We start from the raw sequence: 68723 nt of genomic DNA, 5'->3' as shown, positions 1-68723 counted from the left end.
GTCCTGTCCGTAGCCCTGGGCAAGCCAAGACTGAGGTTCCCTGTGGGGAGGCAGGGGGCAGAGCTGCTCCAGGCGTGTGTGGTCCACACAGTGGGGCATCTGTGAAGTGTTCCCAGGACTCGGGCACACTTTCAACGTACGTGCAGCATATGAGAGCGTCCAGTTTCCAGAATTGCTCCTCCACGTGTGAAGGTGGTTTTACGTGTTGAAGGGAAAACTGGGTGTCACATATCGTGTCCTTTGACGTGTTTTCTTCGCGATCCGTTTTCCTGACCAGGGTGAAAACTGTGGCAGAAAATACAAAGAGGTCTTTCCAGGGTGTTTTAGACGCAAGCCCCGTGCAGAAGTCACACGAGAGGGGTGTGGGATTCCATCCCCTCTGGGTACTTTTCTAGGCTCTCATCACCGAGCGCTGAGTTTGGCAGGGGCCCCCAGAGAAGGAAAATGAGAAATGGGCAACTTTCTCTGCAATCCGTCCTCCTAAGGGGAATAGAGGGAGTGTGTCCTCTGTGTGTCCAATGCCCTATGTCATCTGGCGAGGGTATCCTTTGGAGCTGAGAAACGGAAGCTCAAATTAACCTAAGCGCCTAAGACGCTCAGTGTGTGTGTTTTGGGGGTGTGGGGTGTGTGTGGGGGGGTACTCTTTGGTCCAGAGCCGAGGTCTCTGCACGTCCAGTCCAGTTCCCCACGCCAGCCCTGATGGGCACGGAGTCTCTTTGTCCAAGACACACCAAGGAAGACAGAGCCAGAATAAAGTCAACAGCTTTTATTACAAGTCACAGATTTCATAGAAAAAGGAATGTAGCGTCAGGTCCGGTCGTATGAAAAACGGTAAAATGCAGGTTTGTCCTGGTTGCTCTGTGGACACCCGGGGCAGGCTCTCCGCGACATCAGGCACAGCAGCTGCACTTGTCCGAGGCCCCTTTGCAGACGCAGCCCTGGGCACACTTGGCGCAGCCCTGGGCACACTTGGCGCAGCCCACGGGGCAGCAGGAGCAGCAGCCTGGGGAGGCAAGGGCAGCGTGCGGTCGGACCACGCGTTGTCCGGAACCACCCTTCCCAGCAGCAGGCCTGGCCCCAGCCGCCCTCGGGCCCAGACCCTGAGTTTACGATGGTGTCCTCTGTCCTGAGGTAATTGCTCTCAGACACTAGGTTCAGGTTGCCCGGCCCATCTGTGCCCAGGACAGGGCACAGCGCCTTGGAGAGACAGTGAGCAGGGCCTCTGGGGACAGGAGAAAGCCAGCCCCCAGCACCACCAGTGATGTGAGCCAAGTCCTCAGGATCAAAGTGGAGGCAAAGCCCGCACAGAGCAGCTCCCGCTCGGGATAGGGAAGCTCTGGGCTGCTTCGACAGGGAGGGGCTGCACCAGGTCCGAGAAGCCACGCACGGCCACTGGTTCCTGTCCCTAAAGTGCTTCAGTCCCTGAGAGGATTCGGAAGCGGGACTCAGGAGGCAGGAGGACTAGTTCTAGTGACAGGTCTGAGGTTGTTTGTCGGTGGCCCGTCTGGGCCTCAGTCTCCCTGTTCTCTAGTGCGCGCCTGGGTCTCGGTCATGCCGAAGGTGATTCCAGCTCTGACTGTGAATCCCTTCCTGGTGAGGGGGGTGCCGGGAAGTCTGGTCACTGTCCTGCTCCTGCCTGCCTGCTGAGCTCTGGGCCCCCTCCTCGCACTCAGCCCAGACCCCGCATTCCCAGAGAAGGCCCCGCACACTCACTCTTCTTGCAGGAGGCGCATCTGCAGGCTTTGCAGGTGCAGGTGCAGGATCCGGTGCAGGTGCAGGATCCAGCGCAGCCGCAGGAGCCGCCTGCCGGGAAGGGAAAGGAGGCCAGCAGTGAGCAGGGACGGGGATGCAGGAGCCACAGCAGACGGTCAGCAATGCCTCCCTGAGCCCTCCTCCTCTGTCAGGACCCAGCCCTGGGAGCTCGTGTCCACTCGGGCGGATAGAGAAGCCCCAGCTCCTCTCTTCTGGTCCAAGGAGAGTAAGTCCCCTCCTGATGGGACTCCACAGGGAAGGTCCCGGGCTCCAGACGCAGCCCAGGCCGACTGGGGCCGGGGGCCGGGGGCCGGGGCCCATGGCCTGAACCCTAAAGAGGCAGCGTCCCCTCCTCCCATCAAATCGTGGCAGGTCCGAGACCGCCTCCAAACGCTGGGTCCCGGTCTAGCAATCCCCTGACCTGCCGGGTGACCTCAAGAAGGACAGCCTGGAGCCTCCGTGCCCTCAGTGTCAACGGAGAGGCAAAGGGAGACTGACGTGCCCTCAGGAGCCTGGCTACCAAGAAAGCCCTGGACCCGTGACAGGAGTCCTCCTGAGCTCAAACTCAAAGCCCTCCCTTCTCGTCCTGTGCCTGGGAAGGGGGCATCCTAAGGCTCAAAGGCAGGGCTCCCTTACCAGTGGGGCAGGAGCACTTGGGGTCCATCTGGAGGAGGAGTGAGGCCCGAGGTCCAAAGCAAGGGGCGAAGCCGCTTCACGGGTCCGGTGGGGGCCGTGTGGGAGCGAGGAGCCCGGGGGCTCAGTTATAGGCCGAGGAGGCGGCCCGGGCGCAGAGGCCCCGCCCCCGCCTTGCACCCGCCCCGCGGCTCCGCGCCCGCGCCGCCCGCGCCGCCCGTGCCGCCCGCAGCGCCCTGGGCCGGGCTGTGAGCAACAGGCGGGGCCGAGCGCACGATTCCACGTCGGTGCCGGCTGGAGCGGAGGAACCGGGTGCCGTGCGGTAAGCGGTGTCCCAGCCCCCTGGCCGCCCCTTCCCAATGTGCCCGACGGGAGCAGCCACCGTGTTGGCGGCTTGTGCAGGAATCCGGCTCCCGCGTCCTCCGGTCTTCCCCGCCCCAGGCCCCAGGCCCCAGGCCCCGCGCCGCCGGCCTCCGGCCTCCGGGTCGCCGTTTCCTGCAGCCTGAGAACAGCCCCCGCCTCCCGCTCGTGTCCCTGGCTTGGCTGGAGCCGGGGAGCGGTGTCAGAGAGCGCAGGCGGATGTGACCCTCACCACCGTTTCGCCGACCCCATGTGTCCCCGGGCGTTGCCAGCCCCGGTCCCCACCACGGTCCTTCGGAAGCGTTTTTCCGGTACCGCCTCCTGTAACCGCAGCGCGGTGAACATTGCCTTCAGCCGCGAGGCGTCACTTGTGTTTTCCTTTCCTGGAGGGATCCTGGCTCATTTGTCCGGGGGCTTCTTTGCCTGAACTTTCCAGGGGCGCTCCTCACTGTAGCCGGTCCACCCCCACGCCAGGGTGGAGGTTCCCTCATCATGGGATGCTTCCCCAGGGGCGGCATCATTGTAGGTGATAGGCAGACCTGGCGGTAAATAACAAAGCGAGACAAGTGGATAGAGTTCCCTTGGAGTAGTCCTGACAGTTACTCACCATGGAGTCCATGCCAAGCCTTGTTAGTCACTTTTGCTCTTTGAGTTGTCACACCAACCGGGAAGGGAGACAGCAGTCAGGAGCCCGCTTCCCAAAGTCCAAAGTCCCTACAGTACAGGGAGGCTACTGAGGCAGGCACACAGGGCTGGGGAGTGGTGCCCTGCTTCTGTGTTTTTGTCGCTTCGCAGCTGAAAGAGGGAGTCAGTGAGCAAGCTCCCCTTTGGCCCAGAGCTGTGTCCTCGGCCCGTCTCTACCATGTCCAGCTCAATCCTGGGGGCGACCGAGGTGACACAGTAGGAATGTATTTATGATTTTGTGGCTACCTTCTGACTCTCTCCTTCAGTAGCGTTCGAGAGGTTTCTTTTGGTATAACGTATTTCAGAAAATCACTGAAAAGAAAATGGTAAGGAAATCCTGATGCAGGTGACAGCAGAAGTGGCAGGACCCTTCTGTGTCTGTGAGGAGGACACCGACTGTGCTCCTCACGGCTTTCTATCTGTAGTGTCGACGGCTCTCTTTGCGTGAAGGCAGGATAACCCTCTCGGGGGTACTGGTCCCACGCTCACAGGGTCGATGGGGACGGCCCAGAGCACAGAGCGAAACACACCGTCCTTGCTTGCGTGTCTGGAAGGAGAACAGTGTCTCCTAGGCTGATGATAACAAATAAATCAATAGATAAATAAATGAATGGGTGATGTGATCGATTGCTCACTGAGTGCCCAGTATATTCTGACCTTCTTGGCATGTATTCAGTTCTTTAATCCCGAGAGCCAGACACTATTATTTTCCCTTTAGAGCAGAGCAGACGGAGCCACAGAGAGGTTATGTCCCATGGCTGTACGTGGCACAGATGGGACTGGCCCTCCTGCAGGCTGACTGCAGCCCCGCGCCCAACCGGACACCATGTCATCCCACGAAGGGTGAGAACACTGAACACCTGGCACAGAGGCAGCAGTGGGAGAGCCCTGAGCCGGCAGCCAGAACCCTCCGCACAGCTCTGTGACCTCTCTGGGCTTCGGCCTCCCACCTCTGCAGCCAGGAGCACAGCTGGACTGTCTCCGAAGACCCTGCAGCCCTGAAAAAGGAGAGGCCGGACTCAGCCTCCAGTGATGTCATAACCGGCACCGTGTGGCCGGGAGGTGAGACAGCTGCAGTGTAGGTTTAGTCCTCTGAGTATAGGCTGTGTGCCCTTGGGTAAGTTGCTTAACCTCTCTGGAACTGGCACCATCACTCCAGACCGTGCAGGTTCACCGAGTCTGTCCAAACGCTGTGGCGGTGACTCGTTCCACGGGGCTTGTTGGAGGACATCCCCACGCCCTCTGGCACTGGATAAGCAAGGTTCCTATCCATCTCTGCCCTCACCACGAGCTTGCTTGCAAACCAGGGAGCCTTTCTCCAGGAGCTTGTCGGGAGCTCAAGGATTCTCTGTGCACAGATGTCAGTGTGGAGAGAGCGATCGTACGGGACACCGTGGGGGAAGCCCGAGCTGGGAGCCAGGCCACTATCTCGCTTATTCCCCCTCATTGACATTAATCTTTTGTATCGAAAGGAGGAAATGAAATCTCAGAGAGTTTATCAGTGACTTGCCAGGTCAGGAAGTGGCACGGTGGCTGTGAACCTGAGTGCCTGACGCCGACGCCCACGCACGCAGCACGGGCCGGCTCCCGAAATGCCCTGTGCACTCGGGGCACCTGTGGCCCATCTTGGTCCTGACTTCTGAGCCACGTGTCTCCTCTTTCTCTCGGAGTGCCCATCAAATAGGAGTTCCCTCCCCAGACCGCCAGGGGGCCCAACACCTGAAATAGACTACCCGTTCCCTCAGCACACACTTGTTGCTAATAAACCCCACCAGGCGCCCCCCCCGCCACGCACTGCAGCACCACCATCACTCTGCAGAGGAACACGTGAAGTCCTTCTTCTGAAACCAGGTCTCAGGGAAACAGCCGGGAAATTCCCACCAAATCCAAATCACTTTCTTTCGGGGTGTCAGGGAGCCACGGGCTGGTTTTTGAGGGAAGGGAAGATGTCAGCCTGACCTAGGGAGGTACTTGCGAAGATTCAGAGCCAAGCCCCTGCAGGGAGCTGTCACGGGTGGCGAGTGTCCTGTCCGTAGCCCTGGGCAAGCCAAGACTGAGGTTCCCTGTGGGGAGGCAGGGGGCAGAGCTGCTCCAGGCGTGTGTGGTCCACACAGTGGGGCATCTGTGAAGTGTTCCCAGGACTCGGGCACACTTTCAACGTACGTGCAGCATATGAGAGCGTCCAGTTTCCAGAATTGCTCCTCCACGTGTGAAGGTGGTTTTACGTGTTGAAGGGAAAACTGGGTGTCACATATCGTGTCCTTTGACGTGTTTTCTTCGCGATCCGTTTTCCTGACCAGGGTGAAAACTGTGGCAGAAAATACAAAGAGGTCTTTCCAGGGTGTTTTAGACGCAAGCCCCGTGCAGAAGTCACACGAGAGGGGTGTGGGATTCCATCCCCTCTGGGTACTTTTCTAGGCTCTCATCACCGAGCGCTGAGTTTGGCAGGGGCCCCCAGAGAAGGAAAATGAGAAATGGGCAACTTTCTCTGCAATCCGTCCTCCTAAGGGGAATAGAGGGAGTGTGTCCTCTGTGTGTCCAATGCCCTATGTCATCTGGCGAGGGTATCCTTTGGAGCTGAGAAACGGAAGCTCAAATTAACCTAAGCGGCTAAGACGCTCAGTGTGTGTGTTTTGGGGGTGTGGGGTGTGTGTGGGGGGGTACTCTTTGGTCCAGAGCCGAGGTCTCTGCACGTCCAGTCCAGTTCCCCACGCCAGCCCTGATGGGCACGGAGTCTCTTTGTCCAAGACACACCAAGGAAGACAGAGCCAGAATAAAGTCAACAGCTTTTATTACAAGTCACAGATTTCATAGAAAAAGGAATGTAGCGTCAGGTCCGGTCGTATGAAAAACGGTAAAATGCAGGTTTGTCCTGGTTGCTCTGTGGACACCCGGGGCAGGCTCTCCGCGACATCAGGCACAGCAGCTGCACTTGTCCGAGGCCCCTTTGCAGACGCAGCCCTGGGCACACTTGGCGCAGCCCTGGGCACACTTGGCGCAGCCCACGGGGCAGCAGGAGCAGCAGCCTGGGGAGGCAAGGGCAGCGTGCGGTCGGACCACGCGTTGTCCGGAACCACCCTTCCCAGCAGCAGGCCTGGCCCCAGCCGCCCTCGGGCCCAGACCCTGAGTTTACGATGGTGTCCTCTGTCCTGAGGTAATTGCTCTCAGACACTAGGTTCAGGTTGCCCGGCCCATCTGTGCCCAGGACAGGGCACAGCGCCTTGGAGAGACAGTGAGCAGGGCCTCTGGGGACAGGAGAAAGCCAGCCCCCAGCACCACCAGTGATGTGAGCCAAGTCCTCAGGATCAAAGTGGAGGCAAAGCCCGCACAGAGCAGCTCCCGCTCGGGATAGGGAAGCTCTGGGCTGCTTCGACAGGGAGGGGCTGCACCAGGTCCGAGAAGCCACGCACGGCCACTGGTTCCTGTCCCTAAAGTGCTTCAGTCCCTGAGAGGATTCGGAAGCGGGACTCAGGAGGCAGGAGGACTAGTTCTAGTGACAGGTCTGAGGTGGTTTGTCGGTGGCCCGTCTGGGCCTCAGTCTCCCTGTTCTCTAGTGCGCGCCTGGGTCTCGGTCATGCCGAAGGTGATTCCAGCTCTGACTGTGAATCCCTTCCTGGTGAGGGGGGTGCCAGGAAGTCTGGTCACTGTCCTGCTCCTGCCTGCCTGCTGAGCTCTGGGCCCCCTCCTCGCACTCAGCCCAGACCCCGCATTCCCAGAGAAGGCCCCGCACACTCACTCTTCTTGCAGGAGGCGCATCTGCAGGCTTTGCAGGTGCAGGTGCAGGATCCAGCGCAGCCGCAGGAGCCGCCTGCCGGGAAGGGAAAGGAGGCCAGCAGTGAGCAGGGACGGGGATGCAGGAGCCACAGCAGACGGTCAGCAATGCCTCCCTGAGCCCTCCTCCTCTGTCAGGACCCAGCCCTGGGAGCTCGTGTCCACTCGGGCGGATAGAGAAGCCCCAGCTCCTCTCTTCTGGTCCAAGGAGAGTAAGTCCCCTCCTGATGGGACTCCACAGGGAAGGTCCCGGGCTCCAGACGCAGCCCAGGCCGACTGGGGCCGGGGGCCGGGGGCCGGGGCCCATGGCCTGAACCCTAAAGAGGCAGCGTCCCCTCCTCCCATCAAATCGTGGCAGGTCCGAGACCGCCTCCAAACGCTGGGTCCCGGTCTAGCAATCCCCTGACCTGCCGGGTGACCTCAAGAAGGACAGCCTGGAGCCTCCGTGCCCTCAGTGTCAACGGAGAGGCAAAGGGAGACTGACGTGCCCTCAGGAGCCTGGCTACCAAGAAAGCCCTGGACCCGTGACAGGAGTCCTCCTGAGCTCAAACTCAAAGCCCTCCCTTCTCGTCCTGTGCCTGGGAAGGGGGCATCCTAAGGCTCAAAGGCAGGGCTCCCTTACCAGTGGGGCAGGAGCACTTGGGGTCCATCTGGAGGAGGAGTGAGGCCCGAGGTCCAAAGCAAGGGGCGAAGCCGCTTCACGGGTCCGGTGGGGGCCGTGTGGGAGCGAGGAGCCCGGGGGCTCAGTTATAGGCCGAGGAGGCGGCCCGGGCGCAGAGGCCCCGCCCCCGCCTTGCACCCGCCCCGCGGCTCCGCGCCAGCGCCGCCCGCGCCGCCCGTGCCGCCCGCAGCGCCCTGGGCCGGGCTGTGAGCAACAGGCGGGGCCGAGCGCACGATTCCACGTCGGTGCCGGCTGGAGCGGAGGAACCGGGTGCCGTGCGGTAAGCGGTGTCCCAGCCCCCTGGCCGCCCCTTCCCAATGTGCCCGACGGGAGCAGCCACCGTGTTGGCGGCTTGTGCAGGAATCCGGCTCCCGCGTCCTCCGGTCTTCCCCGCCCCAGGCCCCAGGCCCCAGGCCCCGCGCCGCCGGCCTCCGGCCTCCGGGTCGCCGTTTCCTGCAGCCTGAGAACAGCCCCCGCCTCCCGCTCGTGTCCCTGGCTTGGCTGGAGCCGGGGAGCGGTGTCAGAGAGCGCAGGCGGATGTGACCCTCACCACCGTTTCGCCGACCCCATGTGTCCCCGGGCGTTGCCAGCCCCGGTCCCCACCACGGTCCTTCGGAAGCGTTTTTCCGGTACCGCCTCCTGTAACCGCAGCGCGGTGAACATTGCCTTCAGCCGCGAGGCGTCACTTGTGTTTTCCTTTCCTGGAGGGATCCTGGCTCATTTGTCCGGGGGCTTCTTTGCCTGAACTTTCCAGGGGCGCTCCTCACTGTAGCCGGTCCACCCCCACGCCAGGGTGGAGGTTCCCTCATCATGGGATGCTTCCCCAGGGGCGGCATCATTGTAGGTGATAGGCAGACCTGGCGGTAAATAACAAAGCGAGACAAGTGGATAGAGTTCCCTTTGAGTAGTCCTGACAGTTACTCACCATGGAGTCCATGCCAAGCCTTGTTAGTCACTTTTGCTCTTTGAGTTGTCACACCAACCGGGAAGGGAGACAGCAGTCAGGAGCCCGCTTCCCAAAGTCCAAAGTCCCTACAGTACAGGGAGGCTACTGAGGCAGGCACACAGGGCTGGGGAGTGGTGCCCTGCTTCTGTGTTTTTGTCGCTTCGCAGCTGAAAGAGGGAGTCAGTGAGCAAGCTCCCCTTTGGCCCAGAGCTGTGTCCTCGGCCCGTCTCTACCATGTCCAGCTCAATCCTGGGGGCGACCGAGGTGACACAGTAGGAATGTATTTATGATTTTGTGGCTACCTTCTGACTCTCTCCTTCAGTAGCGTTCGAGAGGTTTCTTTTGGTATAACGTATTTCAGAAAATCACTGAAAAGAAAATGGTAAGGAAATCCTGATGCAGGTGACAGCAGAAGTGGCAGGACCCTTCTGTGTCTGTGAGGAGGACACCGACTGTGCTCCTCACGGCTTTCTATCTGTAGTGTCGACGGCTCTCTTTGCGTGAAGGCAGGATAACCCTCTCGGGGGTACTGGTCCCACGCTCACAGGGTCGATGGGGACGGCCCAGAGCACAGAGCGAAACACACCGTCCTTGCTTGCGTGTCTGGAAGGAGAACAGTGTCTCCTAGGCTGATGATAACAAATAAATCAATAGATAAATAAATGAATGGGTGATGTGATCGATTGCTCACTGAGTGCCCAGTATATTCTGACCTTCTTGGCATGTATTCAGTTCTTTAATCCCGAGAGCCAGACACTATTATTTTCCCTTTAGAGCAGAGCAGACGGAGCCACAGAGAGGTTATGTCCCATGGCTGTACGTGGCACAGATGGGACTGGCCCTCCTGCAGGCTGACTGCAGCCCCGCGCCCAACCGGACACCATGTCATCCCACGAAGGGTGAGAACACTGAACACCTGGCACAGAGGCAGCAGTGGGAGAGCCCTGAGCCGGCAGCCAGAACCCTCCGCACAGCTCTGTGACCTCTCTGGGCTTCGGCCTCCCACCTCTGCAGCCAGGAGCACAGCTGGACTGTCTCCGAAGACCCTGCAGCCCTGAAAAAGGAGAGGCCGGACTCAGCCTCCAGTGATGTCATAACCGGCACCGTGTGGCCGGGAGGTGAGACAGCTGCAGTGTAGGTTTAGTCCTCTGAGTATAGGCTGTGTGCCCTTGGGTAAGTTGCTTAACCTCTCTGGAACTGGCACCATCACTCCAGACCGTGCAGGTTCACCGAGTCTGTCCAAACGCTGTGGCGGTGACTCGTTCCACGGGGCTTGTTGGAGGACATCCCCACGCCCTCTGGCACTGGATAAGCAAGGTTCCTATCCATCTCTGCCCTCACCACGAGCTTGCTTGCAAACCAGGGAGCCTTTCTCCAGGAGCTTGTCGGGAGCTCAAGGATTCTCTGTGCACAGATGTCAGTGTGGAGAGAGCGATCGTACGGGACACCGTGGGGGAAGCCCGAGCTGGGAGCCAGGCCACTATCTCGCTTATTCCCCCTCATTGACATTAATCTTTTGTATCGAAAGGAGGAAATGAAATCTCAGAGAGTTTATCAGTGACTTGCCAGGTCAGGAAGTGGCACGGTGGCTGTGAACCTGAGTGCCTGACGCCGACGCCCACGCACGCAGCACGGGCCGGCTCCCGAAATGCCCTGTGCACTCGGGGCACCTGTGGCCCATCTTGGTCCTGACTTCTGAGCCACGTGTCTCCTCTTTCTCTCGGAGTGCCCATCAAATAGGAGTTCCCTCCCCAGACCGCCAGGGGGCCCAACACCTGAAATAGACTACCCGTTCCCTCAGCACACACTTGTTGCTAATAAACCCCACCAGGCGCCCCCCCCGCCACGCACTGCAGCACCACCATCACTCTGCAGAGGAACACGTGAAGTCCTTCTTCTGAAACCAGGTCTCAGGGAAACAGCCGGGAAATTCCCACCAAATCCAAATCACTTTCTTTCGGGGTGTCAGGGAGCCACGGGCTGGTTTTTGAGGGAAGGGAAGATGTCAGCCTGACCTAGGGAGGTACTTGCGAAGATTCAGAGCCAAGCCCCTGCAGGGAGCTGTCACGGGTGGCGAGTGTCCTGTCCGTAGCCCTGGGCAAGCCAAGACTGAGGTTCCCTGTGGGGAGGCAGGGGGCAGAGCTGCTCCAGGCGTGTGTGGTCCACACAGTGGGGCATCTGTGAAGTGTTCCCAGGACTCGGGCACACTTTCAACGTACGTGCAGCATATGAGAGCGTCCAGTTTCCAGAATTGCTCCTCCACGTGTGAAGGTGGTTTTACGTGTTGAAGGGAAAACTGGGTGTCACATATCGTGTCCTTTGACGTGTTTTCTTCGCGATCCGTTTTCCTGACCAGGGTGAAAACTGTGGCAGAAAATACAAAGAGGTCTTTCCAGGGTGTTTTAGACGCAAGCCCCGTGCAGAAGTCACACGAGAGGGGTGTGGGATTCCATCCCCTCTGGGTACTTTTCTAGGCTCTCATCACCGAGCGCTGAGTTTGGCAGGGGCCCCCAGAGAAGGAAAATGAGAAATGGGCAACTTTCTCTGCAATCCGTCCTCCTAAGGGGAATAGAGGGAGTGTGTCCTCTGTGTGTCCAATGCCCTATGTCATCTGGCGAGGGTATCCTTTGGAGCTGAGAAACGGAAGCTCAAATTAACCTAAGCGGCTAAGACGCTCAGTGTGTGTGTTTTGGGGGTGTGGGGTGTGTGTGGGGGGGTACTCTTTGGTCCAGAGCCGAGGTCTCTGCACGTCCAGTCCAGTTCCCCACGCCAGCCCTGATGGGCACGGAGTCTCTTTGTCCAAGACACACCAAGGAAGACAGAGCCAGAATAAAGTCAACAGCTTTTATTACAAGTCACAGATTTCATAGAAAAAGGAATGTAGCGTCAGGTCCGGTCGTATGAAAAACGGTAAAATGCAGGTTTGTCCTGGTTGCTCTGTGGACACCCGGGGCAGGCTCTCCGCGACATCAGGCACAGCAGCTGCACTTGTCCGAGGCCCCTTTGCAGACGCAGCCCTGGGCACACTTGGCGCAGCCCTGGGCACACTTGGCGCAGCCCACGGGGCAGCAGGAGCAGCAGCCTGGGGAGGCAAGGGCAGCGTGCGGTCGGACCACGCGTTGTCCGGAACCACCCTTCCCAGCAGCAGGCCTGGCCCCAGCCGCCCTCGGGCCCAGACCCTGAGTTTACGATGGTGTCCTCTGTCCTGAGGTAATTGCTCTCAGACACTAGGTTCAGGTTGCCCGGCCCATCTGTGCCCAGGACAGGGCACAGCGCCTTGGAGAGACAGTGAGCAGGGCCTCTGGGGACAGGAGAAAGCCAGCCCCCAGCACCACCAGTGATGTGAGCCAAGTCCTCAGGATCAAAGTGGAGGCAAAGCCCGCACAGAGCAGCTCCCGCTCGGGATAGGGAAGCTCTGGGCTGCTTCGACAGGGAGGGGCTGCACCAGGTCCGAGAAGCCACGCACGGCCACTGGTTCCTGTCCCTAAAGTGCTTCAGTCCCTGAGAGGATTCGGAAGCGGGACTCAGGAGGCAGGAGGACTAGTTCTAGTGACAGGTCTGAGGTTGTTTGTCGGTGGCCCGTCTGGGCCTCAGTCTCCCTGTTCTCTAGTGCGCGCCTGGGTCTCGGTCATGCCGAAGGTGATTCCAGCTCTGACTGTGAATCCCTTCCTGGTGAGGGGGGTGCCGGGAAGTCTGGTCACTGTCCTGCTCCTGCCTGCCTGCTGAGCTCTGGGCCCCCTCCTCGCACTCAGCCCAGACCCCGCATTCCCAGAGAAGGCCCCGCACACTCACTCTTCTTGCAGGAGGCGCATCTGCAGGCTTTGCAGGTGCAGGTGCAGGATCCAGCGCAGCCGCAGGAGCCGCCTGCCGGGAAGGGAAAGGAGGCCAGCAGTGAGCAGGGACGGGGATGCAGGAGCCACAGCAGACGGTCAGCAATGCCTCCCTGAGCCCTCCTCCTCTGTCAGGACCCAGCCCTGGGAGCTCGTGTCCACTCGGGCAGATAGAGAAGCCCCAGCTCCTCTCTTCTGGTCCAAGGAGAGTAAGTCCCCTCCTGATGGGACTCCACAGGGAAGGTCCCGGGCTCCAGACGCAGCCCAGGCCGACTGGGGCCGGGGGCCGGGGGCCGGGGCCCATGGCCTGAACCCTAAAGAGGCAGCGTCCCCTCCTCCCATCAAATCGTGGCAGGTCCGAGACCGCCTCCAAACGCTGGGTCCCGGTCTAGCAATCCCCTGACCTGCCGGGTGACCTCAAGAAGGACAGCCTGGAGCCTCCGTGCCCTCAGTGTCAACGGAGAGGCAAAGGGAGACTGACGTGCCCTCAGGAGCCTGGCTACCAAGAAAGCCCTGGACCCGTGACAGGAGTCCTCCTGAGCTCAAACTCAAAGCCCTCCCTTCTCGTCCTGTGCCTGGGAAGGGGGCATCCTAAGGCTCAAAGGCAGGGCTCCCTTACCAGTGGGGCAGGAGCACTTGGGGTCCATCTGGAGGAGGAGTGAGGCCCGAGGTCCAAAGCAAGGGGCGAAGCCGCTTCACGGGTCCGGTGGGGGCCGTGTGGGAGCGAGGAGCCCGGGGGCTCAGTTATAGGCCGAGGAGGCGGCCCGGGCGCAGAGGCCCCGCCCCCGCCTTGCACCCGCCCCGCGGCTCCGCGCCCGCGCCGCCCGCGCCGCCCGTGCCGCCCGCAGCGCCCTGGGCCGGGCTGTGAGCAACAGGCGGGGCCGAGCGCACGATTCCACGTCGGTGCCGGCTGGAGCGGAGGAACCGGGTGCCGTGCGGTAAGCGGTGTCCCAGCCCCCTGGCCGCCCCTTCCCAATGTGCCCGACGGGAGCAGCCACCGTGTTGGCGGCTTGTGCAGGAATCCGGCTCCCGCGTCCTCCGGTCTTCCCCGCCCCAGGCCCCAGGCCCCAGGCCCCGCGCCGCCGGCCTCCGGCCTCCGGGTCGCCGTTTCCTGCAGCCTGAGAACAGCCCCCGCCTCCCGCTCGTGTCCCTGGCTTGGCTGGAGCCGGGGAGCGGTGTCAGAGAGCGCAGGCGGATGTGACCCTCACCACCGTTTCGCCGACCCCATGTGTCCCCGGGCGTTGCCAGCCCCGGTCCCCACCACGGTCCTTCGGAAGCGTTTTTCCGGTACCGCCTCCTGTAACCGCAGCGCGGTGAACATTGCCTTCAGCCGCGAGGCGTCACTTGTGTTTTCCTTTCCTGGAGGGATCCTGGCTCATTTGTCCGGGGGCTTCTTTGCCTGAACTTTCCAGGGGCGCTCCTCACTGTAGCCGGTCCACCCCCACGCCAGGGTGGAGGTTCCCTCATCATGGGATGCTTCCCCAGGGGCGGCATCATTGTAGGTGATAGGCAGACCTGGCGGTAAATAACAAAGCGAGACAAGTGGATAGAGTTCCCTTGGAGTAGTCCTGACAGTTACTCACCATGGAGTCCATGCCAAGCCTTGTTAGTCACTTTTGCTCTTTGAGTTGTCACACCAACCGGGAAGGGAGACAGCAGTCAGGAGCCCGCTTCCCAAAGTCCAAAGTCCCTACAGTACAGGGAGGCTACTGAGGCAGGCACACAGGGCTGGGGAGTGGTGCCCTGCTTCTGTGTTTTTGTCGCTTCGCAGCTGAAAGAGGGAGTCAGTGAGCAAGCTCCCCTTTGGCCCAGAGCTGTGTCCTCGGCCCGTCTCTACCATGTCCAGCTCAATCCTGGGGGCGACCAAGGTGACACAGTAGGAATGTATTTATGATTTTGTGGCTACCTTCTGACTCTCTCCTTCAGTAGCGTTCGAGAGGTTTCTTTTGGTATAACGTATTTCAGAAAATCACTGAAAAGAAAATGGTAAGGAAATCCTGATGCAGGTGACAGCAGAAGTGGCAGGACCCTTCTGTGTCTGTGAGGAGGACACCGACTGTGCTCCTCACGGCTTTCTATCTGTAGTGTCGACGGCTCTCTTTGCGTGAAGGCAGGATAACCCTCTCGGGGGTACTGGTCCCACGCTCACAGGGTCGATGGGGACGGCCCAGAGCACAGAGCGAAACACACCGTCCTTGCTTGCGTGTCTGGAAGGAGAACAGTGTCTCCTAGGCTGATGATAACAAATAAATCAATAGATAAATAAATGAATGGGTGATGTGATCGATTGCTCACTGAGTGCCCAGTATATTCTGACCTTCTTGGCATGTATTCAGTTCTTTAATCCCGAGAGCCAGACACTATTATTTTCCCTTTAGAGCAGAGCAGACGGAGCCACAGAGAGGTTATGTCCCATGGCTGTACGTGGCACAGATGGGACTGGCCCTCCTGCAGGCTGACTGCAGCCCCGCGCCCAACCGGACACCATGTCATCCCACGAAGGGTGAGAACACTGAACACCTGGCACAGAGGCAGCAGTGGGAGAGCCCTGAGCCGGCAGCCAGAACCCTCCGCACAGCTCTGTGACCTCTCTGGGCTTCGGCCTCCCACCTCTGCAGCCAGGAGCACAGCTGGACTGTCTCCGAAGACCCTGCAGCCCTGAAAAAGGAGAGGCCGGACTCAGCCTCCAGTGATGTCATAACCGGCACCGTGTGGCCGGGAGGTGAGACAGCTGCAGTGTAGGTTTAGTCCTCTGAGTATAGGCTGTGTGCCCTTGGGTAAGTTGCTTAACCTCTCTGGAACTGGCACCATCACTCCAGACCGTGCAGGTTCACCGAGTCTGTCCAAACGCTGTGGCGGTGACTCGTTCCACGGGGCTTGTTGGAGGACATCCCCACGCCCTCTGGCACTGGATAAGCAAGGTTCCTATCCATCTCTGCCCTCACCACGAGCTTGCTTGCAAACCAGGGAGCCTTTCTCCAGGAGCTTGTCGGGAGCTCAAGGATTCTCTGTGCACAGATGTCAGTGTGGAGAGAGCGATCGTACGGGACACCGTGGGGGAAGCCCGAGCTGGGAGCCAGGCCACTATCTCGCTTATTCCCCCTCATTGACATTAATCTTTTGTATCGAAAGGAGGAAATGAAATCTCAGAGAGTTTATCAGTGACTTGCCAGGTCAGGAAGTGGCACGGTGGCTGTGAACCTGAGTGCCTGACGCCGACGCCCACGCACGCAGCACGGGCCGGCTCCCGAAATGCCCTGTGCACTCGGGGCACCTGTGGCCCATCTTGGTCCTGACTTCTGAGCCACGTGTCTCCTCTTTCTCTCGGAGTGCCCATCAAATAGGAGTTCCCTCCCCAGACCGCCAGGGGGCCCAACACCTGAAATAGACTACCCGTTCCCTCAGCACACACTTGTTGCTAATAAACCCCACCAGGCGCCCCCCCCGCCACGCACTGCAGCACCACCATCACTCTGCAGAGGAACACGTGAAGTCCTTCTTCTGAAACCAGGTCTCAGGGAAACAGCCGGGAAATTCCCACCAAATCCAAATCACTTTCTTTCGGGGTGTCAGGGAGCCACGGGCTGGTTTTTGAGGGAAGGGAAGATGTCAGCCTGACCTAGGGAGGTACTTGCGAAGATTCAGAGCCAAGCCCCTGCAGGGAGCTGTCACGGGTGGCGAGTGTCCTGTCCGTAGCCCTGGGCAAGCCAAGACTGAGGTTCCCTGTGGGGAGGCAGGGGGCAGAGCTGCTCCAGGCGTGTGTGGTCCACACAGTGGGGCATCTGTGAAGTGTTCCCAGGACTCGGGCACACTTTCAACGTACGTGCAGCATATGAGAGCGTCCAGTTTCCAGAATTGCTCCTCCACGTGTGAAGGTGGTTTTACGTGTTGAAGGGAAAACTGGGTGTCACATATCGTGTCCTTTGACGTGTTTTCTTCGCGATCCGTTTTCCTGACCAGGGTGAAAACTGTGGCAGAAAATACAAAGAGGTCTTTCCAGGGTGTTTTAGACGCAAGCCCCGTGCAGAAGTCACACGAGAGGGGTGTGGGATTCCATCCCCTCTGGGTACTTTTCTAGGCTCTCATCACCGAGCGCTGAGTTTGGCAGGGGCCCCCAGAGAAGGAAAATGAGAAATGGGCAACTTTCTCTGCAATCCGTCCTCCTAAGGGGAATAGAGGGAGTGTGTCCTCTGTGTGTCCAATGCCCTATGTCATCTGGCGAGGGTATCCTTTGGAGCTGAGAAACGGAAGCTCAAATTAACCTAAGCGGCTAAGACGCTCAGTGTGTGTGTTTTGGGGGTGTGGGGTGTGTGTGGGGGGGTACTCTTTGGTCCAGAGCCGAGGTCTCTGCACGTCCAGTCCAGTTCCCCACGCCAGCCCTGATGGGCACGGAGTCTCTTTGTCCAAGACACACCAAGGAAGACAGAGCCAGAATAAAGTCAACAGCTTTTATTACAAGTCACAGATTTCATAGAAAAAGGAATGTAGCGTCAGGTCCGGTCGTATGAAAAACGGTAAAATGCAGGTTTGTCCTGGTTGCTCTGTGGACACCCGGGGCAGGCTCTCCGCGACATCAGGCACAGCAGCTGCACTTGTCCGAGGCCCCTTTGCAGACGCAGCCCTGGGCACACTTGGCGCAGCCCACGGGGCAGCAGGAGCAGCAGCCTGGGGAGGCAAGGGCAGCGTGCGGTCGGACCACGCGTTGTCCGGAACCACCCTTCCCAGCAGCAGGCCTGGCCCCAGCCGCCCTCGGGCCCAGACCCTGAGTTTACGATGGTGTCCTCTGTCCTGAGGTAATTGCTCTCAGACACTAGGTTCAGGTTGCCCGGCCCATCTGTGCCCAGGACAGGGCACAGCGCCTTGGAGAGACAGTGAGCAGGGCCTCCGGGGACAGGAGAAAGCCAGCCCCCAGCACCACCAGTGATGTGAGCCAAGTCCTCAGGATCAAAGTGGAGGCAAAGCCCGCACAGAGCAGCTCCCGCTCGGGATAGGGAAGCTCTGGGCTGCTTCGACAGGGAGGGGCTGCACCAGGTCCGAGAAGCCACGCACGGCCACTGGTTCCTGTCCCTAAAGTGCTTCAGTCCCTGAGAGGATTCGGAAGCGGGACTCAGGAGGCAGGAGGACTAGTTCTAGTGACAGGTCTGAGGTTGTTTGTCGGTGGCCCGTCTGGGCCTCAGTCTCCCTGGTCTCTAGTGCGCGCCTGGGTCTCGGTCATGCCGAAGGTGATTCCAGCTCTGACTGTGAATCCCTTCCTGGTGAGGGGGGTGCCGGGAAGTCTGGTCACTGTCCTGCTCCTGCCTGCCTGCTGAGCTCTGGGCCCCCTCCTCGCACTCAGCCCAGACCCCGCATTCCCAGAGAAGGCCCCGCACACTCACTCTTCTTGCAGGAGGCGCATCTGCAGGCTTTGCAGGTGCAGGTGCAGGATCCAGCGCAGCCGCAGGAGCCGCCTGCCGGGAAGGGAAAGGAGGCCAGCAGTGAGCAGGGACGGGGATGCAGGAGCCACAGCAGACGGTCAGCAATGCCTCCCTGAGCCCTCCTCCTCTGTCAGGACCCAGCCCTGGGAGCTCGTGTCCACTCGGGCGGATAGAGAAGCCCCAGCTCCTCTCTTCTGGTCCAAGGAGAGTAAGTCCCCTCCTGATGGGACTCCACAGGGAAGGTCCCGGGCTCCAGACGCAGCCCAGGCCGACTGGGGCCGGGGGCCGGGGGCCGGGGCCCATGGCCTGAACCCTAAAGAGGCAGCGTCCCCTCCTCCCATCAAATCGTGGCAGGTCCGAGACCGCCTCCAAACGCTGGGTCCCGGTCTAGCAATCCCCTGACCTGCCGGGTGACCTCAAGAAGGACAGCCTGGAGCCTCCGTGCCCTCAGTGTCAACGGAGAGGCAAAGGGAGACTGACGTGCCCTCAGGAGCCTGGCTACCAAGAAAGCCCTGGACCCGTGACAGGAGTCCTCCTGAGCTCAAACTCAAAGCCCTCCCTTCTCGTCCTGTGCCTGGGAAGGGGGCATCCTAAGGCTCAAAGGCAGGGCTCCCTTACCAGTGGGGCAGGAGCACTTGGGGTCCATCTGGAGGAGGAGTGAGGCCCGAGGTCCAAAGCAAGGGGCGAAGCCGCTTCACGGGTCCGGTGGGGGCCGTGTGGGAGCGAGGAGCCCGGGGGCTCAGTTATAGGCCGAGGAGGCGGCCCGGGCGCAGAGGCCCCGCCCCCGCCTTGCACCCGCCCCGCGGCTCCGCGCCCGCGCCGCCCGCGCCGCCCGCGCCGCCCGCGCCGCCCGCGCCGCCCGCGCCGCCCGCGCCGCCCGCGCCGCCCGTGCCGCCCGCAGCGCCCTGGGCCGGGCTGTGAGCAACAGGCGGGGCCGAGCGCACGATTCCACGTCGGTGCCGGCTGGAGCGGAGGAACCGGGTGCCGTGCGGTAAGCGGTGTCCCAGCCCCCTGGCCGCCCCTTCCCAATGTGCCCGACGGGAGCAGCCACCGTGTTGGCGGCTTGTGCAGGAATCCGGCTCCCGCGTCCTCCGGTCTTCCCCGCCCCAGGCCCCAGGCCCCAGGCCCCGCGCCGCCGGCCTCCGGCCTCCGGGTCGCCGTTTCCTGCAGCCTGAGAACAGCCCCCGCCTCCCGCTCGTGTCCCTGGCTTGGCTGGAGCCGGGGAGCGGTGTCAGAGAGCGCAGGCGGATGTGACCCTCACCACCGTTTCGCCGACCCCATGTGTCCCCGGGCGTTGCCAGCCCCGGTCCCCACCACGGTCCTTCGGAAGCGTTTTTCCGGTACCGCCTCCTGTAACCGCAGCGCGGTGAACATTGCCTTCAGCCGCGAGGCGTCACTTGTGTTTTCCTTTCCTGGAGGGATCCTGGCTCATTTGTCCGGGGGCTTCTTTGCCTGAACTTTCCAGGGGCGCTCCTCACTGTAGCCGGTCCACCCCCACGCCAGGGTGGAGGTTCCCTCATCATGGGATGCTTCCCCAGGGGCGGCATCATTGTAGGTGATAGGCAGACCTGGCGGTAAATAACAAAGCGAGACAAGTGGATAGAGTTCCCTTGGAGTAGTCCTGACAGTTACTCACCATGGAGTCCATGCCAAGCCTTGTTAGTCACTTTTGCTCTTTGAGTTGTCACACCAACCGGGAAGGGAGACAGCAGTCAGGAGCCCGCTTCCCAAAGTCCAAAGTCCCTACAGTACAGGGAGGCTACTGAGGCAGGCACACAGGGCTGGGGAGTGGTGCCCTGCTTCTGTGTTTTTGTCGCTTCGCAGCTGAAAGAGGGAGTCAGTGAGCAAGCTCCCCTTTGGCCCAGAGCTGTGTCCTCGGCCCGTCTCTACCATGTCCAGCTCAATCCTGGGGGCGACCGAGGTGACACAGTAGGAATGTATTTATGATTTTGTGGCTACCTTCTGACTCTCTCCTTCAGTAGCGTTCGAGAGGTTTCTTTTGGTATAACGTATTTCAGAAAATCACTGAAAAGAAAATGGTAAGGAAATCCTGATGCAGGTGACAGCAGAAGTGGCAGGACCCTTCTGTGTCTGTGAGGAGGACACCGACTGTGCTCCTCACGGCTTTCTATCTGTAGTGTCGACGGCTCTCTTTGCGTGAAGGCAGGATAACCCTCTCGGGGGTACTGGTCCCACGCTCACAGGGTCGATGGGGACGGCCCAGAGCACAGAGCGAAACACACCGTCCTTGCTTGCGTGTCTGGAAGGAGAACAGTGTCTCCTAGGCTGATGATAACAAATAAATCAATAGATAAATAAATGAATGGGTGATGTGATCGATTGCTCACTGAGTGCCCAGTATATTCTGACCTTCTTGGCATGTATTCAGTTCTTTAATCCCGAGAGCCAGACACTATTATTTTCCCTTTAGAGCAGAGCAGACGGAGCCACAGAGAGGTTATGTCCCATGGCTGTACGTGGCACAGATGGGACTGGCCCTCCTGCAGGCTGACTGCAGCCCCGCGCCCAACCGGACACCATGTCATCCCACGAAGGGTGAGAACACTGAACACCTGGCACAGAGGCAGCAGTGGGAGAGCCCTGAGCCGGCAGCCAGAACCCTCCGCACAGCTCTGTGACCTCTCTGGGCTTCGGCCTCCCACCTCTGCAGCCAGGAGCACAGCTGGACTGTCTCCGAAGACCCTGCAGCCCTGAAAAAGGAGAGGCCGGACTCAGCCTCCAGTGATGTCATAACCGGCACCGTGTGGCCGGGAGGTGAGACAGCTGCAGTGTAGGTTTAGTCCTCTGAGTATAGGCTGTGTGCCCTTGGGTAAGTTGCTTAACCTCTCTGGAACTGGCACCATCACTCCAGACCGTGCAGGTTCACCGAGTCTGTCCAAACGCTGTGGCGGTGACTCGTTCCACGGGGCTTGTTGGAGGACATCCCCACGCCCTCTGGCACTGGATAAGCAAGGTTCCTATCCATCTCTGCCCTCACCACGAGCTTGCTTGCAAACCAGGGAGCCTTTCTCCAGGAGCTTGTCGGGAGCTCAAGGATCCTCTGTGCACAGATGTCAGTGTGGAGAGAGCGATCGTACGGGACACCGTGGGGGAAGCCCGAGCTGGGAGCCAGGCCACTATCTCGCTTATTCCCCCTCATTGACATTAATCTTTTGTATCGAAAGGAGGAGATGAAATCTCAGAGAGTTTATCAGTGACTTGCCAGGTCAGGAAGTGGCACGGTGGCTGTGAACCTGAGTGCCTGACGCCGACGCCCACGCACGCAGCACGGGCCGGCTCCCGAAATGCCCTGTGCACTCGGGGCACCTGTGGCCCATCTTGGTCCTGACTTCTGAGCCACGTGTCTCCTCTTTCTCTCGGAGTGCCCATCAAATAGGAGTTCCCTCCCCAGACCGCCAGGGGGCCCAACACCTGAAATAGACTACCCGTTCCCTCAGCACACACTTGTTGCTAATAAACCCCACCAGGCCCCCCCCCCCCCCCCCGCCACGCACTGCAGCACCACCATCACTCTGCAGAGGAACACGTGAAGTCCTTCTTCTGAAACCAAGTCTCAGGGAAACAGCCGGGAAATTCCCACCAAATCCAAATCACTTTCTTTCGGGGTGTCAGGGAGCCACGGGCTGGTTTTTGAGGGAAGGGAAGATGTCAGCCTGACCTAGGGAGGTACTTGCGAAGATTCAGAGCCAAGCCCCTGCAGGGAGCTGTCACGGGTGGCGAGTGTCCTGTCCGTAGCCCTGGGCAAGCCAAGACTGAGGTTCCCTGTGGGGAGGCAGGGGGCAGAGCTGCTCCAGGCGTGTGTGGTCCACACAGTGGGGCATCTGTGAAGTGTTCCCAGGACTCGGGCACACTTTCAACGTACGTGCAGCATATGAGAGCGTCCAGTTTCCAGAATTGCTCCTCCACGTGTGAAGGTGGTTTTACGTGTTGAAGGGAAAACTGGGTGTCACATATCGTGTCCTTTGACGTGTTTTCTTCGCGATCCGTTTTCCTGACCAGGGTGAAAACTGTGGCAGAAAATACAAAGAGGTCTTTCCAGGGTGTTTTAGACGCAAGCCCCGTGCAGAAGTCACACGAGAGGGGTGTGGGATTCCATCCCCTCTGGGTACTTTTCTAGGCTCTCATCACCGAGCGCTGAGTTTGGCAGGGGCCCCCAGAGAAGGAAAATGAGAAATGGGCAACTTTCTCTGCAATCCGTCCTCCTAAGGGGAATAGAGGGAGTGTGTCCTCTGTGTGTCCAATGCCCTATGTCATCTGGCGAGGGTATCCTTTGGAGCTGAGAAACGGAAGCTCAAATTAACCTAAGCGGCTAAGACGCTCAGTGTGTGTGTTTTGGGGGTGTGGGGTGTGTGTGTGGGGGTACTCTTTGGTCCAGAGCCGAGGTCTCTGCACGTCCAGTCCAGTTCCCCACGCCAGCCCTGATGGGCACGGAGTCTCTTTGTCCAAGACACACCAAGGAAGACAGAGCCAGAATAAAGTCAACAGCTTTTATTACAAGTCACAGATTTCATAGAAAAAGGAATGTAGCGTCAGGTCCGGTCGTATGAAAAACGGTAAAATGCAGGTTTGTCCTGGTTGCTCTGTGGACACCCGGGGCAGGCTCTCCGCGACATCAGGCACAGCAGCTGCACTTGTCCGAGGCCCCTTTGCAGACGCAGCCCTGGGCACACTTGGCGCAGCCCTGGGCACACTTGGCGCAGCCCACGGGGCAGCAGGAGCAGCAGCCTGGGGAGGCAAGGGCAGCGTGCGGTCGGACCACGCGTTGTCCGGAACCACCCTTCCCAGCAGCAGGCCTGGCCCCAGCCGCCCTCGGGCCCAGACCCTGAGTTTACGATGGTGTCCTCTGTCCTGAGGTAATTGCTCTCAGACACTAGGTTCAGGTTGCCCGGCCCATCTGTGCCCAGGACAGGGCACAGCGCCTTGGAGAGACAGTGAGCAGGGCCTCCGGGGACAGGAGAAAGCCAGCCCCCAGCACCACCAGTGATGTGAGCCAAGTCCTCAGGATCAAAGTGGAGGCAAAGCCCGCACAGAGCAGCTCCCGCTCGGGATAGGGAAGCTCTGGGCTGCTTCGACAGGGAGGGGCTGCACCAGGTCCGAGAAGCCACGCACGGCCACTGGTTCCTGTCCCTAAAGTGCTTCAGTCCCTGAGAGGATTCGGAAGCGGGACTCAGGAGGCAGGAGGACTAGTTCTAGTGACAGGTCTGAGGTTGTTTGTCGGTGGCCCGTCTGGGCCTCAGTCTCCCTGGTCTCTAGTGCGCGCCTGGGTCTCGGTCATGCCGAAGGTGATTCCAGCTCTGACTGTGAATCCCTTCCTGGTGAGGGGGGTGCCGGGAAGTCTGGTCACTGTCCTGCTCCTGCCTGCCTGCTGAGCTCTGGGCCCCCTCCTCGCACTCAGCCCAGACCCCGCATTCCCAGAGAAGGCCCCGCACACTCACTCTTCTTGCAGGAGGCGCATCTGCAGGCTTTGCAGGTGCAGGTGCAGGATCCAGCGCAGCTGCAGGAGCCGCCTGCCGGGAAGGGAAAGGAGGCCAGCAGTGAGCAGGGACGGGGATGCAGGAGCCACAGCAGACGGTCAGCAATGCCTCCCTGAGCCCTCCTCCTCTGTCAGGACCCAGCCCTGGGAGCTCGTGTCCACTCGGGCGGATAGAGAAGCCCCAGCTCCTCTCTTCTGGTCCAAGGAGAGTAAGTCCCCTCCTGATGGGACTCCACAGGGAAGGTCCCGGGCTCCAGACGCAGCCCAGGCCGACTGGGGCCGGGGGCCGGGGGCCGGGGCCCATGGCCTGAACCCTAAAGAGGCAGCGTCCCCTCCTCCCATCAAATCGTGGCAGGTCCGAGACCGCCTCCAAACGCTGGGTCCCGGTCTAGCAATCCCCTGACCTGCCGGGTGACCTCAAGAAGGACAGCCTGGAGCCTCCGTGCCCTCAGTGTCAACGGAGAGGCAAAGGGAGACTGACGTGCCCTCAGGAGCCTGGCTACCAAGAAAGCCCTGGACCCGTGACAGGAGTCCTCCTGAGCTCAAACTCAAAGCCCTCCCTTCTCGTCCTGTGCCTGGGAAGGGGGCATCCTAAGGCTCAAAGGCAGGGCTCCCTTACCAGTGGGGCAGGAGCACTTGGGGTCCATCTGGAGGAGGAGTGAGGCCCGAGGTCCAAAGCAAGGGGCGAAGCCGCTTCACGGGTCCGGTGGGGGCCGTGTGGGAGCGAGGAGCCCGGGGGCTCAGTTATAGGCCGAGGAGGCGGCCCGGGCGCAGAGGCCCCGCCCCCGCCTTGCACCCGCCCCGCGGCTCCGCGCCCGCGCCGCCCGCGCCGCCCGCGCCGCCCGCGCCGCCCGCGCCGCCCGCGCCGCCCGCGCCGCCCGCGCCGCCCGCGCCGCCCGCGCCGCCCGCGCCGCCCGTGCCGCCCGCAGCGCCCTGGGCCGGGCTGTGAGCAACAGGCGGGGCCGAGCGCACGATTCCACGTCGGTGCCGGCTGGAGCGGAGGAACCGGGTGCCGTGCGGTAAGCGGTGTCCCAGCCCCCTGGCCGCCCCTTCCCAATGTGCCCGACGGGAGCAGCCACCGTGTTGGCGGCTTGTGCAGGAATCCGGCTCCCGCGTCCTCCGGTCTTCCCCGCCCCAGGCCCCAGGCCCCAGGCCCCGCGCCGCCGGCCTCCGGCCTCCGGGTCGCCGTTTCCTGCAGCCTGAGAACAGCCCCCGCCTCCCGCTCGTGTCCCTGGCTTGGCTGGAGCCGGGGAGCGGTGTCAGAGAGCGCAGGCGGATGTGACCCTCACCACCGTTTCGCCGACCCCATGTGTCCCCGGGCGTTGCCAGCCCCGGTCCCCACCACGGTCCTTCGGAAGCGTTTTTCCGGTACCGCCTCCTGTAACCGCAGCGCGGTGAACATTGCCTTCAGCCGCGAGGCGTCACTTGTGTTTTCCTTTCCTGGAGGGATCCTGGCTCATTTGTCCGGGGGCTTCTTTGCCTGAACTTTCCAGGGGCGCTCCTCACTGTAGCCGGTCCACCCCCACGCCAGGGTGGAGGTTCCCTCATCATGGGATGCTTCCCCAGGGGCGGCATCATTGTAGGTGATAGGCAGACCTGGCGGTAAATAACAAAGCGAGACAAGTGGATAGAGTTCCCTTGGAGTAGTCCTGACAGTTACTCACCATGGAGTCCATGCCAAGCCTTGTTAGTCACTTTTGCTCTTTGAGTTGTCACACCAACCGGGAAGGGAGACAGCAGTCAGGAGCCCGCTTCCCAAAGTCCAAAGTCCCTACAGTACAGGGAGGCTACTGAGGCAGGCACACAGGGCTGGGGAGTGGTGCCCTGCTTCTGTGTTTTTGTCGCTTCGCAGCTGAAAGAGGGAGTCAGTGAGCAAGCTCCCCTTTGGCCCAGAGCTGTGTCCTCGGCCCGTCTCTACCATGTCCAGCTCAATCCTGGGGGCGACCGAGGTGACACAGTAGGAATGTATTTATGATTTTGTGGCTACCTTCTGACTCTCTCCTTCAGTAGCGTTCGAGAGGTTTCTTTTGGTATAACGTATTTCAGAAAATCACTGAAAAGAAAATGGTAAGGAAATCCTGATGCAGGTGACAGCAGAAGTGGCAGGACCCTTCTGTGTCTGTGAGGAGGACACCGACTGTGCTCCTCACGGCTTTCTATCTGTAGTGTCGACGGCTCTTTGCGTGAAGGCAGGATAACCCTCTCGGGGGTACTGGTCCCACGCTCACAGGGTCGATGGGGACGGCCCAGAGCACAGAGCGAAACACACCGTCCTCGCTTGCGTGTCTGGAAGGAGAACAGTGTCTCCTAGGCTGATGATAACAAATAAATCAATAGATAAATAAATGAATGGGTGATGTGATCGATTGCTCACTGAGTGCCCAGTATATTCTGACCTTCTTGGCATGTATTCAGTTCTTTAATCCCGAGAGCCAGACACTATTATTTTCCCTTTAGAGCAGAGCAGACGGAGCCACAGAGAGGTTATGTCCCATGGCTGTACGTGGCACAGATGGGACTGGCCCTCCTGCAGGCTGACTGCAGCCCCGCGCCCAACCGGACACCATGTCATCCCACGAAGGGTGAGAACACTGAACACCTGGCACAGAGGCAGCAGTGGGAGAGCCCTGAGCCGGCAGCCAGAACCCTCCGCACAGCTCTGTGACCTCTCTGGGCTTCGGCCTCCCACCTCTGCAGCCAGGAGCACAGCTGGACTGTCTCCGAAGACCCTGCAGCCCTGAAAAAGGAGAGGCCGGACTCAGCCTCCAGTGATGTCATAACCGGCACCGTGTGGCCGGGAGGTGAGACAGCTGCAGTGTAGGTTTAGTCCTCTGAGTATAGGCTGTGTGCCCTTGGGTAAGTTGCTTAACCTCTCTGGAACTGGCACCATCACTCCAGACCATGCAGGTTCACCGAGTCTGTCCGAACGCTGTGGCGGTGACTCGTTCCACGGGGCTTGCTGGAGGACATCCCCACGCCCTCTGGCACTGGATAAGCAAGGTTCCTATCCATCTCTGCCCTCACCATGAGCTTGCTTGCAAACCAGGGAGCCTTTCTCCAGGAGCTTGTCGGGAGCTCAAGGATTCTCTGTGCACAGATGTCAGTGTGGAGAGAGCGATCGTACGGGACACCGTGGGGGAAGCCCGAGCTGGGAGCCAGGCCACTATCTCGCTTATTCCCCCTCATTGACATTAATCTTTTGTATCGAAAGGAGGAGATGAAATCTCAGAGAGTTTATCAGTGACTTGCCAGGTCAGGAAGTGGCACGGTGGCTGTGAACCTGAGTGCCTGACGCCGACGCCCACGCACGCAGCACGGGCCGGCTCCCGAAATGCCCTGTGCACTCGGGGCACCTGTGGCCCATCTTGGTCCTGACTTCTGAGCCACGTGTCTCCTCTTTCTCTCGGAGTGCCCATCAAATAGGAGTTCCCTCCCCAGACCGCCAGGGGGCCCAACACCTGAAATAGACTACCCGTTCCCTCAGCACACACTTGTTGCTAATAAACCCCACCAGGCCCCCCCCCCCCCCCCCCCCCGCCACGCACTGCAGCACCACCATCACTCTGCAGAGGAACACGTGAAGTCCTTCTTCTGAAACCAGGTCTCAGGGAAACAGCCGGGAAATTCCCACCAAATCCAAATCACTTTCTTTCGGGGTGTCAGGGAGCCACGGGCTGGTTTTTGAGGGAAGGGAAGATGTCAGCCTGACCTAGGGAGGTACTTGCGAAGATTCAGAGCCAAGCCCCTGCAGGGAGCTGTCACGGGTGGCGAGTGTCCTGTCCGTAGCCCTGGGCAAGCCAAGACTGAGGTTCCCTGTGGGGAGGCAGGGGGCAGAGCTGCTCCAGGCGTGTGTGGTCCACACAGTGGGGCATCTGTGAAGTGTTCCCAGGACTCGGGCACACTTTCAACGTACGTGCAGCATATGAGAGCGTCCAGTTTCCAGAATTGCTCCTCCACGTGTGAAGGTGGTTTTACGTGTTGAAGGGAAAACTGGGTGTCACATATCGTGTCCTTTGACGTGTTTTCTTCGCGATCCGTTTTCCTGACCAGGGTGAAAACTGTGGCAGAAAATACAAAGAGGTCTTTCCAGGGTGTTTTAGACGCAAGCCCCGTGCAGAAGTCACACGAGAGGGGTGTGGGATTCCATCCCCTCTGGGTACTTTTCTAGGCTCTCATCACCGAGCGCTGAGTTTGGCAGGGGCCCCCAGAGAAGGAAAATGAGAAATGGGCAACTTTCTCTGCAATCCGTCCTCCTAAGGGGAATAGAGGGAGTGTGTCCTCTGTGTGTCCAATGCCCTATGTCATCTGGCGAGGGTATCCTTTGGAGCTGAGAAACGGAAGCTCAAATTAACCTAAGCGGCTAAGACGCTCAGTGTGTGTGTTTTGGGGGTGTGGGGTGTGTGTGGGGGGGTACTCTTTGGTCCAGAGCCGAGGTCTCTGCACGTCCAGTCCAGTTCCCCACGCCAGCCCTGATGGGCACGGAGTCTCTTTGTCCAAGACACACCAAGGAAGACAGAGCCAGAATAAAGTCAACAGCTTTTATTACAAGTCACAGATTTCATAGAAAAAGGAATGTAGCGTCAGGTCCGGTCGTATGAAAAACGGTAAAATGCAGGTTTGTCCTGGTTGCTCTGTGGACACCCGGGGCAGGCTCTCCGCGACATCAGGCACAGCAGCTGCACTTGTCCGAGGCCCCTTTGCAGACGCAGCCCTGGGCACACTTGGCGCAGCCCACGGGGCAGCAGGAGCAGCAGCCTGGGGAGGCAAGGGCAGCGTGCGGTCGGACCACGCGTTGTCCGGAACCACCCTTCCCAGCAGCAGGCCTGGCCCCAGCCGCCCTCGGGCCCAGACCCTGAGTTTACGATGGTGTCCTCTGTCCTGAGGTAATTGCTCTCAGACACTAGGTTCAGGTTGCCCGGCCCATCTGTGCCCAGGACAGGGCACAGCGCCTTGGAGAGACAGTGAGCAGGGCCTCCGGGGACAGGAGAAAGCCAGCCCCCAGCACCACCAGTGATGTGAGCCAAGTCCTCAGGATCAAAGTGGAGGCAAAGCCCGCACAGAGCAGCTCCCGCTCGGGATAGGGAAGCTCTGGGCTGCTTCGACAGGGAGGGGCTGCACCAGGTCCGAGAAGCCACGCACGGCCACTGGTTCCTGTCCCTAAAGTGCTTCAGTCCCTGAGAGGATTCGGAAGCGGGACTCAGGAGGCAGGAGGACTAGTTCTAGTGACAGGTCTGAGGTTGTTTGTCGGTGGCCCGTCTGGGCCTCAGTCTCCCTGGTCTCTAGTGCGCGCCTGGGTCTCGGTCATGCCGAAGGTGATTCCAGCTCTGACTGTGAATCCCTTCCTGGTGAGGGGGGTGCCGGGAAGTCTGGTCACTGTCCTGCTCCTGCCTGCCTGCTGAGCTCTGGGCCCCCTCCTCGCACTCAGCCCAGACCCCGCATTCCCAGAGAAGGCCCCGCACACTCACTCTTCTTGCAGGAGGCGCATCTGCAGGCTTTGCAGGTGCAGGTGCAGGATCCAGCGCAGCCGCAGGAGCCGCCTGCCGGGAAGGGAAAGGAGGCCAGCAGTGAGCAGGGACGGGGATGCAGGAGCCACAGCAGACGGTCAGCAATGCCTCCCTGAGCCCTCCTCCTCTGTCAGGACCCAGCCCTGGGAGCTCGTGTCCACTCGGGCGGATAGAGAAGCCCCAGCTCCTCTCTTCTGGTCCAAGGAGAGTAAGTCCCCTCCTGATGGGACTCCACAGGGAAGGTCCCGGGCTCCAGACGCAGCCCAGGCCGACTGGGGCCGGGGGCCGGGGGCCGGGGCCCATGGCCTGAACCCTAAAGAGGCAGCGTCCCCTCCTCCCATCAAATCGTGGCAGGTCCGAGACCGCCTCCAAACGCTGGGTCCCGGTCTAGCAATCCCCTGACCTGCCGGGTGACCTCAAGAAGGACAGCCTGGAGCCTCCGTGCCCTCAGTGTCAACGGAGAGGCAAAGGGAGACTGACGTGCCCTCAGGAGCCTGGCTACCAAGAAAGCCCTGGACCCGTGACAGGAGTCCTCCTGAGCTCAAACTCAAAGCCCTCCCTTCTCGTCCTGTGCCTGGGAAGGGGGCATCCTAAGGCTCAAAGGCAGGGCTCCCTTACCAGTGGGGCAGGAGCACTTGGGGTCCATCTGGAGGAGGAGTGAGGCCCGAGGTCCAAAGCAAGGGGCGAAGCCGCTTCACGGGTCCGGTGGGGGCCGTGTGGGAGCGAGGAGCCCGGGGGCTCAGTTATAGGCCGAGGAGGCGGCCCGGGCGCAGAGGCCCCGCCCCCGCCTTGCACCCGCCCCGCGGCTCCGCGCCCGCGCCGCCCGCGCCGCCCGCGCCGCCCGCGCCGCCCGCGCCGCCCGCGCCGCCCGCGCCGCCCGCGCCGCCCGTGCCGCCCGCAGCGCCCTGGGCCGGGCTGTGAGCAACAGGCGGGGCCGAGCGCACGATTCCACGTCGGTGCCGGCTGGAGCGGAGGAACCGGGTGCCGTGCGGTAAGCGGTGTCCCAGCCCCCTGGCCGCCCCTTCCCAATGTGCCCGACGGGAGCAGCCACCGTGTTGGCGGCTTGTGCAGGAATCCGGCTCCCGCGTCCTCCGGTCTTCCCCGCCCCAGGCCCCAGGCCCCAGGCCCCGCGCCGCCGGCCTCCGGCCTCCGGGTCGCCGTTTCCTGCAGCCTGAGAACAGCCCCCGCCTCCCGCTCGTGTCCCTGGCTTGGCTGGAGCCGGGGAGCGGTGTCAGAGAGCGCAGGCGGATGTGACCCTCACCACCGTTTCGCCGACCCCATGTGTCCCCGGGCGTTGCCAGCCCCGGTCCCCACCACGGTCCTTCGGAAGCGTTTTTCCGGTACCGCCTCCTGTAACCGCAGCGCGGTGAACATTGCCTTCAGCCGCGAGGCGTCACTTGTGTTTTCCTTTCCTGGAGGGATCCTGGCTCATTTGTCCGGGGGCTTCTTTGCCTGAACTTTCCAGGGGCGCTCCTCACTGTAGCCGGTCCACCCCCACGCCAGGGTGGAGGTTCCCTCATCATGGGATGCTTCCCCAGGGGCGGCATCATTGTAGGTGATAGGCAGACCTGGCGGTAAATAACAAAGCGAGACAAGTGGATAGAGTTCCCTTGGAGTAGTCCTGACAGTTACTCACCATGGAGTCCATGCCAAGCCTTGTTAGTCACTTTTGCTCTTTGAGTTGTCACACCAACCGGGAAGGGAGACAGCAGTCAGGAGCCCGCTTCCCAAAGTCCAAAGTCCCTACAGTACAGGGAGGCTACTGAGGCAGGCACACAGGGCTGGGGAGTGGTGCCCTGCTTCTGTGTTTTTGTCGCTTCGCAGCTGAAAGAGGGAGTCAGTGAGCAAGCTCCCCTTTGGCCCAGAGCTGTGTCCTCGGCCCGTCTCTACCATGTCCAGCTCAATCCTGGGGGCGACCGAGGTGACACAGTAGGAATGTATTTATGATTTTGTGGCTACCTTCTGACTCTCTCCTTCAGTAGCGTTCGAGAGGTTTCTTTTGGTATAACGTATTTCAGAAAATCACTGAAAAGAAAATGGTAAGGAAATCCTGATGCAGGTGACAGCAGAAGTGGCAGGACCCTTCTGTGTCTGTGAGGAGGACACCGACTGTGCTCCTCACGGCTTTCTATCTGTAGTGTCGACGGCTCTCTTTGCGTGAAGGCAGGATAACCCTCTCGGGGGTACTGGTCCCACGCTCACAGGGTCGATGGGGACGGCCCAGAGCACAGAGCGAAACACACCGTCCTTGCTTGCGTGTCTGGAAGGAGAACAGTGTCTCCTAGGCTGATGATAACAAATAAATCAATAGATAAATAAATGAATGGGTGATGTGATCGATTGCTCACTGAGTGCCCAGTATATTCTGACCTTCTTGGCATGTATTCAGTTCTTTAATCCCGAGAGCCAGACACTATTATTTTCCCTTTAGAGCAGAGCAGACGGAGCCACAGAGAGGTTATGTCCCATGGCTGTACGTGGCACAGATGGGACTGGCCCTCCTGCAGGCTGACTGCAGCCCCGCGCCCAACCGGACACCATGTCATCCCACGAAGGGTGAGAACACTGAACACCTGGCACAGAGGCAGCAGTGGGAGAGCCCTGAGCCGGCAGCCAGAACCCTCCGCACAGCTCTGTGACCTCTCTGGGCTTCGGCCTCCCACCTCTGCAGCCAGGAGCACAGCTGGACTGTCTCCGAAGACCCTGCAGCCCTGAAAAAGGAGAGGCCGGACTCAGCCTCCAGTGATGTCATAACCGGCACCGTGTGGCCGGGAGGTGAGACAGCTGCAGTGTAGGTTTAGTCCTCTGAGTATAGGCTGTGTGCCCTTGGGTAAGTTGCTTAACCTCTCTGGAACTGGCACCATCACTCCAGACCGTGCAGGTTCACCGAGTCTGTCCAAACGCTGTGGCGGTGACTCGTTCCACGGGGCTTGTTGGAGGACATCCCCACGCCCTCTGGCACTGGATAAGCAAGGTTCCTATCCATCTCTGCCCTCACCACGAGCTTGCTTGCAAACCAGGGAGCCTTTCTCCAGGAGCTTGTCGGGAGCTCAAGGATCCTCTGTGCACAGATGTCAGTGTGGAGAGAGCGATCGTACGGGACACCGTGGGGGAAGCCCGAGCTGGGAGCCAGGCCACTATCTCGCTTATTCCCCCTCATTGACATTAATCTTTTGTATCGAAAGGAGGAGATGAAATCTCAGAGAGTTTATCAGTGACTTGCCAGGTCAGGAAGTGGCACGGTGGCTGTGAACCTGAGTGCCTGACGCCGACGCCCACGCACGCAGCACGGGCCGGCTCCCGAAATGCCCTGTGCACTCGGGGCACCTGTGGCCCATCTTGGTCCTGACTTCTGAGCCACGTGTCTCCTCTTTCTCTCGGAGTGCCCATCAAATAGGAGTTCCCTCCCCAGACCGCCAGGGGGCCCAACACCTGAAATAGACTACCCGTTCCCTCAGCACACACTTGTTGCTAATAAACCCCACCAGGCCCCCCCCCCCCCCCCCGCCACGCACTGCAGCACCACCATCACTCTGCAGAGGAACACGTGAAGTCCTTCTTCTGAAACCAAGTCTCAGGGAAACAGCCGGGAAATTCCCACCAAATCCAAATCACTTTCTTTCGGGGTGTCAGGGAGCCACGGGCTGGTTTTTGAGGGAAGGGAAGATGTCAGCCTGACCTAGGGAGGTACTTGCGAAGATTCAGAGCCAAGCCCCTGCAGGGAGCTGTCACGGGTGGCGAGTGTCCTGTCCGTAGCCCTGGGCAAGCCAAGACTGAGGTTCCCTGTGGGGAGGCAGGGGGCAGAGCTGCTCCAGGCGTGTGTGGTCCACACAGTGGGGCATCTGTGAAGTGTTCCCAGGACTCGGGCACACTTTCAACGTACGTGCAGCATATGAGAGCGTCCAGTTTCCAGAATTGCTCCTCCACGTGTGAAGGTGGTTTTACGTGTTGAAGGGAAAACTGGGTGTCACATATCGTGTCCTTTGACGTGTTTTCTTCGCGATCCGTTTTCCTGACCAGGGTGAAAACTGTGGCAGAAAATACAAAGAGGTCTTTCCAGGGTGTTTTAGACGCAAGCCCCGTGCAGAAGTCACACGAGAGGGGTGTGGGATTCCATCCCCTCTGGGTACTTTTCTAGGCTCTCATCACCGAGCGCTGAGTTTGGCAGGGGCCCCCAGAGAAGGAAAATGAGAAATGGGCAACTTTCTCTGCAATCCGTCCTCCTAAGGGGAATAGAGGGAGTGTGTCCTCTGTGTGTCCAATGCCCTATGTCATCTGGCGAGGGTATCCTTTGGAGCTGAGAAACGGAAGCTCAAATTAACCTAAGCGGCTAAGACGCTCAGTGTGTGTGTTTTGGGGGTGTGGGGTGTGTGTGTGGGGGTACTCTTTGGTCCAGAGCCGAGGTCTCTGCACGTCCAGTCCAGTTCCCCACGCCAGCCCTGATGGGCACGGAGTCTCTTTGTCCAAGACACACCAAGGAAGACAGAGCCAGAATAAAGTCAACAGCTTTTATTACAAGTCACAGATTTCATAGAAAAAGGAATGTAGCGTCAGGTCCGGTCGTATGAAAAACGGTAAAATGCAGGTTTGTCCTGGTTGCTCTGTGGACACCCGGGGCAGGCTCTCCGCGACATCAGGCACAGCAGCTGCACTTGTCCGAGGCCCCTTTGCAGACGCAGCCCTGGGCACACTTGGCGCAGCCCTGGGCACACTTGGCGCAGCCCACGGGGCAGCAGGAGCAGCAGCCTGGGGAGGCAAGGGCAGCGTGCGGTCGGACCACGCGTTGTCCGGAACCACCCTTCCCAGCAGCAGGCCTGGCCCCAGCCGCCCTCGGGCCCAGACCCTGAGTTTACGATGGTGTCCTCTGTCCTGAGGTAATTGCTCTCAGACACTAGGTTCAGGTTGCCCGGCCCATCTGTGCCCAGGACAGGGCACAGCGCCTTGGAGAGACAGTGAGCAGGGCCTCCGGGGACAGGAGAAAGCCAGCCCCCAGCACCACCAGTGATGTGAGCCAAGTCCTCAGGATCAAAGTGGAGGCAAAGCCCGCACAGAGCAGCTCCCGCTCGGGATAGGGAAGCTCTGGGCTGCTTCGACAGGGAGGGGCTGCACCAGGTCCGAGAAGCCACGCACGGCCACTGGTTCCTGTCCCTAAAGTGCTTCAGTCCCTGAGAGGATTCGGAAGCGGGACTCAGGAGGCAGGAGGACTAGTTCTAGTGACAGGTCTGAGGTTGTTTGTCGGTGGCCCGTCTGGGCCTCAGTCTCCCTGGTCTCTAGTGCGCGCCTGGGTCTCGGTCATGCCGAAGGTGATTCCAGCTCTGACTGTGAATCCCTTCCTGGTGAGGGGGGTGCCGGGAAGTCTGGTCACTGTCCTGCTCCTGCCTGCCTGCTGAGCTCTGGGCCCCCTCCTCGCACTCAGCCCAGACCCCGCATTCCCAGAGAAGGCCCCGCACACTCACTCTTCTTGCAGGAGGCGCATCTGCAGGCTTTGCAGGTGCAGGTGCAGGATCCAGCGCAGCTGCAGGAGCCGCCTGCCGGGAAGGGAAAGGAGGCCAGCAGTGAGCAGGGACGGGGATGCAGGAGCCACAGCAGACGGTCAGCAATGCCTCCCTGAGCCCTCCTCCTCTGTCAGGACCCAGCCCTGGGAGCTCGTGTCCACTCGGGCGGATAGAGAAGCCCCAGCTCCTCTCTTCTGGTCCAAGGAGAGTAAGTCCCCTCCTGATGGGACTCCACAGGGAAGGTCCCGGGCTCCAGACGCAGCCCAGGCCGACTGGGGCCGGGGGCCGGGGGCCGGGGCCCATGGCCTGAACCCTAAAGAGGCAGCGTCCCCTCCTCCCATCAAATCGTGGCAGGTCCGAGACCGCCTCCAAACGCTGGGTCCCGGTCTAGCAATCCCCTGACCTGCCGGGTGACCTCAAGAAGGACAGCCTGGAGCCTCCGTGCCCTCAGTGTCAACGGAGAGGCAAAGGGAGACTGACGTGCCCTCAGGAGCCTGGCTACCAAGAAAGCCCTGGACCCGTGACAGGAGTCCTCCTGAGCTCAAACTCAAAGCCCTCCCTTCTCGTCCTGTGCCTGGGAAGGGGGCATCCTAAGGCTCAAAGGCAGGGCTCCCTTACCAGTGGGGCAGGAGCACTTGGGGTCCATCTGGAGGAGGAGTGAGGCCCGAGGTCCAAAGCAAGGGGCGAAGCCGCTTCACGGGTCCGGTGGGGGCCGTGTGGGAGCGAGGAGCCCGGGGGCTCAGTTATAGGCCGAGGAGGCGGCCCGGGCGCAGAGGCCCCGCCCCCGCCTTGCACCCGCCCCGCGGCTCCGCGCCCGCGCCGCCCGCGCCGCCCGCGCCGCCCGCGCCGCCCGCGCCGCCCGCGCCGCCCGCGCCGCCCGCGCCGCCCGCGCCGCCCGCGCCGCCCGCGCCGCCCGTGCCGCCCGCAGCGCCCTGGGCCGGGCTGTGAGCAACAGGCGGGGCCGAGCGCACGATTCCACGTCGGTGCCGGCTGGAGCGGAGGAACCGGGTGCCGTGCGGTAAGCGGTGTCCCAGCCCCCTGGCCGCCCCTTCCCAATGTGCCCGACGGGAGCAGCCACCGTGTTGGCGGCTTGTGCAGGAATCCGGCTCCCGCGTCCTCCGGTCTTCCCCGCCCCAGGCCCCAGGCCCCAGGCCCCGCGCCGCCGGCCTCCGGCCTCCGGGTCGCCGTTTCCTGCAGCCTGAGAACAGCCCCCGCCTCCCGCTCGTGTCCCTGGCTTGGCTGGAGCCGGGGAGCGGTGTCAGAGAGCGCAGGCGGATGTGACCCTCACCACCGTTTCGCCGACCCCATGTGTCCCCGGGCGTTGCCAGCCCCGGTCCCCACCACGGTCCTTCGGAAGCGTTTTTCCGGTACCGCCTCCTGTAACCGCAGCGCGGTGAACATTGCCTTCAGCCGCGAGGCGTCACTTGTGTTTTCCTTTCCTGGAGGGATCCTGGCTCATTTGTCCGGGGGCTTCTTTGCCTGAACTTTCCAGGGGCGCTCCTCACTGTAGCCGGTCCACCCCCACGCCAGGGTGGAGGTTCCCTCATCATGGGATGCTTCCCCAGGGGCGGCATCATTGTAGGTGATAGGCAGACCTGGCGGTAAATAACAAAGCGAGACAAGTGGATAGAGTTCCCTTGGAGTAGTCCTGACAGTTACTCACCATGGAGTCCATGCCAAGCCTTGTTAGTCACTTTTGCTCTTTGAGTTGTCACACCAACCGGGAAGGGAGACAGCAGTCAGGAGCCCGCTTCCCAAAGTCCAAAGTCCCTACAGTACAGGGAGGCTACTGAGGCAGGCACACAGGGCTGGGGAGTGGTGCCCTGCTTCTGTGTTTTTGTCGCTTCGCAGCTGAAAGAGGGAGTCAGTGAGCAAGCTCCCCTTTGGCCCAGAGCTGTGTCCTCGGCCCGTCTCTACCATGTCCAGCTCAATCCTGGGGGCGACCGAGGTGACACAGTAGGAATGTATTTATGATTTTGTGGCTACCTTCTGACTCTCTCCTTCAGTAGCGTTCGAGAGGTTTCTTTTGGTATAACGTATTTCAGAAAATCACTGAAAAGAAAATGGTAAGGAAATCCTGATGCAGGTGACAGCAGAAGTGGCAGGACCCTTCTGTGTCTGTGAGGAGGACACCGACTGTGCTCCTCACGGCTTTCTATCTGTAGTGTCGACGGCTCTTTGCGTGAAGGCAGGATAACCCTCTCGGGGGTACTGGTCCCACGCTCACAGGGTCGATGGGGACGGCCCAGAGCACAGAGCGAAACACACCGTCCTCGCTTGCGTGTCTGGAAGGAGAACAGTGTCTCCTAGGCTGATGATAACAAATAAATCAATAGATAAATAAATGAATGGGTGATGTGATCGATTGCTCACTGAGTGCCCAGTATATTCTGACCTTCTTGGCATGTATTCAGTTCTTTAATCCCGAGAGCCAGACACTATTATTTTCCCTTTAGAGCAGAGCAGACGGAGCCACAGAGAGGTTATGTCCCATGGCTGTACGTGGCACAGATGGGACTGGCCCTCCTGCAGGCTGACTGCAGCCCCGCGCCCAACCGGACACCATGTCATCCCACGAAGGGTGAGAACACTGAACACCTGGCACAGAGGCAGCAGTGGGAGAGCCCTGAGCCGGCAGCCAGAACCCTCCGCACAGCTCTGTGACCTCTCTGGGCTTCGGCCTCCCACCTCTGCAGCCAGGAGCACAGCTGGACTGTCTCCGAAGACCCTGCAGCCCTGAAAAAGGAGAGGCCGGACTCAGCCTCCAGTGATGTCATAACCGGCACCGTGTGGCCGGGAGGTGAGACAGCTGCAGTGTAGGTTTAGTCCTCTGAGTATAGGCTGTGTGCCCTTGGGTAAGTTGCTTAACCTCTCTGGAACTGGCACCATCACTCCAGACCATGCAGGTTCACCGAGTCTGTCCGAACGCTGTGGCGGTGACTCGTTCCACGGGGCTTGCTGGAGGACATCCCCACGCCCTCTGGCACTGGATAAGCAAGGTTCCTATCCATCTCTGCCCTCACCATGAGCTTGCTTGCAAACCAGGGAGCCTTTCTCCAGGAGCTTGTCGGGAGCTCAAGGATTCTCTGTGCACAGATGTCAGTGTGGAGAGAGCGATCGTACGGGACACCGTGGGGGAAGCCCGAGCTGGGAGCCAGGCCACTATCTCGCTTATTCCCCCTCATTGACATTAATCTTTTGTATCGAAAGGAGGAGATGAAATCTCAGAGAGTTTATCAGTGACTTGCCAGGTCAGGAAGTGGCACGGTGGCTGTGAACCTGAGTGCCTGACGCCGACGCCCACGCACGCAGCACGGGCCGGCTCCCGAAATGCCCTGTGCACTCGGGGCACCTGTGGCCCATCTTGGTCCTGACTTCTGAGCCACGTGTCTCCTCTTTCTCTCGGAGTGCCCATCAAATAGGAGTTCCCTCCCCAGACCGCCAGGGGGCCCAACACCTGAAATAGACTACCCGTTCCCTCAGCACACACTTGTTGCTAATAAACCCCACCAGGCCCCCCCCCCCCCCCCCCCCGCCACGCACTGCAGCACCACCATCACTCTGCAGAGGAACACGTGAAGTCCTTCTTCTGAAACCAGGTCTCAGGGAAACAGCCGGGAAATTCCCACCAAATCCAAATCACTTTCTTTCGGGGTGTCAGGGAGCCACGGGCTGGTTTTTGAGGGAAGGGAAGATGTCAGCCTGACCTAGGGAGGTACTTGCGAAGATTCAGAGCCAAGCCCCTGCAGGGAGCTGTCACGGGTGGCGAGTGTCCTGTCCGTAGCCCTGGGCAAGCCAAGACTGAGGTTCCCTGTGGGGAGGCAGGGGGCAGAGCTGCTCCAGGCGTGTGTGGTCCACACAGTGGGGCATCTGTGAAGTGTTCCCAGGACTCGGGCACACTTTCAACGTACGTGCAGCATATGAGAGCGTCCAGTTTCCAGAATTGCTCCTCCACGTGTGAAGGTGGTTTTACGTGTTGAAGGGAAAACTGGGTGTCACATATCGTGTCCTTTGACGTGTTTTCTTCGCGATCCGTTTTCCTGACCAGGGTGAAAACTGTGGCAGAAAATACAAAGAGGTCTTTCCAGGGTGTTTTAGACGCAAGCCCCGTGCAGAAGTCACACGAGAGGGGTGTGGGATTCCATCCCCTCTGGGTACTTTTCTAGGCTCTCATCACCGAGCGCTGAGTTTGGCAGGGGCCCCCAGAGAAGGAAAATGAGAAATGGGCAACTTTCTCTGCAATCCGTCCTCCTAAGGGGAATAGAGGGAGTGTGTCCTCTGTGTGTCCAATGCCCTATGTCATCTGGCGAGGGTATCCTTTGGAGCTGAGAAACGGAAGCTCAAATTAACCTAAGCGGCTAAGACGCTCAGTGTGTGTGTTTTGGGGGTGTGGGGTGTGTGTGGGGGGGTACTCTTTGGTCCAGAGCCGAGGTCTCTGCACGTCCAGTCCAGTTCCCCACGCCAGCCCTGATGGGCACGGAGTCTCTTTGTCCAAGACACACCAAGGAAGACAGAGCCAGAATAAAGTCAACAGCTTTTATTACAAGTCACAGATTTCATAGAAAAAGGAATGTAGCGTCAGGTCCGGTCGTATGAAAAACGGTAAAATGCAGGTTTGTCCTGGTTGCTCTGTGGACACCCGGGGCAGGCTCTCCGCGACATCAGGCACAGCAGCTGCACTTGTCCGAGGCCCCTTTGCAGACGCAGCCCTGGGCACACTTGGCGCAGCCCACGGGGCAGCAGGAGCAGCAGCCTGGGGAGGCAAGGGCAGCGTGCGGTCGGACCACGCGTTGTCCGGAACCACCCTTCCCAGCAGCAGGCCTGGCCCCAGCCGCCCTCGGGCCCAGACCCTGAGTTTACGATGGTGTCCTCTGTCCTGAGGTAATTGCTCTCAGACACTAGGTTCAGGTTGCCCGGCCCATCTGTGCCCAGGACAGGGCACAGCGCCTTGGAGAGACAGTGAGCAGGGCCTCCGGGGACAGGAGAAAGCCAGCCCCCAGCACCACCAGTGATGTGAGCCAAGTCCTCAGGATCAAAGTGGAGGCAAAGCCCGCACAGAGCAGCTCCCGCTCGGGATAGGGAAGCTCTGGGCTGCTTCGACAGGGAGGGGCTGCACCAGGTCCGAGAAGCCACGCACGGCCACTGGTTCCTGTCCCTAAAGTGCTTCAGTCCCTGAGAGGATTCGGAAGCGGGACTCAGGAGGCAGGAGGACTAGTTCTAGTGACAGGTCTGAGGTTGTTTGTCGGTGGCCCGTCTGGGCCTCAGTCTCCCTGGTCTCTAGTGCGCGCCTGGGTCTCGGTCATGCCGAAGGTGATTCCAGCTCTGACTGTGAATCCCTTCCTGGTGAGGGGGGTGCCGGGAAGTCTGGTCACTGTCCTGCTCCTGCCTGCCTGCTGAGCTCTGGGCCCCCTCCTCGCACTCAGCCCAGACCCCGCATTCCCAGAGAAGGCCCCGCACACTCACTCTTCTTGCAGGAGGCGCATCTGCAGGCTTTGCAGGTGCAGGTGCAGGATCCAGCGCAGCCGCAGGAGCCGCCTGCCGGGAAGGGAAAGGAGGCCAGCAGTGAGCAGGGACGGGGATGCAGGAGCCACAGCAGACGGTCAGCAATGCCTCCCTGAGCCCTCCTCCTCTGTCAGGACCCAGCCCTGGGAGCTCGTGTCCACTCGGGCGGATAGAGAAGCCCCAGCTCCTCTCTTCTGGTCCAAGGAGAGTAAGTCCCCTCCTGATGGGACTCCACAGGGAAGGTCCCGGGCTCCAGACGCAGCCCAGGCCGACTGGGGCCGGGGGCCGGGGGCCGGGGCCCATGGCCTGAACCCTAAAGAGGCAGCGTCCCCTCCTCCCATCAAATCGTGGCAGGTCCGAGACCGCCTCCAAACGCTGGGTCCCGGTCTAGCAATCCCCTGACCTGCCGGGTGACCTCAAGAAGGACAGCCTGGAGCCTCCGTGCCCTCAGTGTCAACGGAGAGGCAAAGGGAGACTGACGTGCCCTCAGGAGCCTGGCTACCAAGAAAGCCCTGGACCCGTGACAGGAGTCCTCCTGAGCTCAAACTCAAAGCCCTCCCTTCTCGTCCTGTGCCTGGGAAGGGGGCATCCTAAGGCTCAAAGGCAGGGCTCCCTTACCAGTGGGGCAGGAGCACTTGGGGTCCATCTGGAGGAGGAGTGAGGCCCGAGGTCCAAAGCAAGGGGCGAAGCCGCTTCACGGGTCCGGTGGGGGCCGTGTGGGAGCGAGGAGCCCGGGGGCTCAGTTATAGGCCGAGGAGGCGGCCCGGGCGCAGAGGCCCCGCCCCCGCCTTGCACCCGCCCCGCGGCTCCGCGCCCGCGCCGCCCGCGCCGCCCGTGCCGCCCGCAGCGCCCTGGGCCGGGCTGTGAGCAACAGGCGGGGCCGAGCGCACGATTCCACGTCGGTGCCGGCTGGAGCGGAGGAACCGGGTGCCGTGCGGTAAGCGGTGTCCCAGCCCCCTGGCCGCCCCTTCCCAATGTGCCCGACGGGAGCAGCCACCGTGTTGGCGGCTTGTGCAGGAATCCGGCTCCCGCGTCCTCCGGTCTTCCCCGCCCCAGGCCCCAGGCCCCAGGCCCCGCGCCGCCGGCCTCCGGGTCGCCGTTTCCTGCAGCCTGAGAACAGCCCCCGCCTCCCGCTCGTGTCCCTGGCTTGGCTGGAGCCGGGGAGCGGTGTCAGAGAGCGCAGGCGGATGTGACCCTCACCACCGTTTCGCCGACCCCATGTGTCCCCGGGCGTTGCCAGCCCCGGTCCCCACCACGGTCCTTCGGAAGCGTTTTTCCGGTACCGCCTCCTGTAACCGCAGCGCGGTGAACATTGCCTTCAGCCGCGAGGCGTCACTTGTGTTTTCCTTTCCTGGAGGGATCCTGGCTCATTTGTCCGGGGGCTTCTTTGCCTGAACTTTCCAGGGGCGCTCCTCACTGTAGCCGGTCCACCCCCACGCCAGGGTGGAGGTTCCCTCATCATGGGATGCTTCCCCAGGGGCGGCATCATTGTAGGTGATAGGCAGACCTGGCGGTAAATAACAAAGCGAGACAAGTGGATAGAGTTCCCTTTGAGTAGTCCTGACAGTTACTCACCATGGAGTCCATGCCAAGCCTTGTTAGTCACTTTTGCTCTTTGAGTTGTCACACCAACCGGGAAGGGAGACAGCAGTCAGGAGCCCGCTTCCCAAAGTCCAAAGTCCCTACAGTACAGGGAGGCTACTGAGGCAGGCACACAGGGCTGGGGAGTGGTGCCCTGCTTCTGTGTTTTTGTCGCTTCGCAGCTGAAAGAGGGAGTCAGTGAGCAAGCTCCCCTTTGGCCCAGAGCTGTGTCCTCGGCCCGTCTCTACCATGTCCAGCTCAATCCTGGGGGCGACCAAGGTGACACAGTAGGAATGTATTTATGATTTTGTGGCTACCTTCTGACTCTCTCCTTCAGTAGCGTTCGAGAGGTTTCTTTTGGTATAACGTATTTCAGAAAATCACTGAAAAGAAACTGGTAAGGAAATCCTGATGCAGGTGACAGCAGAAGTGGCAGGACCCTTCTGTGTCTGTGAGGAGGACACCGACTGTGCTCCTCACGGCTTTCTATCTGTAGTGTCGACGGCTCTCTTTGCGTGAAGGCAGGATAACCCTCTCGGGGGTACTGGTCCCACGCTCACAGGGTCGATGGGGACGGCCCAGAGCACAGAGCGAAACACACCGTCCTTGCTTGCGTGTCTGGAAGGAGAACAGTGTCTCCTAGGCTGATGATAACAAATAAATCAATAGATAAATAAATGAATGGGTGATGTGATCGATTGCTCACTGAGTGCCCAGTATATTCTGACCTTCTTGGCATGTATTCAGTTCTTTAATCCCGAGAGCCAGACACTATTATTTTCCCTTTAGAGCAGAGCAGACGGAGCCACAGAGAGGTTATGTCCCATGGCTGTACGTGGCACAGATGGGACTGGCCCTCCTGCAGGCTGACTGCAGCCCCGCGCCCAACCGGACACCATGTCATCCCACGAAGGGTGAGAACACTGAACACCTGGCACAGAGGCAGCAGTGGGAGAGCCCTGAGCCGGCAGCCAGAACCCTCCGCACAGCTCTGTGACCTCTCTGGGCTTCGGCCTCCCACCTCTGCAGCCAGGAGCACAGCTGGACTGTCTCCGAAGACCCTGCAGCCCTGAAAAAGGAGAGGCCGGACTCAGCCTCCAGTGATGTCATAACCGGCACCGTGTGGCCGGGAGGTGAGACAGCTGCAGTGTAGGTTTAGTCCTCTGAGTATAGGCTGTGTGCCCTTGGGTAAGTTGCTTAACCTCTCTGGAACTGGCACCATCACTCCAGACCGTGCAGGTTCACCGAGTCTGTCCAAACGCTGTGGCGGTGACTCGTTCCACGGGGCTTGTTGGAGGACATCCCCACGCCCTCTGGCACTGGATAAGCAAGGTTCCTATCCATCTCTGCCCTCACCACGAGCTTGCTTGCAAACCAGGGAGCCTTTCTCCAGGAGCTTGTCGGGAGCTCAAGGATTCTCTGTGCACAGATGTCAGTGTGGAGAGAGCGATCGTACGGGACACCGTGGGGGAAGCCCGAGCTGGGAGCCAGGCCACTATCTCGCTTATTCCCCCTCATTGACATTAATCTTTTGTATCGAAAGGAGGAAATGAAATCTCAGAGAGTTTATCAGTGACTTGCCAGGTCAGGAAGTGGCACGGTGGCTGTGAACCTGAGTGCCTGACGCCGACGCCCACGCACGCAGCACGGGCCGGCTCCCGAAATGCCCTGTGCACTCGGGGCACCTGTGGCCCATCTTGGTCCTGACTTCTGAGCCACGTGTCTCCTCTTTCTCTCGGAGTGCCCATCAAATAGGAGTTCCCTCCCCAGACCGCCAGGGGGCCCAACACCTGAAATAGACTACCCGTTCCCTCAGCACACACTTGTTGCTAATAAACCCCACCAGGCGCCCCCCCCCCCCCCCCCCCGCCACGCACTGCAGCACCACCATCACTCTGCAGAGGAACACGTGAAGTCCTTCTTCTGAAACCAGGTCTCAGGGAAACAGCCGGGAAATTCCCACCAAATCCAAATCACTTTCTTTCGGGGTGTCAGGGAGCCACGGGCTGGTTTTTGAGGGAAGGGAAGATGTCAGCCTGACCTAGGGAGGTACTTGCGAAGATTCAGAGCCAAGCCCCTGCAGGGAGCTGTCACGGGTGGCGAGTGTCCTGTCCGTAGCCCTGGGCAAGCCAAGACTGAGGTTCCCTGTGGGGAGGCAGGGGGCAGAGCTGCTCCAGGCGTGTGTGGTCCACACAGTGGGGCATCTGTGAAGTGTTCCCAGGACTCGGGCACACTTTCAACGTACGTGCAGCATATGAGAGCGTCCAGTTTCCAGAATTGCTCCTCCACGTGTGAAGGTGGTTTTACGTGTTGAAGGGAAAACTGGGTGTCACATATCGTGTCCTTTGACGTGTTTTCTTCGCGATCCGTTTTCCTGACCAGGGTGAAAACTGTGGCAGAAAATACAAAGAGGTCTTTCCAGGGTGTTTTAGACGCAAGCCCCGTGCAGAAGTCACACGAGAGGGGTGTGGGATTCCATCCCCTCTGGGTACTTTTCTAGGCTCTCATCACCGAGCGCTGAGTTTGGCAGGGGCCCCCAGAGAAGGAAAATGAGAAATGGGCAACTTTCTCTGCAATCCGTCCTCCTAAGGGGAATAGAGGGAGTGTGTCCTCTGTGTGTCCAATGCCCTATGTCATCTGGCGAGGGTATCCTTTGGAGCTGAGAAACGGAAGCTCAAATTAACCTAAGCGGCTAAGACGCTCAGTGTGTGTGTTTTGGGGGTGTGGGGTGTGTGTGGGGGGGTACTCTTTGGTCCAGAGCCGAGGTCTCTGCACGTCCAGTCCAGTTCCCCACGCCAGCCCTGATGGGCACGGAGTCTCTTTGTCCAAGACACACCAAGGAAGACAGAGCCAGAATAAAGTCAACAGCTTTTATTACAAGTCACAGATTTCATAGAAAAAGGAATGTAGCGTCAGGTCCGGTCGTATGAAAAACGGTAAAATGCAGGTTTGTCCTGGTTGCTCTGTGGACACCCGGGGCAGGCTCTCCGCGACATCAGGCACAGCAGCTGCACTTGTCCGAGGCCCCTTTGCAGACGCAGCCCTGGGCACACTTGGCGCAGCCCTGGGCACACTTGGCGCAGCCCACGGGGCAGCAGGAGCAGCAGCCTGGGGAGGCAAGGGCAGCGTGCGGTCGGACCACGCGTTGTCCGGAACCACCCTTCCCAGCAGCAGGCCTGGCCCCAGCCGCCCTCGGGCCCAGACCCTGAGTTTACGATGGTGTCCTCTGTCCTGAGGTAATTGCTCTCAGACACTAGGTTCAGGTTGCCCGGCCCATCTGTGCCCAGGACAGGGCACAGCGCCTTGGAGAGACAGTGAGCAGGGCCTCTGGGGACAGGAGAAAGCCAGCCCCCAGCACCACCAGTGATGTGAGCCAAGTCCTCAGGATCAAAGTGGAGGCAAAGCCCGCACAGAGCAGCTCCCGCTCGGGATAGGGAAGCTCTGGGCTGCTTCGACAGGGAGGGGCTGCACCAGGTCCGAGAAGCCACGCACGGCCACTGGTTCCTGTCCCTAAAGTGCTTCAGTCCCTGAGAGGATTCGGAAGCGGGACTCAGGAGGCAGGAGGACTAGTTCTAGTGACAGGTCTGAGGTGGTTTGTCGGTGGCCCGTCTGGGCCTCAGTCTCCCTGTTCTCTAGTGCGCGCCTGGGTCTCGGTCATGCCGAAGGTGATTCCAGCTCTGACTGTGAATCCCTTCCTGGTGAGGGGGGTGCCGGGAAGTCTGGTCACTGTCCTGCTCCTGCCTGCCTGCTGAGCTCTGGGCCCCCTCCTCGCACTCAGCCCAGACCCCGCATTCCCAGAGAAGGCCCCGCACACTCACTCTTCTTGCAGGAGGCGCATCTGCAGGCTTTGCAGGTGCAGGTGCAGGATCCAGCGCAGCCGCAGGAGCCGCCTGCCGGGAAGGGAAAGGAGGCCAGCAGTGAGCAGGGACGGGGATGCAGGAGCCACAGCAGACGGTCAGCAATGCCTCCCTGAGCCCTCCTCCTCTGTCAGGACCCAGCCCTGGGAGCTCGTGTCCACTCGGGCGGATAGAGAAGCCCCAGCTCCTCTCTTCTGGTCCAAGGAGAGTAAGTCCCCTCCTGATGGGACTCCACAGGGAAGGTCCCGGGCTCCAGACGCAGCCCAGGCCGACTGGGGCCGGGGGCCGGGGGCCGGGGCCCATGGCCTGAACCCTAAAGAGGCAGCGTCCCCTCCTCCCATCAAATCGTGGCAGGTCCGAGACCGCCTCCAAACGCTGGGTCCCGGTCTAGCAATCCCCTGACCTGCCGGGTGACCTCAAGAAGGACAGCCTGGAGCCTCCGTGCCCTCAGTGTCAACGGAGAGGCAAAGGGAGACTGACGTGCCCTCAGGAGCCTGGCTACCAAGAAAGCCCTGGACCCGTGACAGGAGTCCTCCTGAGCTCAAACTCAAAGCCCTCCCTTCTCGTCCTGTGCCTGGGAAGGGGGCATCCTAAGGCTCAAAGGCAGGGCTCCCTTACCAGTGGGGCAGGAGCACTTGGGGTCCATCTGGAGGAGGAGTGAGGCCCGAGGTCCAAAGCAAGGGGCGAAGCCGCTTCACGGGTCCGGTGGGGGCCGTGTGGGAGCGAGGAGCCCGGGGGCTCAGTTATAGGCCGAGGAGGCGGCCCGGGCGCAGAGGCCCCGCCCCCGCCTTGCACCCGCCCCGCGGCTCCGCGCCCGCGCCGCCCGCGCCGCCCGTGCCGCCCGCAGCGCCCTGGGCCGGGCTGTGAGCAACAGGCGGGGCCGAGCGCACGATTCCACGTCGGTGCCGGCTGGAGCGGAGGAACCGGGTGCCGTGCGGTAAGCGGTGTCCCAGCCCCCTGGCCGCCCCTTCCCAATGTGCCCGACGGGAGCAGCCACCGTGTTGGCGGCTTGTGCAGGAATCCGGCTCCCGCGTCCTCCGGTCTTCCCCGCCCCAGGCCCCAGGCCCCAGGCCCCGCGCCGCCGGCCTCCGGCCTCCGGGTCGCCGTTTCCTGCAGCCTGAGAACAGCCCCCGCCTCCCGCTCGTGTCCCTGGCTTGGCTGGAGCCGGGGAGCGGTGTCAGAGAGCGCAGGCGGATGTGACCCTCACCACCGTTTCGCCGACCCCATGTGTCCCCGGGCGTTGCCAGCCCCGGTCCCCACCACGGTCCTTCGGAAGCGTTTTTCCGGTACCGCCTCCTGTAACCGCAGCGCGGTGAACATTGCCTTCAGCCGCGAGGCGTCACTTGTGTTTTCCTTTCCTGGAGGGATCCTGGCTCATTTGTCCGGGGGCTTCTTTGCCTGAACTTTCCAGGGGCGCTCCTCACTGTAGCCGGTCCACCCCCACGCCAGGGTGGAGGTTCCCTCATCATGGGATGCTTCCCCAGGGGCGGCATCATTGTAGGTGATAGGCAGACCTGGCGGTAAATAACAAAGCGAGACAAGTGGATAGAGTTCCCTTTGAGTAGTCCTGACAGTTACTCACCATGGAGTCCATGCCAAGCCTTGTTAGTCACTTTTGCTCTTTGAGTTGTCACACCAACCGGGAAGGGAGACAGCAGTCAGGAGCCCGCTTCCCAAAGTCCAAAGTCCCTACAGTACAGGGAGGCTACTGAGGCAGGCACACAGGGCTGGGGAGTGGTGCCCTGCTTCTGTGTTTTTGTCGCTTCGCAGCTGAAAGAGGGAGTCCCCTTTGGCCCAGAGCTGTGTCCTCGGCCCGTCTCTACCATGTCCAGCTCAATCCTGGGGGCGACCAAGGTGACACAGTAGGAATGTATTTATGATTTTGTGGCTACCTTCTGACTCTCTCCTTCAGTAGCGTTCGAGAGGTTTCTTTTGGTATAACGTATTTCAGAAAATCACTGAAAAGAAAATGGTAAGGAAATCCTGATGCAGGTGACAGCAGAAGTGGCAGGACCCTTCTGTGTCTGTGAGGAGGACACCGACTGTGCTCCTCACGGCTTTCTATCTGTAGTGTCGACGGCTCTCTTTGCGTGAAGGCAGGATAACCCTCTCGGGGGTACTGGTCCCACGCTCACAGGGTCGATGGGGACGGCCCAGAGCACAGAGCGAAACACACCGTCCTTGCTTGCGTGTCTGGAAGGAGAACAGTGTCTCCTAGGCTGATGATAACAAATAAATCAATAGATAAATAAATGAATGGGTGATGTGATCGATTGCTCACTGAGTGCCCAGTATATTCTGACCTTCTTGGCATGTATTCAGTTCTTTAATCCCGAGAGCCAGACACTATTATTTTCCCTTTAGAGCAGAGCAGACGGAGCCACAGAGAGGTTATGTCCCATGGCTGTACGTGGCACAGATGGGACTGGCCCTCCTGCAGGCTGACTGCAGCCCCGCGCCCAACCGGACACCATGTCATCCCACGAAGGGTGAGAACACTGAACACCTGGCACAGAGGCAGCAGTGGGAGAGCCCTGAGCCGGCAGCCAGAACCCTCCGCACAGCTCTGTGACCTCTCTGGGCTTCGGCCTCCCACCTCTGCAGCCAGGAGCACAGCTGGACTGTCTCCGAAGACCCTGCAGCCCTGAAAAAGGAGAGGCCGGACTCAGCCTCCAGTGATGTCATAACCGGCACCGTGTGGCCGGGAGGTGAGACAGCTGCAGTGTAGGTTTAGTCCTCTGAGTATAGGCTGTGTGCCCTTGGGTAAGTTGCTTAACCTCTCTGGAACTGGCACCATCACTCCAGACCGTGCAGGTTCACCGAGTCTGTCCAAACGCTGTGGCGGTGACTCGTTCCACGGGGCTTGTTGGAGGACATCCCCACGCCCTCTGGCACTGGATAAGCAAGGTTCCTATCCATCTCTGCCCTCACCACGAGCTTGCTTGCAAACCAGGGAGCCTTTCTCCAGGAGCTTGTCGGGAGCTCAAGGATTCTCTGTGCACAGATGTCAGTGTGGAGAGAGCGATCGTACGGGACACCGTGGGGGAAGCCCGAGCTGGGAGCCAGGCCACTATCTCGCTTATTCCCCCTCATTGACATTAATCTTTTGTATCGAAAGGAGGAAATGAAATCTCAGAGAGTTTATCAGTGACTTGCCAGGTCAGGAAGTGGCACGGTGGCTGTGAACCTGAGTGCCTGACGCCGACGCCCACGCACGCAGCACGGGCCGGCTCCCGAAATGCCCTGTGCACTCGGGGCACCTGTGGCCCATCTTGGTCCTGACTTCTGAGCCACGTGTCTCCTCTTTCTCTCGGAGTGCCCATCAAATAGGAGTTCCCTCCCCAGACCGCCAGGGGGCCCAACACCTGAAATAGACTACCCGTTCCCTCAGCACACACTTGTTGCTAATAAACCCCACCAGGCGCCCCCCCCGCCACGCACTGCAGCACCACCATCACTCTGCAGAGGAACACGTGAAGTCCTTCTTCTGAAACCAGGTCTCAGGGAAACAGCCGGGAAATTCCCACCAAATCCAAATCACTTTCTTTCGGGGTGTCAGGGAGCCACGGGCTGGTTTTTGAGGGAAGGGAAGATGTCAGCCTGACCTAGGGAGGTACTTGCGAAGATTCAGAGCCAAGCCCCTGCAGGGAGCTGTCACGGGTGGCGAGTGTCCTGTCCGTAGCCCTGGGCAAGCCAAGACTGAGGTTCCCTGTGGGGAGGCAGGGGGCAGAGCTGCTCCAGGCGTGTGTGGTCCACACAGTGGGGCATCTGTGAAGTGTTCCCAGGACTCGGGCACACTTTCAACGTACGTGCAGCATATGAGAGCGTCCAGTTTCCAGAATTGCTCCTCCACGTGTGAAGGTGGTTTTACGTGTTGAAGGGAAAACTGGGTGTCACATATCGTGTCCTTTGACGTGTTTTCTTCGCGATCCGTTTTCCTGACCAGGGTGAAAACTGTGGCAGAAAATACAAAGAGGTCTTTCCAGGGTGTTTTAGACGCAAGCCCCGTGCAGAAGTCACACGAGAGGGGTGTGGGATTCCATCCCCTCTGGGTACTTTTCTAGGCTCTCATCACCGAGCGCTGAGTTTGGCAGGGGCCCCCAGAGAAGGAAAATGAGAAATGGGCAACTTTCTCTGCAATCCGTCCTCCTAAGGGGAATAGAGGGAGTGTGTCCTCTGTGTGTCCAATGCCCTATGTCATCTGGCGAGGGTATCCTTTGGAGCTGAGAAACGGAAGCTCAAATTAACCTAAGCGGCTAAGACGCTCAGTGTGTGTGTTTTGGGGGTGTGGGGTGTGTGTGGGGGGGTACTCTTTGGTCCAGAGCCGAGGTCTCTGCACGTCCAGTCCAGTTCCCCACGCCAGCCCTGATGGGCACGGAGTCTCTTTGTCCAAGACACACCAAGGAAGACAGAGCCAGAATAAAGTCAACAGCTTTTATTACAAGTCACAGATTTCATAGAAAAAGGAATGTAGCGTCAGGTCCGGTCGTATGAAAAACGGTAAAATGCAGGTTTGTCCTGGTTGCTCTGTGGACACCCGGGGCAGGCTCTCCGCGACATCAGGCACAGCAGCTGCACTTGTCCGAGGCCCCTTTGCAGACGCAGCCCTGGGCACACTTGGCGCAGCCCTGGGCACACTTGGCGCAGCCCACGGGGCAGCAGGAGCAGCAGCCTGGGGAGGCAAGGGCAGCGTGCGGTCGGACCACGCGTTGTCCGGAACCACCCTTCCCAGCAGCAGGCCTGGCCCCAGCCGCCCTCGGGCCCAGACCCTGAGTTTACGATGGTGTCCTCTGTCCTGAGGTAATTGCTCTCAGACACTAGGTTCAGGTTGCCCGGCCCATCTGTGCCCAGGACAGGGCACAGCGCCTTGGAGAGACAGTGAGCAGGGCCTCTGGGGACAGGAGAAAGCCAGCCCCCAGCACCACCAGTGATGTGAGCCAAGTCCTCAGGATCAAAGTGGAGGCAAAGCCCGCACAGAGCAGCTCCCGCTCGGGATAGGGAAGCTCTGGGCTGCTTCGACAGGGAGGGGCTGCACCAGGTCCGAGAAGCCACGCACGGCCACTGGTTCCTGTCCCTAAAGTGCTTCAGTCCCTGAGAGGATTCGGAAGCGGGACTCAGGAGGCAGGAGGACTAGTTCTAGTGACAGGTCTGAGGTGGTTTGTCGGTGGCCCGTCTGGGCCTCAGTCTCCCTGTTCTCTAGTGCGCGCCTGGGTCTCGGTCATGCCGAAGGTGATTCCAGCTCTGACTGTGAATCCCTTCCTGGTGAGGGGGGTGCCGGGAAGTCTGGTCACTGTCCTGCTCCTGCCTGCCTGCTGAGCTCTGGGCCCCCTCCTCGCACTCAGCCCAGACCCCGCATTCCCAGAGAAGGCCCCGCACACTCACTCTTCTTGCAGGAGGCGCATCTGCAGGCTTTGCAGGTGCAGGTGCAGGATCCAGCGCAGCCGCAGGAGCCGCCTGCCGGGAAGGGAAAGGAGGCCAGCAGTGAGCAGGGACGGGGATGCAGGAGCCACAGCAGACGGTCAGCAATGCCTCCCTGAGCCCTCCTCCTCTGTCAGGACCCAGCCCTGGGAGCTCGTGTCCACTCGGGCGGATAGAGAAGCCCCAGCTCCTCTCTTCTGGTCCAAGGAGAGTAAGTCCCCTCCTGATGGGACTCCACAGGGAAGGTCCCGGGCTCCAGACGCAGCCCAGGCCGACTGGGGCCGGGGGCCGGGGGCCGGGGCCCATGGCCTGAACCCTAAAGAGGCAGCGTCCCCTCCTCCCATCAAATCGTGGCAGGTCCGAGACCGCCTCCAAACGCTGGGTCCCGGTCTAGCAATCCCCTGACCTGCCGGGTGACCTCAAGAAGGACAGCCTGGAGCCTCCGTGCCCTCAGTGTCAACGGAGAGGCAAAGGGAGACTGACGTGCCCTCAGGAGCCTGGCTACCAAGAAAGCCCTGGACCCGTGACAGGAGTCCTCCTGAGCTCAAACTCAAAGCCCTCCCTTCTCGTCCTGTGCCTGGGAAGGGGGCATCCTAAGGCTCAAAGGCAGGGCTCCCTTACCAGTGGGGCAGGAGCACTTGGGGTCCATCTGGAGGAGGAGTGAGGCCCGAGGTCCAAAGCAAGGGGCGAAGCCGCTTCACGGGTCCGGTGGGGGCCGTGTGGGAGCGAGGAGCCCGGGGGCTCAGTTATAGGCCGAGGAGGCGGCCCGGGCGCAGAGGCCCCGCCCCCGCCTTGCACCCGCCCCGCGGCTCCGCGCCCGCGCCGCCCGCGCCGCCCGTGCCGCCCGCAGCGCCCTGGGCCGGGCTGTGAGCAACAGGCGGGGCCGAGCGCACGATTCCACGTCGGTGCCGGCTGGAGCGGAGGAACCGGGTGCCGTGCGGTAAGCGGTGTCCCAGCCCCCTGGCCGCCCCTTCCCAATGTGCCCGACGGGAGCAGCCACCGTGTTGGCGGCTTGTGCAGGAATCCGGCTCCCGCGTCCTCCGGTCTTCCCCGCCCCAGGCCCCAGGCCCCAGGCCCCGCGCCGCCGGCCTCCGGCCTCCGGGTCGCCGTTTCCTGCAGCCTGAGAACAGCCCCCGCCTCCCGCTCGTGTCCCTGGCTTGGCTGGAGCCGGGGAGCGGTGTCAGAGAGCGCAGGCGGATGTGACCCTCACCACCGTTTCGCCGACCCCATGTGTCCCCGGGCGTTGCCAGCCCCGGTCCCCACCACGGTCCTTCGGAAGCGTTTTTCCGGTACCGCCTCCTGTAACCGCAGCGCGGTGAACATTGCCTTCAGCCGCGAGGCGTCACTTGTGTTTTCCTTTCCTGGAGGGATCCTGGCTCATTTGTCCGGGGGCTTCTTTGCCTGAACTTTCCAGGGGCGCTCCTCACTGTAGCCGGTCCACCCCCACGCCAGGGTGGAGGTTCCCTCATCATGGGATGCTTCCCCAGGGGCGGCATCATTGTAGGTGATAGGCAGACCTGGCGGTAAATAACAAAGCGAGACAAGTGGATAGAGTTCCCTTGGAGTAGTCCTGACAGTTACTCACCATGGAGTCCATGCCAAGCCTTGTTAGTCACTTTTGCTCTTTGAGTTGTCACACCAACCGGGAAGGGAGACAGCAGTCAGGAGCCCGCTTCCCAAAGTCCAAAGTCCCTACAGTACAGGGAGGCTACTGAGGCAGGCACACAGGGCTGGGGAGTGGTGCCCTGCTTCTGTGTTTTTGTCGCTTCGCAGCTGAAAGAGGGAGTCAGTGAGCAAGCTCCCCTTTGGCCCAGAGCTGTGTCCTCGGCCCGTCTCTACCATGTCCAGCTCAATCCTGGGGGCGACCGAGGTGACACAGTAGGAATGTATTTATGATTTTGTGGCTACCTTCTGACTCTCTCCTTCAGTAGCGTTCGAGAGGTTTCTTTTGGTATAACGTATTTCAGAAAATCACTGAAAAGAAAATGGTAAGGAAATCCTGATGCAGGTGACAGCAGAAGTGGCAGGACCCTTCTGTGTCTGTGAGGAGGACACCGACTGTGCTCCTCACGGCTTTCTATCTGTAGTGTCGACGGCTCTCTTTGCGTGAAGGCAGGATAACCCTCTCGGGGGTACTGGTCCCACGCTCACAGGGTCGATGGGGACGGCCCAGAGCACAGAGCGAAACACACCGTCCTTGCTTGCGTGTCTGGAAGGAGAACAGTGTCTCCTAGGCTGATGATAACAAATAAATCAATAGATAAATAAATGAATGGGTGATGTGATCGATTGCTCACTGAGTGCCCAGTATATTCTGACCTTCTTGGCATGTATTCAGTTCTTTAATCCCGAGAGCCAGACACTATTATTTTCCCTTTAGAGCAGAGCAGACGGAGCCACAGAGAGGTTATGTCCCATGGCTGTACGTGGCACAGATGGGACTGGCCCTCCTGCAGGCTGACTGCAGCCCCGCGCCCAACCGGACACCATGTCATCCCACGAAGGGTGAGAACACTGAACACCTGGCACAGAGGCAGCAGTGGGAGAGCCCTGAGCCGGCAGCCAGAACCCTCCGCACAGCTCTGTGACCTCTCTGGGCTTCGGCCTCCCACCTCTGCAGCCAGGAGCACAGCTGGACTGTCTCCGAAGACCCTGCAGCCCTGAAAAAGGAGAGGCCGGACTCAGCCTCCAGTGATGTCATAACCGGCACCGTGTGGCCGGGAGGTGAGACAGCTGCAGTGTAGGTTTAGTCCTCTGAGTATAGGCTGTGTGCCCTTGGGTAAGTTGCTTAACCTCTCTGGAACTGGCACCATCACTCCAGACCGTGCAGGTTCACCGAGTCTGTCCAAACGCTGTGGCGGTGACTCGTTCCACGGGGCTTGTTGGAGGACATCCCCACGCCCTCTGGCACTGGATAAGCAAGGTTCCTATCCATCTCTGCCCTCACCACGAGCTTGCTTGCAAACCAGGGAGCCTTTCTCCAGGAGCTTGTCGGGAGCTCAAGGATTCTCTGTGCACAGATGTCAGTGTGGAGAGAGCGATCGTACGGGACACCGTGGGGGAAGCCCGAGCTGGGAGCCAGGCCACTATCTCGCTTATTCCCCCTCATTGACATTAATCTTTTGTATCGAAAGGAGGAAATGAAATCTCAGAGAGTTTATCAGTGACTTGCCAGGTCAGGAAGTGGCACGGTGGCTGTGAACCTGAGTGCCTGACGCCGACGCCCACGCACGCAGCACGGGCCGGCTCCCGAAATGCCCTGTGCACTCGGGGCACCTGTGGCCCATCTTGGTCCTGACTTCTGAGCCACGTGTCTCCTCTTTCTCTCGGAGTGCCCATCAAATAGGAGTTCCCTCCCCAGACCGCCAGGGGGCCCAACACCTGAAATAGACTACCCGTTCCCTCAGCACACACTTGTTGCTAATAAACCCCACCAGGCGCCCCCCCCGCCACGCACTGCAGCACCACCATCACTCTGCAGAGGAACACGTGAAGTCCTTCTTCTGAAACCAGGTCTCAGGGAAACAGCCGGGAAATTCCCACCAAATCCAAATCACTTTCTTTCGGGGTGTCAGGGAGCCACGGGCTGGTTTTTGAGGGAAGGGAAGATGTCAGCCTGACCTAGGGAGGTACTTGCGAAGATTCAGAGCCAAGCCCCTGCAGGGAGCTGTCACGGGTGGCGAGTGTCCTGTCCGTAGCCCTGGGCAAGCCAAGACTGAGGTTCCCTGTGGGGAGGCAGGGGGCAGAGCTGCTCCAGGCGTGTGTGGTCCACACAGTGGGGCATCTGTGAAGTGTTCCCAGGACTCGGGCACACTTTCAACGTACGTGCAGCATATGAGAGCGTCCAGTTTCCAGAATTGCTCCTCCACGTGTGAAGGTGGTTTTACGTGTTGAAGGGAAAACTGGGTGTCACATATCGTGTCCTTTGACGTGTTTTCTTCGCGATCCGTTTTCCTGACCAGGGTGAAAACTGTGGCAGAAAATACAAAGAGGTCTTTCCAGGGTGTTTTAGACGCAAGCCCCGTGCAGAAGTCACACGAGAGGGGTGTGGGATTCCATCCCCTCTGGGTACTTTTCTAGGCTCTCATCACCGAGCGCTGAGTTTGGCAGGGGCCCCCAGAGAAGGAAAATGAGAAATGGGCAACTTTCTCTGCAATCCGTCCTCCTAAGGGGAATAGAGGGAGTGTGTCCTCTGTGTGTCCAATGCCCTATGTCATCTGGCGAGGGTATCCTTTGGAGCTGAGAAACGGAAGCTCAAATTAACCTAAGCGGCTAAGACGCTCAGTGTGTGTGTTTTGGGGGTGTGGGGTGTGTGTGGGGGGGTACTCTTTGGTCCAGAGCCGAGGTCTCTGCACGTCCAGTCCAGTTCCCCACGCCAGCCCTGATGGGCACGGAGTCTCTTTGTCCAAGACACACCAAGGAAGACAGAGCCAGAATAAAGTCAACAGCTTTTATTACAAGTCACAGATTTCATAGAAAAAGGAATGTAGCGTCAGGTCCGGTCGTATGAAAAACGGTAAAATGCAGGTTTGTCCTGGTTGCTCTGTGGACACCCGGGGCAGGCTCTCCGCGACATCAGGCACAGCAGCTGCACTTGTCCGAGGCCCCTTTGCAGACGCAGCCCTGGGCACACTTGGCGCAGCCCTGGGCACACTTGGCGCAGCCCACGGGGCAGCAGGAGCAGCAGCCTGGGGAGGCAAGGGCAGCGTGCGGTCGGACCACGCGTTGTCCGGAACCACCCTTCCCAGCAGCAGGCCTGGCCCCAGCCGCCCTCGGGCCCAGACCCTGAGTTTACGATGGTGTCCTCTGTCCTGAGGTAATTGCTCTCAGACACTAGGTTCAGGTTGCCCGGCCCATCTGTGCCCAGGACAGGGCACAGCGCCTTGGAGAGACAGTGAGCAGGGCCTCTGGGGACAGGAGAAAGCCAGCCCCCAGCACCACCAGTGATGTGAGCCAAGTCCTCAGGATCAAAGTGGAGGCAAAGCCCGCACAGAGCAGCTCCCGCTCGGGATAGGGAAGCTCTGGGCTGCTTCGACAGGGAGGGGCTGCACCAGGTCCGAGAAGCCACGCACGGCCACTGGTTCCTGTCCCTAAAGTGCTTCAGTCCCTGAGAGGATTCGGAAGCGGGACTCAGGAGGCAGGAGGACTAGTTCTAGTGACAGGTCTGAGGTTGTTTGTCGGTGGCCCGTCTGGGCCTCAGTCTCCCTGTTCTCTAGTGCGCGCCTGGGTCTCGGTCATGCCGAAGGTGATTCCAGCTCTGACTGTGAATCCCTTCCTGGTGAGGGGGGTGCCGGGAAGTCTGGTCACTGTCCTGCTCCTGCCTGCCTGCTGAGCTCTGGGCCCCCTCCTCGCACTCAGCCCAGACCCCGCATTCCCAGAGAAGGCCCCGCACACTCACTCTTCTTGCAGGAGGCGCATCTGCAGGCTTTGCAGGTGCAGGTGCAGGATCCAGCGCAGCCGCAGGAGCCGCCTGCCGGGAAGGGAAAGGAGGCCAGCAGTGAGCAGGGACGGGGATGCAGGAGCCACAGCAGACGGTCAGCAATGCCTCCCTGAGCCCTCCTCCTCTGTCAGGACCCAGCCCTGGGAGCTCGTGTCCACTCGGGCGGATAGAGAAGCCCCAGCTCCTCTCTTCTGGTCCAAGGAGAGTAAGTCCCCTCCTGATGGGACTCCACAGGGAAGGTCCCGGGCTCCAGACGCAGCCCAGGCCGACTGGGGCCGGGGGCCGGGGGCCGGGGCCCATGGCCTGAACCCTAAAGAGGCAGCGTCCCCTCCTCCCATCAAATCGTGGCAGGTCCGAGACCGCCTCCAAACGCTGGGTCCCGGTCTAGCAATCCCCTGACCTGCCGGGTGACCTCAAGAAGGACAGCCTGGAGCCTCCGTGCCCTCAGTGTCAACGGAGAGGCAAAGGGAGACTGACGTGCCCTCAGGAGCCTGGCTACCAAGAAAGCCCTGGACCCGTGACAGGAGTCCTCCTGAGCTCAAACTCAAAGCCCTCCCTTCTCGTCCTGTGCCTGGGAAGGGGGCATCCTAAGGCTCAAAGGCAGGGCTCCCTTACCAGTGGGGCAGGAGCACTTGGGGTCCATCTGGAGGAGGAGTGAGGCCCGAGGTCCAAAGCAAGGGGCGAAGCCGCTTCACGGGTCCGGTGGGGGCCGTGTGGGAGCGAGGAGCCCGGGGGCTCAGTTATAGGCCGAGGAGGCGGCCCGGGCGCAGAGGCCCCGCCCCCGCCTTGCACCCGCCCCGCGGCTCCGCGCCCGCGCCGCCCGCGCCGCCCGTGCCGCCCGCAGCGCCCTGGGCCGGGCTGTGAGCAACAGGCGGGGCCGAGCGCACGATTCCACGTCGGTGCCGGCTGGAGCGGAGGAACCGGGTGCCGTGCGGTAAGCGGTGTCCCAGCCCCCTGGCCGCCCCTTCCCAATGTGCCCGACGGGAGCAGCCACCGTGTTGGCGGCTTGTGCAGGAATCCGGCTCCCGCGTCCTCCGGTCTTCCCCGCCCCAGGCCCCAGGCCCCAGGCCCCGCGCCGCCGGCCTCCGGCCTCCGGGTCGCCGTTTCCTGCAGCCTGAGAACAGCCCCCGCCTCCCGCTCGTGTCCCTGGCTTGGCTGGAGCCGGGGAGCGGTGTCAGAGAGCGCAGGCGGATGTGACCCTCACCACCGTTTCGCCGACCCCATGTGTCCCCGGGCGTTGCCAGCCCCGGTCCCCACCACGGTCCTTCGGAAGCGTTTTTCCGGTACCGCCTCCTGTAACCGCAGCGCGGTGAACATTGCCTTCAGCCGCGAGGCGTCACTTGTGTTTTCCTTTCCTGGAGGGATCCTGGCTCATTTGTCCGGGGGCTTCTTTGCCTGAACTTTCCAGGGGCGCTCCTCACTGTAGCCGGTCCACCCCCACGCCAGGGTGGAGGTTCCCTCATCATGGGATGCTTCCCCAGGGGCGGCATCATTGTAGGTGATAGGCAGACCTGGCGGTAAATAACAAAGCGAGACAAGTGGATAGAGTTCCCTTGGAGTAGTCCTGACAGTTACTCACCATGGAGTCCATGCCAAGCCTTGTTAGTCACTTTTGCTCTTTGAGTTGTCACACCAACCGGGAAGGGAGACAGCAGTCAGGAGCCCGCTTCCCAAAGTCCAAAGTCCCTACAGTACAGGGAGGCTACTGAGGCAGGCACACAGGGCTGGGGAGTGGTGCCCTGCTTCTGTGTTTTTGTCGCTTCGCAGCTGAAAGAGGGAGTCCCCTTTGGCCCAGAGCTGTGTCCTCGGCCCGTCTCTACCATGTCCAGCTCAATCCTGGGGGCGACCGAGGTGACACAGTAGGAATGTATTTATGATTTTGTGGCTACCTTCTGACTCTCTCCTTCAGTAGCGTTCGAGAGGTTTCTTTTGGTATAACGTATTTCAGAAAATCACTGAAAAGAAACTGGTAAGGAAATCCTGATGCAGGTGACAGCAGAAGTGGCAGGACCCTTCTGTGTCTGTGAGGAGGACACCGACTGTGCTCCTCACGGCTTTCTATCTGTAGTGTCGACGGCTCTCTTTGCGTGAAGGCAGGATAACCCTCTCGGGGGTACTGGTCCCACGCTCACAGGGTCGATGGGGACGGCCCAGAGCACAGAGCGAAACACACCGTCCTTGCTTGCGTGTCTGGAAGGAGAACAGTGTCTCCTAGGCTGATGATAACAAATAAATCAATAGATAAATAAATGAATGGGTGATGTGATCGATTGCTCACTGAGTGCCCAGTATATTCTGACCTTCTTGGCATGTATTCAGTTCTTTAATCCCGAGAGCCAGACACTATTATTTTCCCTTTAGAGCAGAGCAGACGGAGCCACAGAGAGGTTATGTCCCATGGCTGTACGTGGCACAGATGGGACTGGCCCTCCTGCAGGCTGACTGCAGCCCCGCGCCCAACCGGACACCATGTCATCCCACGAAGGGTGAGAACACTGAACACCTGGCACAGAGGCAGCAGTGGGAGAGCCCTGAGCCGGCAGCCAGAACCCTCCGCACAGCTCTGTGACCTCTCTGGGCTTCGGCCTCCCACCTCTGCAGCCAGGAGCACAGCTGGACTGTCTCCGAAGACCCTGCAGCCCTGAAAAAGGAGAGGCCGGACTCAGCCTCCAGTGATGTCATAACCGGCACCGTGTGGCCGGGAGGTGAGACAGCTGCAGTGTAGGTTTAGTCCTCTGAGTATAGGCTGTGTGCCCTTGGGTAAGTTGCTTAACCTCTCTGGAACTGGCACCATCACTCCAGACCGTGCAGGTTCACCGAGTCTGTCCGAACGCTGTGGCGGTGACTCGTTCCACGGGGCTTGTTGGAGGACATCCCCACGCCCTCTGGCACTGGATAAGCAAGGTTCCTATCCATCTCTGCCCTCACCACGAGCTTGCTTGCAAACCAGGGAGCCTTTCTCCAGGAGCTTGTCGGGAGCTCAAGGATTCTCTGTGCACAGATGTCAGTGTGGAGAGAGCGATCGTACGGGACACCGTGGGGGAAGCCCGAGCTGGGAGCCAGGCCACTATCTCGCTTATTCCCCCTCATTGACATTAATCTTTTGTATCGAAAGGAGGAAATGAAATCTCAGAGAGTTTATCAGTGACTTGCCAGGTCAGGAAGTGGCACGGTGGCTGTGAACCTGAGTGCCTGACGCCGACGCCCACGCACGCAGCACGGGCCGGCTCCCGAAATGCCCTGTGCACTCGGGGCACCTGTGGCCCATCTTGGTCCTGACTTCTGAGCCACGTGTCTCCTCTTTCTCTCGGAGTGCCCATCAAATAGGAGTTCCCTCCCCAGACCGCCAGGGGGCCCAACACCTGAAATAGACTACCCGTTCCCTCAGCACACACTTGTTGCTAATAAACCCCACCAGGCGCCCCCCACCCCCCCCCCCCCGCCACGCACTGCAGCACCACCATCACTCTGCAGAGGAACACGTGAAGTCCTTCTTCTGAAACCAGGTCTCAGGGAAACAGCCGGGAAATTCCCACCAAATCCAAATCACTTTCTTTCGGGGTGTCAGGGAGCCACGGGCTGGTTTTTGAGGGAAGGGAAGATGTCAGCCTGACCTAGGGAGGTACTTGCGAAGATTCAGAGCCAAGCCCCTGCAGGGAGCTGTCACGGGTGGCGAGTGTCCTGTCCGTAGCCCTGGGCAAGCCAAGACTGAGGTTCCCTGTGGGGAGGCAGGGGGCAGAGCTGCTCCAGGCGTGTGTGGTCCACACAGTGGGGCATCTGTGAAGTGTTCCCAGGACTCGGGCACACTTTCAACGTACGTGCAGCATATGAGAGCGTCCAGTTTCCAGAATTGCTCCTCCACGTGTGAAGGTGGTTTTACGTGTTGAAGGGAAAACTGGGTGTCACATATCGTGTCCTTTGACGTGTTTTCTTCGCGATCCGTTTTCCTGACCAGGGTGAAAACTGTGGCAGAAAATACAAAGAGGTCTTTCCAGGGTGTTTTAGACGCAAGCCCCGTGCAGAAGTCACACGAGAGGGGTGTGGGATTCCATCCCCTCTGGGTACTTTTCTAGGCTCTCATCACCGAGCGCTGAGTTTGGCAGGGGCCCCCAGAGAAGGAAAATGAGAAATGGGCAACTTTCTCTGCAATCCGTCCTCCTAAGGGGAATAGAGGGAGTGTGTCCTCTGTGTGTCCAATGCCCTATGTCATCTGGCGAGGGTATCCTTTGGAGCTGAGAAACGGAAGCTCAAATTAACCTAAGCGGCTAAGACGCTCGGTGTGTGTGTTTTGGGGGTGTGGGGTGTGTGTGGGGGGGTACTCTTTGGTCCAGAGCCGAGGTCTCTGCACGTCCAGTCCAGTTCCCCACGCCAGCCCTGATGGGCACGGAGTCTCTTTGTCCAAGACACACCAAGGAAGACAGAGCCAGAATAAAGTCAACAGCTTTTATTACAAGTCACAGATTTCATAGAAAAAGGAATGTAGCGTCAGGTCCGGTCGTATGAAAAACGGTAAAATGCAGGTTTGTCCTGGTTGCTCTGTGGACACCCGGGGCAGGCTCTCCGCGACATCAGGCACAGCAGCTGCACTTGTCCGAGGCCCCTTTGCAGACGCAGCCCTGGGCACACTTGGCGCAGCCCTGGGCACACTTGGCGCAGCCCACGGGGCAGCAGGAGCAGCAGCCTGGGGAGGCAAGGGCAGCGTGCGGTCGGACCACGCGTTGTCCGGAACCACCCTTCCCAGCAGCAGGCCTGGCCCCAGCCGCCCTCGGGCCCAGACCCTGAGTTTACGATGGTGTCCTCTGTCCTGAGGTAATTGCTCTCAGACACTAGGTTCAGGTTGCCCGGCCCATCTGTGCCCAGGACAGGGCACAGCGCCTTGGAGAGACAGTGAGCAGGGCCTCTGGGGACAGGAGAAAGCCAGCCCCCAGCACCACCAGTGATGTGAGCCAAGTCCTCAGGATCAAAGTGGAGGCAAAGCCCGCACAGAGCAGCTCCCGCTCGGGATAGGGAAGCTCTGGGCTGCTTCGACAGGGAGGGGCTGCACCAGGTCCGAGAAGCCACGCACGGCCACTGGTTCCTGTCCCTAAAGTGCTTCAGTCCCTGAGAGGATTCGGAAGCGGGACTCAGGAGGCAGGAGGACTAGTTCTAGTGACAGGTCTGAGGTTGTTTGTCGGTGGCCCGTCTGGGCCTCAGTCTCCCTGTTCTCTAGTGCGCGCCTGGGTCTCGGTCATGCCGAAGGTGATTCCAGCTCTGACTGTGAATCCCTTCCTGGTGAGGGGGGTGCCGGGAAGTCTGGTCACTGTCCTGCTCCTGCCTGGCTGCTGAGCTCTGGGCCCCCTCCTCGCACTCAGCCCAGACCCCGCATTCCCAGAGAAGGCCCCGCACACTCACTCTTCTTGCAGGAGGCGCATCTGCAGGCTTTGCAGGTGCAGGTGCAGGATCCAGCGCAGCCGCAGGAGCCGCCTGCCGGGAAGGGAAAGGAGGCCAGCAGTGAGCAGGGACGGGGATGCAGGAGCCACAGCAGACGGTCAGCAATGCCTCCCTGAGCCCTCCTCCTCTGTCAGGACCCAGCCCTGAGAGCTCGTGTCCACTCGGGCGGAGAGAGAAGCCCCAGCTCCTCTCTTCTGGTCCAAGGAGAGTAAGTCCCCTCCTGATGGGACTCCACAGGGAAGGTCCCGGGCTCCAGACGCAGCCCAGGCCGACTGGGGCCGGGGGCCGGGGGCCGGGGGCCGGGGCCCATGGCCTGAACCCTAAAGAGGCAGCGTCCCCTCCTCCCATCAAATCGTGGCAGGTCCGAGACCGCCTCCAAACGCTGGGTCCCGGTCTAGCAATCCCCTGACCTGCCGGGTGACCTCAAGAAGGACAGCCTGGAGCCTCCGTGCCCTCAGTGTCAACGGAGAGGCAAAGGGAGACTGACGTGCCCTCAGGAGCCTGGCTACCAAGAAAGCCCTGGACCCGTGACAGGAGTCCTCCTGAGCTCAAACTCAAAGCCCTCCCTTCTCGTCCTGTGCCTGGGAAGGGGGCATCCTAAGGCTCAAAGGCAGGGCTCCCTTACCAGTGGGGCAGGAGCACTTGGGGTCCATCTGGAGGAGGAGTGAGGCCCGAGGTCCAAAGCAAGGGGCGAAGCCGCTTCACGGGTCCGGTGGGGGCCGTGTGGGAGCGAGGAGCCCGGGGGCTCAGTTATAGGCCGAGGAGGCGGCCCGGGCGCAGAGGCCCCGCCCCCGCCTTGCACCCGCCCCGCGGCTCCGCGCCCGCGCCGCCCGCGCCGCCCGTGCCGCCCGCAGCGCCCTGGGCCGGGCTGTGAGCAACAGGCGGGGCCGAGCGCACGATTCCACGTCGGTGCCGGCTGGAGCGGAGGAACCGGGTGCCGTGCGGTAAGCGGTGTCCCAGCCCCCTGGCCGCCCCTTCCCAATGTGCCCGACGGGAGCAGCCACCGTGTTGGCGGCTTGTGCAGGAATCCGGCTCCCGCGTCCTCCGGTCTTCCCCGCCCCAGGCCCCAGGCCCCAGGCCCCGCGCCGCCGGCCTCCGGCCTCCGGGTCGCCGTTTCCTGCAGCCTGAGAACAGCCCCCGCCTCCCGCTCGTGTCCCTGGCTTGGCTGGAGCCGGGGAGCGGTGTCAGAGAGCGCAGGCGGATGTGACCCTCACCACCGTTTCGCCGACCCCATGTGTCCCCGGGCGTTGCCAGCCCCGGTCCCCACCACGGTCCTTCGGAAGCGTTTTTCCGGTACCGCCTCCTGTAACCGCAGCGCGGTGAACATTGCCTTCAGCCGCGAGGCGTCACTTGTGTTTTCCTTTCCTGGAGGGATCCTGGCTCATTTGTCCGGGGGCTTCTTTGCCTGAACTTTCCAGGGGCGCTCCTCACTGTAGCCGGTCCACCCCCACGCCAGGGTGGAGGTTCCCTCATCATGGGATGCTTCCCCAGGGGCGGCATCATTGTAGGTGATAGGCAGACCTGGCGGTAAATAACAAAGCGAGACAAGTGGATAGAGTTCCCTTGGAGTAGTCCTGACAGTTACTCACCATGGAGTCCATGCCAAGCCTTGTTAGTCACTTTTGCTCTTTGAGTTGTCACACCAACCGGGAAGGGAGACAGCAGTCAGGAGCCCGCTTCCCAAAGTCCAAAGTCCCTACAGTACAGGGAGGCTACTGAGGCAGGCACACAGGGCTGGGGAGTGGTGCCCTGCTTCTGTGTTTTTGTCGCTTCGCAGCTGAAAGAGGGAGTCAGTGAGCAAGCTCCCCTTTGGCCCAGAGCTGTGTCCTCGGCCCGTCTCTACCATGTCCAGCTCAATCCTGGGGGCGACCGAGGTGACACAGTAGGAATGTATTTATGATTTTGTGGCTACCTTCTGACTCTCTCCTTCAGTAGCGTTCGAGAGGTTTCTTTTGGTATAACGTATTTCAGAAAATCACTGAAAAGAAAATGGTAAGGAAATCCTGATGCAGGTGACAGCAGAAGTGGCAGGACCCTTCTGTGTCTGTGAGGAGGACACCGACTGTGCTCCTCACGGCTTTCTATCTGTAGTGTCGACGGCTCTCTTTGCGTGAAGGCAGGATAACCCTCTCGGGGGTACTGGTCCCACGCTCACAGGGTCGATGGGGACGGCCCAGAGCACAGAGCGAAACACACCGTCCTTGCTTGCGTGTCTGGAAGGAGAACAGTGTCTCCTAGGCTGATGATAACAAATAAATCAATAGATAAATAAATGAATGGGTGATGTGATCGATTGCTCACTGAGTGCCCAGTATATTCTGACCTTCTTGGCATGTATTCAGTTCTTTAATCCCGAGAGCCAGACACTATTATTTTCCCTTTAGAGCAGAGCAGACGGAGCCACAGAGAGGTTATGTCCCATGGCTGTACGTGGCACAGATGGGACTGGCCCTCCTGCAGGCTGACTGCAGCCCCGCGCCCAACCGGACACCATGTCATCCCACGAAGGGTGAGAACACTGAACACCTGGCACAGAGGCAGCAGTGGGAGAGCCCTGAGCCGGCAGCCAGAACCCTCCGCACAGCTCTGTGACCTCTCTGGGCTTCGGCCTCCCACCTCTGCAGCCAGGAGCACAGCTGGACTGTCTCCGAAGACCCTGCAGCCCTGAAAAAGGAGAGGCCGGACTCAGCCTCCAGTGATGTCATAACCGGCACCGTGTGGCCGGGAGGTGAGACAGCTGCAGTGTAGGTTTAGTCCTCTGAGTATAGGCTGTGTGCCCTTGGGTAAGTTGCTTAACCTCTCTGGAACTGGCACCATCACTCCAGACCGTGCAGGTTCACCGAGTCTGTCCGAACGCTGTGGCGGTGACTCGTTCCACGGGGCTTGTTGGAGGACATCCCCACGCCCTCTGGCACTGGATAAGCAAGGTTCCTATCCATCTCTGCCCTCACCACGAGCTTGCTTGCAAACCAGGGAGCCTTTCTCCAGGAGCTTGTCGGGAGCTCAAGGATTCTCTGTGCACAGATGTCAGTGTGGAGAGAGCGATCGTACGGGACACCGTGGGGGAAGCCCGAGCTGGGAGCCAGGCCACTATCTCGCTTATTCCCCCTCATTGACATTAATCTTTTGTATCGAAAGGAGGAAATGAAATCTCAGAGAGTTTATCAGTGACTTGCCAGGTCAGGAAGTGGCACGGTGGCTGTGAACCTGAGTGCCTGACGCCGACGCCCACGCACGCAGCACGGGCCGGCTCCCGAAATGCCCTGTGCACTCGGGGCACCTGTGGCCCATCTTGGTCCTGACTTCTGAGCCACGTGTCTCCTCTTTCTCTCGGAGTGCCCATCAAATAGGAGTTCCCTCCCCAGACCGCCAGGGGGCCCAACACCTGAAATAGACTACCCGTTCCCTCAGCACACACTTGTTGCTAATAAACCCCACCAGGCGCCCCCCACCCCCCCCCCCCCGCCACGCACTGCAGCACCACCATCACTCTGCAGAGGAACACGTGAAGTCCTTCTTCTGAAACCAGGTCTCAGGGAAACAGCCGGGAAATTCCCACCAAATCCAAATCACTTTCTTTCGGGGTGTCAGGGAGCCACGGGCTGGTTTTTGAGGGAAGGGAAGATGTCAGCCTGACCTAGGGAGGTACTTGCGAAGATTCAGAGCCAAGCCCCTGCAGGGAGCTGTCACGGGTGGCGAGTGTCCTGTCCGTAGCCCTGGGCAAGCCAAGACTGAGGTTCCCTGTGGGGAGGCAGGGGGCAGAGCTGCTCCAGGCGTGTGTGGTCCACACAGTGGGGCATCTGTGAAGTGTTCCCAGGACTCGGGCACACTTTCAACGTACGTGCAGCATATGAGAGCGTCCAGTTTCCAGAATTGCTCCTCCACGTGTGAAGGTGGTTTTACGTGTTGAAGGGAAAACTGGGTGTCACATATCGTGTCCTTTGACGTGTTTTCTTCGCGATCCGTTTTCCTGACCAGGGTGAAAACTGTGGCAGAAAATACAAAGAGGTCTTTCCAGGGTGTTTTAGACGCAAGCCCCGTGCAGAAGTCACACGAGAGGGGTGTGGGATTCCATCCCCTCTGGGTACTTTTCTAGGCTCTCATCACCGAGCGCTGAGTTTGGCAGGGGCCCCCAGAGAAGGAAAATGAGAAATGGGCAACTTTCTCTGCAATCCGTCCTCCTAAGGGGAATAGAGGGAGTGTGTCCTCTGTGTGTCCAATGCCCTATGTCATCTGGCGAGGGTATCCTTTGGAGCTGAGAAACGGAAGCTCAAATTAACCTAAGCGGCTAAGACGCTCGGTGTGTGTGTTTTGGGGGTGTGGGGTGTGTGTGGGGGGGTACTCTTTGGTCCAGAGCCGAGGTCTCTGCACGTCCAGTCCAGTTCCCCACGCCAGCCCTGATGGGCACGGAGTCTCTTTGTCCAAGACACACCAAGGAAGACAGAGCCAGAATAAAGTCAACAGCTTTTATTACAAGTCACAGATTTCATAGAAAAAGGAATGTAGCGTCAGGTCCGGTCGTATGAAAAACGGTAAAATGCAGGTTTGTCCTGGTTGCTCTGTGGACACCCGGGGCAGGCTCTCCGCGACATCAGGCACAGCAGCTGCACTTGTCCGAGGCCCCTTTGCAGACGCAGCCCTGGGCACACTTGGCGCAGCCCTGGGCACACTTGGCGCAGCCCACGGGGCAGCAGGAGCAGCAGCCTGGGGAGGCAAGGGCAGCGTGCGGTCGGACCACGCGTTGTCCGGAACCACCCTTCCCAGCAGCAGGCCTGGCCCCAGCCGCCCTCGGGCCCAGACCCTGAGTTTACGATGGTGTCCTCTGTCCTGAGGTAATTGCTCTCAGACACTAGGTTCAGGTTGCCCGGCCCATCTGTGCCCAGGACAGGGCACAGCGCCTTGGAGAGACAGTGAGCAGGGCCTCTGGGGACAGGAGAAAGCCAGCCCCCAGCACCACCAGTGATGTGAGCCAAGTCCTCAGGATCAAAGTGGAGGCAAAGCCCGCACAGAGCAGCTCCCGCTCGGGATAGGGAAGCTCTGGGCTGCTTCGACAGGGAGGGGCTGCACCAGGTCCGAGAAGCCACGCACGGCCACTGGTTCCTGTCCCTAAAGTGCTTCAGTCCCTGAGAGGATTCGGAAGCGGGACTCAGGAGGCAGGAGGACTAGTTCTAGTGACAGGTCTGAGGTTGTTTGTCGGTGGCCCGTCTGGGCCTCAGTCTCCCTGTTCTCTAGTGCGCGCCTGGGTCTCGGTCATGCCGAAGGTGATTCCAGCTCTGACTGTGAATCCCTTCCTGGTGAGGGGGGTGCCGGGAAGTCTGGTCACTGTCCTGCTCCTGCCTGGCTGCTGAGCTCTGGGCCCCCTCCTCGCACTCAGCCCAGACCCCGCATTCCCAGAGAAGGCCCCGCACACTCACTCTTCTTGCAGGAGGCGCATCTGCAGGCTTTGCAGGTGCAGGTGCAGGATCCAGCGCAGCCGCAGGAGCCGCCTGCCGGGAAGGGAAAGGAGGCCAGCAGTGAGCAGGGACGGGGATGCAGGAGCCACAGCAGACGGTCAGCAATGCCTCCCTGAGCCCTCCTCCTCTGTCAGGACCCAGCCCTGAGAGCTCGTGTCCACTCGGGCGGAGAGAGAAGCCCCAGCTCCTCTCTTCTGGTCCAAGGAGAGTAAGTCCCCTCCTGATGGGACTCCACAGGGAAGGTCCCGGGCTCCAGACGCAGCCCAGGCCGACTGGGGCCGGGGGCCGGGGGCCGGGGGCCGGGGCCCATGGCCTGAACCCTAAAGAGGCAGCGTCCCCTCCTCCCATCAAATCGTGGCAGGTCCGAGACCGCCTCCAAACGCTGGGTCCCGGTCTAGCAATCCCCTGACCTGCCGGGTGACCTCAAGAAGGACAGCCTGGAGCCTCCGTGCCCTCAGTGTCAACGGAGAGGCAAAGGGAGACTGACGTGCCCTCAGGAGCCTGGCTACCAAGAAAGCCCTGGACCCGTGACAGGAGTCCTCCTGAGCTCAAACTCAAAGCCCTCCCTTCTCGTCCTGTGCCTGGGAAGGGGGCATCCTAAGGCTCAAAGGCAGGGCTCCCTTACCAGTGGGGCAGGAGCACTTGGGGTCCATCTGGAGGAGGAGTGAGGCCCGAGGTCCAAAGCAAGGGGCGAAGCCGCTTCACGGGTCCGGTGGGGGCCGTGTGGGAGCGAGGAGCCCGGGGGCTCAGTTATAGGCCGAGGAGGCGGCCCGGGCGCAGAGGCCCCGCCCCCGCCTTGCACCCGCCCCGCGGCTCCGCGCCCGCGCCGCCCGCGCCGCCCGTGCCGCCCGCAGCGCCCTGGGCCGGGCTGTGAGCAACAGGCGGGGCCGAGCGCACGATTCCACGTCGGTGCCGGCTGGAGCGGAGGAACCGGGTGCCGTGCGGTAAGCGGTGTCCCAGCCCCCTGGCCGCCCCTTCCCAATGTGCCCGACGGGAGCAGCCACCGTGTTGGCGGCTTGTGCAGGAATCCGGCTCCCGCGTCCTCCGGTCTTCCCCGCCCCAGGCCCCAGGCCCCAGGCCCCGCGCCGCCGGCCTCCGGCCTCCGGGTCGCCGTTTCCTGCAGCCTGAGAACAGCCCCCGCCTCCCGCTCGTGTCCCTGGCTTGGCTGGAGCCGGGGAGCGGTGTCAGAGAGCGCAGGCGGATGTGACCCTCACCACCGTTTCGCCGACCCCATGTGTCCCCGGGCGTTGCCAGCCCCGGTCCCCACCACGGTCCTTCGGAAGCGTTTTTCCGGTACCGCCTCCTGTAACCGCAGCGCGGTGAACATTGCCTTCAGCCGCGAGGCGTCACTTGTGTTTTCCTTTCCTGGAGGGATCCTGGCTCATTTGTCCGGGGGCTTCTTTGCCTGAACTTTCCAGGGGCGCTCCTCACTGTAGCCGGTCCACCCCCACGCCAGGGTGGAGGTTCCCTCATCATGGGATGCTTCCCCAGGGGCGGC

General features: G+C 60.5%; 3 long non-coding RNA genes across 3 annotated transcripts; all 3 read right to left on the bottom strand.

Moving 5' to 3' along the window:
• Positions 1-17071: 17071 nt before the first annotated feature.
• LOC137218147 (uncharacterized) lies at positions 17072-18833 on the bottom strand. Its single transcript, XR_010940484.1, has 2 exons — positions 18670-18833; positions 17072-17302 (listed from the first exon to the last, which is right to left on the bottom strand). It is a non-coding gene; the product is annotated as an uncharacterized lncRNA (long non-coding RNA).
• Positions 18834-28069: 9236 nt separating this feature from the next.
• Positions 28070-29831, bottom strand: LOC137218148 (uncharacterized). Its single transcript, XR_010940485.1, has 2 exons — positions 29668-29831; positions 28070-28300 (listed from the first exon to the last, which is right to left on the bottom strand). It is a non-coding gene; the product is annotated as an uncharacterized lncRNA (long non-coding RNA).
• Positions 29832-39066: 9235 nt separating this feature from the next.
• On the bottom strand, positions 39067-40821 carry LOC137218149 (uncharacterized). Its single transcript, XR_010940486.1, has 2 exons — positions 40665-40821; positions 39067-39297 (listed from the first exon to the last, which is right to left on the bottom strand). It is a non-coding gene; the product is annotated as an uncharacterized lncRNA (long non-coding RNA).
• Between the last annotated feature and the right edge of the window lie 27902 nt (positions 40822-68723).

Source organism: Pseudorca crassidens, unplaced genomic scaffold (genome assembly GCF_039906515.1).
Source record: "Pseudorca crassidens isolate mPseCra1 unplaced genomic scaffold, mPseCra1.hap1 Scaffold_246, whole genome shotgun sequence".
Classification (NCBI taxonomy): domain Eukaryota; kingdom Metazoa; phylum Chordata; class Mammalia; order Artiodactyla; family Delphinidae; genus Pseudorca; species Pseudorca crassidens.
The sequence above is the reverse complement of the archived record's forward strand: the minus strand, read 5'-3'. Positions and strand labels throughout refer to the sequence as shown.